Source organism: Anas platyrhynchos, chromosome 2 (assembly GCF_047663525.1).
Source record: "Anas platyrhynchos isolate ZD024472 breed Pekin duck chromosome 2, IASCAAS_PekinDuck_T2T, whole genome shotgun sequence".
Taxonomy (NCBI): Eukaryota; Metazoa; Chordata; class Aves; order Anseriformes; family Anatidae; genus Anas; species Anas platyrhynchos.
The window spans coordinates 116858781-116911979 of NC_092588.1; the positions used below are offsets into that span (position 1 = coordinate 116858781).

Sequence of the window (53199 nt, forward strand, 5' to 3'; positions counted from 1 at the left end):
AGTACAACAGAAAATAAATCCAGTTTGTCTAGACTTCATAAGCAGGCAGCCAGGCTTATTCTTTTTCAACAAGAGCCTAAATGTATCTCTGTTCTGGGCAGCCTCCCATCGGTGTAATTTCCCATTTCTTTTCACTATTTCAGGGTCAAAGTTGACAATGAGTAGCCAATAGCACTCTCCCTCTTCTCTTTAGGAATTGAACCTCCCTCTCTTTCTTTTCTGTAAACTTCATCAATGTCTTCACTCACTCATGGTCCATGTCTTTGAGATTTGGGGTTTGGAATAAAAATTGATTTTTTAAAAAAAATATTATTTTTTTTTTCAGGTGGCAGGCCTCGAGGGCCAGCCTACTGGCTAACTACTCTTGTCCAGTCTGATCTTGAGAATTTATGTCTTAATATCCTGCTGAAGCCATTAATGTCATGTATTTAATGTTATGGAAGAGATGAATTACACATACGTTCTCTAAGTTCATGGTCTTTAGTATATTACCAGCTTTCAAAGGAGATTACACTTGACATATTAATGAGAGTTACTACAGAAAGGTACCTCGTCCAACATACACCACCCACTTTCGCCATTAGTGTTAGTGGCCTAAGATAACACAGTCCATCTTCTTCTACTCATTAGTTAGATTCTCTGATTACATTTCCTCAGATCTTCCTTTGGAGAGCAGCAGCTTGATCTACCCATGTCCTTCTGCAGAGACCTATCAGTAGAGGACCTCAATGGCATTGAGAACACCACCTTTGCTTCCAGTTGGGTTACACCCTTCTGTGTACGCTGTTGCCTCTTTCTGAGAACTGACTGTTACTGCCCTCAACCCAATACTGAACATGGGTCGGAATCACAGTTCACTACCGGTATCTCTATTTATTTAATTAGGTAATCTCTGAATTACTATCTTTGGGCTACTAACATTCCCCTGGACTTTCACCCCTGAGTATATACCATACAATGTCTCTTTAGAACTTGTTTGTTGAGACTTTCCCTTTGTTATACAAATTACAAAACTTTTTTAGCAGTAGTATGAACTTGTTTCATCCTTCTGTTCAGTCTTAGCACTACCTTTTTAGTAGTTAAATCAATCAGGGAATTAATTTTGTGCTGATTTTGTATAGAAAGCCCTCAGTAATGGATTAACCAAATAAGTAAAGGCTTAGTATTTGTCTGTATAGCATTAGGTCTAACAAAATATTTGAAATGTGGGATGTATAAGTGATGTTAGCATATTGAAAAGTGTAACATTCACTCAGGTAGAAGCTGTTTTCAGAGTCTTCTCTTAAAAACTGGAATTTAAATATTTGAAAACAACTCCCACTGAATTTACTGACTTATTGTTATGGGTTGGCATGAGAGAGAGCACCTTGAATTAACTCAGAAATTAAAGGCTATCCCTAACATTTCATGTCTTAAAACACATACTACAAACTAAGAAGCCATGTAAGCCTTTGTAAAATAATAATTTTGATAATAAACCCTTTAAGGCAGAGGTTTTATGTTTAAGGTGTATACTTGTACATGAAAACTCTTTCAAAACAATACAGGATGTGAATATAGGATGTAGGGAGATAGCTATTTCCACACAAACTCTTTATGTGGTCGCTCCTAATCCCAACAGAGGATCTTACTGAAAATACCTCATACTGGTTTGGAAGCAGATTAGTGTAAATCATATCTAGGCCTCCTTAGTAGGGAATTAAACTGTGTATAAAAGGAGAGTGACCATGGAGCTGTTATTGTGGAGAAACTCTCACCAGGCTGTTTTTGCACATTGATGCGCCTCGTCACAGTGGAGTCCTGATATTGACTGGAGCCTTTCTTTGCTCCTCCACCAGATAAGCATTTATGACTGGCAGCACTGCAGACTGTTGAGTTGTTTGAACTGTTTATAGTAGTATTCCTTTCCTGAAACGTAACAGATATCTCTTTTGGGCAGCATTCCTCCTGGTAGCAAGCTGTCACTTCCTAAGTTTTGCACTGTGGTGAGATGAATGCTTAGAAAGCAGGATGCACTTGATTTTATTCATAAAGCATTGCACATGTGGTGGAACATCCTGGCTTCATCTAATTAAGCAATAATTCACCATGGGCAGCGGTGTCTTTCAGAGTGGTTATTGTCTGCTTCAGCTCGCTTGCTGAAAGGCCACACAACTGGAAGTGGAATAATCCCCTGGGAATTTATTTTCCAGAATGCTTTACTAACAAGAAGTAAGTAGCTTTGTCCTGTCTTAAGTTTTGGTTACTTATGCGTTTTTTATATTATACAATGAGAGCAAGGCCTGGCTTCATGGAGCACAGCAACATCTCTGGGCTAATGATTTGAGATAGGGTCAAGACAGCTGAGCAAAATCTTTTCCTACTCCAGGTGTGTTACCTGAATGAGATCTATTGTCCCCTCTTAAACTGTTAGCAAGGCTACTGGAGCTAGGCTTTGCTGGAGAATGTATGGAGCTATGATCAGGTCAATAGTAGTGCTTTATCTCTTTTCTGCTTTTTGTTTTGATTTTGTTCAATGCAACTTCAAAATCAAATGAAAGAATGGAAGGGTAGGCTGAGTGGAGAACAGAAGCATATGCGTTCAGCGGAAGAGGTAAAGAAAGGGCATATTGAAGAGACTGTGAGCAGAAAGGAAAGAAAATGTAAGTAATAAAAAGAGCCAAGAAAGAAAAAGGAGGGGCAGGAGGTGGGTAGTATCATTAAAGAAACATAGAAAAGGTGAGGGTAAAAGAAACATGGAGGTAAGAGATGCTGAAAAAGGATTCCTGGTAGGAAAAGCAATATGTGAGAAGGTCTGAGAGTGGTGGGATTTGTGATGGCTGAGTAGAGAGCGAGTCTGGGTAAGAGATGCTCAGAAGCAATGTTGATGACTTGCAAATTTGAGGATCAGGAAAGGTAGTGGAAGAAGAGGCTCAGAAACTCCAGGGAATTCCCTGAAGGCCCAGGCAGGGAGCAGGCAGGTGGGCTGCTCCAGGGAGCTGTTCTGTAGTCCTTACTTTACAGTAAAAGGTGGTAGGGCAGATCAGAGCAGGAAGAGAAGAACAACTCTTAAGAAGGAAGAAGCTGACTGGGAAAGACCTTTGCACAAAGTAGCTTCTGTGTCATCCTGAACTTGATTCAAAATTTAGTTCTCTTTAACTTATCTCACCAGCTGTGTTACGGGTTCACAGCCATGCCAGTAACGGGTTTTAGGGCAGTAGTTTCTTTGTTTCTGTTCTTACCTTGAAGCAGTGCATGAACAATTTGAGTGAAGCCCTTTCTTTGCATTGCTAAGCCTGTGCCCCTGGACCCGCAGGCTCTGTAGTCTTTCAAGCATGACATAAAGAGAAGCAGCAAGGAAATCTTCTTCCCTTTGTTTTTTGGGTCTATATTCTGTTAAATCTGTGAAAAGGCATAGCTTTTGAGTTGCTTAATGTAGAAATTTCCTATCTCTGTCTCTTTTTTGCTTAACTTGATCTTATAAGACTGTGTGAATTCCCAGGTTGTGTTATGTTGTCTGAAATAACAATCAAGGGAGAGGGAAATACTTTGTGAATTATGTACCTGTAACAGCACTTCAAAGAGGTTCTCCCCTTAATCTTATTTTTTTTATTTCTTCCTGTGGAGAAGCTAAATATATCTAAAACAGAATATTTAGAAAATGTCATTAATCATGGCTTTCTTTTTTTCCCTCCATCTATAAACAAAGGAGGTAAGCTGGAGAGTGGCAAGGCAAAAAATATAGATAATAGACTATCTCCATCATTCACTTACAGCTAACTACAGCAATATTCTGCTGTAGACCATGAATATATATATATATACCTGTTTGCTATATATGATACTCAGGTAGTGTTATGATTAAGACATAAGATTTTATTTTTATATCTATCATGGAGTTTGGCTTTTATGATCAATATATTTTGTTTACAGAGTGTGTGAGGTTTTTGTTTTGTTGCTGTAATATCTGGCTAGCAGAAAATGTATCTGTTTCTAAATCAATAACAAAAAAAATTTGCATGTGTGGAAGATAGTAAATTTTATTGTCAGAAATATTTCTCAAAATAGAAAGGAAGTCCTTTCAGTGCTAAATTTAGCTTGTTCTTCCTTGCTTGGCTGTTCTAGAAGCATAACAGACTTGGGGAAAGCTAACTACACAACTGCTTCTCTGCCAGGTCATCATGGCTTTATTACTGTTGCAACTGGATTTAATCAAAAGGGGTTAGACAAAATGTGAGCCAGTATATTCAGTGTATTCTGTCCCAAGCTGCTGTTTTCTATCTGGGTCAAACAGCTCCTGTGGAAAGTGACTGACCCCAGTTGTGCTCAGTCCTGCTTACCAGTGTCAGTGTAGTTGCAAGGTGGGGAGAGCCAGGACAGTGAGAAGTGTGGTGGCACGAGTTCCTGAATTGTAATCAGCTCTCTCTTTCCAAAACCACATATGCAGTTGAAAATTGCAGGTAACATTTGTGCTGGGTTGGAAACAGTAGGGCTGTTTTCCACCTGTTCCCCAAAGCAAGATTGTAATATGTAACTGACAAGTGTCAGAAACCCTCAATGAACAACTGCAGCAGGCTTAACGCCTTCCCTGCTGGAGTGGGTTTATGTGGCAAGGTTTTGGTAGCAGGGGGCTGCAGGGTTGGCCTCTGTGAGAGGAATCCAGAAGTTGCACCATGTTAGCTGAGGGCCAACTTCAGCCAGCTCCACAGAGACCTGCTACTGGCCAGAGCTAAGCCATTAAGTGATGTTGTTTGTGCCTCTGTAAGAGCGGAATTAAGAAAGGAAAAAAACTGCTGCACAGCAGCAGCTGGGAGAGAGGAGTGAGAAGCAGCCCTACAGCCCCCAAGGTGAGTGCAGCAGGAGGTGCTCCAGGCAGGCAGCAGCAGTTCCCCCATGGCCTGTGGAGAGGCCCCTGGTGGAGCAGGCTGTCCCCCTGCAGCCCATGGGTCCCACATGGAGCAGATCTCCATGCTGCAGCCCCCCCATGGGTGGAGGAGCCCCCGGTGGAGCAGGTGGATGTGGCCTGGAGGAGGCTGCGGCCCATGGAGAGCCCCCGCAGGAGCAGGCCCCGGGCCGGAGCTGCAGCCCATGGAGAGGAGCCCACGCAGGAGCAGGGGTCTGGGGGGAGCTGCCACCCACCCATGGGGGACCCGTGCTGGAGCAGTTTGCTCCTGGGGGATGGACCCTGTGGGACGGAGCCGTGTGGGAACAGTTGTTGCAGAGCTGCTGCCTGTGGGAAGCCCCTGCAGGATCAGTTTGGGAAAGACGGCATCCCGTGGGAGGGACCCCATGGGGAGCAGGGGAAGAGTGAAGGAGCAGCAGAGGAGAAGTGCTATACACTGACGGCAGCCCCCATTCCCCTGCACCACTTGAGGAGAGGAGGTGGATGGGGGGAAGGTGTTTTTAGTTTGTTTTCTTTATTTCCCAGTGCTCTAGCTTGTTCATAATAGGCAATAAATTTATCTAATCTTCCTACTCTGAGTCTGTTATGCCCGTCATCATAATTGTTGAGTGATCTCCCTGTCCTTATCTCAACCCTTGAGCTCTTTTCATTGTATTTTTCCCCCTTTCTGTTTGAGAAGGGGGAGTGAGAGAGCAGTTGTGGAGCTCAGCTGCCCAGCTGAGTAAAACCACCACACCCAGCCTGCTCCTTCCCTGGAGTGATTTACTACTCTGTCATTTATTCAGATTTTGCCTAATGTAATAGTGATTTCTGTCTTGAGAAGCCTTGCAAAATAATCAATATATTTGACCTTCCTTTAGGTGATAGATGGAAGATCTTTGAAAATTATGAGCAGGACTTATCCCAGGCTCATCTCTAGATCATGGATCAGTGCTCTAGAGCCACCTGAAAATTTGTGCCTTGGAGCACTTGCCCTGTCTTTGTCTTTTCCACTCTAGGAGGAACGTCTTAAAAAGAAAATCTGGGTAGATCAATGCTAACGTAATGACAGAGAAGAAGTTTCTGTATTTTCTTCTATTTGTGATCCATCTTCAGTATTTTCCATATGCCTGTTCAGCTGATATCTGAGCTGGATATGGGTCAGATTGTTTTTGTGTCCAGTAACTCATAAACTGCCTACAACCTGTATCAGCTAAAAGCCTTGAGCACCAGAATATCTGTCAAGCCTGCTCTGAATTAGTATACCGTAGTGGATGCATGGCCTACTCTGTAGACCACTGAAGGTTTATTATTAATCTCTTTTGTTTCACAATGTAACTTCATTGGGTAAGATGACATAGTGATTTAATGAAGTTTAGCCATGGAGATGCTAACCTGTATCTGGAACGTGCACTTTAGATTATATCTGGATCTGCAAGCTCAGATTCTGACAACTAAGACGAAAGTAGGTTTGTGTACACTGGAAAAGTCAAGAATTGGAAGTAATTAATGTAATTAAGGTGGATTAGTTAAATAGGATTAATTCCTGATCTTCCAAAGTGAATTAAACTAAGCCAAGTTAAGACCATTTTCATTCCAAGTAAAAGTATCCACTTGCCAGTTTAATGCAGTTTAACTAATCTTCTTAAAAAGTGAATTTGGATCGCTTTTCCTGAATATCCTCCTGTACCTAGTTCCTTCGCATTAAAACAAATAGCTTCCACATTGCTTCCTTTAGGGCATGGTTGAACCTGATGCTCAGGATTGGAGCCTATGATTAAATGTATTTGGGAAATAAGTTCTGTATGGTACTAAGGGAAAAACAGTCTGTGAGTGCTAGGAGTAAAATTAATGGAACTTTATTTAGTTTTAAGTGCTAAAATGAGACAGTTCAGACTGTGCATCTTCCGTGTTTTCAATGTTTACACCTTTAATACCTACAAACAGGGTGACAAAGGCATCTAATCTTAGCAGCAAACTGGGTGGAAGGCTAGTGTAAGGGCAGGCAGGCTGAACTGAATGCATCATTATTGTTCTAGGACCCGTGTTCTCTTAAGTTATGATCTGCTTCATAATGTGATTTTCTGCCATTTAGGGTTAGCAGGTGAGCTGTACCATAAGCCCTGCTGAGTGCTGAATGACTGGGAAATTTTTGAAGCTCCTCTCTGTGTCTGGTTTTTCAGTTGGTGGAGGATGGCTCTCTCCATGCACCCAGCTCCATGGCTTATTTTTGAGAGTGGCAGAACCTTTGTCTCCTACAGTTTCTCTCTAAGCAGCATGGTTTTTCCTCTTTTTGTTGGTCTGATCTTGATGGAGACAAAGTACTAGGACTTCGCTTAGCTAAGACAGTGCTGAACAGTGCTGCTCCCACTGCATCGCCTTTTTTCTCAGGTCAGTCACCTAAAGCTAGTTGCCTTACTTTAAAAAGGAGTCACATGTATTGGACATCAAGGTTAAAATTATATATACTCTACTGAAGAGCTAACAGTGTATTTCAAGCATGCATATTGTGGGAAATCATTTAAATAACCCAGTTTACTAACTAGAGCCCAGGACTGAAGAATATCGTAGGCAGTATTTAAAAAAACAAACAACAAAACATCATAAATAGGTAAGTTCTTTTCTTTCTACATGCATTTGCCCCTATTGGAATGTCTGATTACAAGACTACAAATTGGAGCTCAAATTTAGTAATTGGTAGCATCAGGATTGAAACCTCCATTTCTCTTTTTTTTTTTTTTTTTTTTTTTTTTTCTTAGTGGGACAGCACGTAGTCTTAGTAGTTTGGCTGTGTGCTGTCATTGGCAATATCAGTGCCTATGAAGTCCTTGTGATCATTCTGATCTTGATGTGGTTTGTCATGTGAAGAAGTCATGATTCCTGTCAGCTGAACAACTTCTCTACTGTTTTTTTTTTTTTTTTTTTTTTTTTTTAAGATCTGTTAAACTGTGATTCACAAAAGCATTCTAAAGCTGTACTAGCTCTAACTGAGATTTCTACTACTAGAAATGAATTACTTTTGATTGTAAGGGAGGTTTGAAAAGGTAAAAAAAGATGCCTTCCTCATGAAAATTTTTGGGGAGAATGTGTTATGTCAGGGATATCTCAGCCAGTCAGGCTCAGAAGCAGTATGGGCATAGTTTTCCAGTGAGATGCCAGACATAACATGTAAATCAGGCACGGCTTCTTGATCTAAGCTAGTCATTGCACAGCTCTGTGTTGTGCCATTTAGCTTTATTGCCTAGAGAGTGTTGTGTGTTTCTTTGCAGCATGGTGTAGATAGGCCTGAAGGATATACCCGAGCTACCTACTGGATGTCTAGGTATGTCTCAGTAGAGGTTTTTGAAGATGAGAATGGCCTTATCTTCAGTAACACCATGACCTCTTTACATCACTCAGGCAATGCAAAACGGGCTTAGAACTGAGGGAATTACAGGTGATACCTACATACCTAAATTCTCTTCTGTATTACTGGTGGTACAGAAGGATTTTAATGAAGAATAATTTTTGGTTCCTTGACAGTGAAGTATTTCTATGCAGTGCACGTTAAACAAATAGGTTATCATGATAATTCCCATTTAACAGACAGTCCAAACAACTATTTTCTGTTATATCTGTTTACAATGTGACTTCATTTGAAAGGATGGAGTATCAAAACATAAAAAGCTTACTTCCTTGACAACAGGTCAAGCTTTACCCGAGAAAACTGCAATGTAATTTAAATGTTGACGTGTGGTCATTTCCGTGGTTGATTTGATTTGATCTGTCAGTAAATCACAACACTTGGTAATATAATAAACTCCCACTCTTTGATTGTAACTGATACCAACAGAGGAGCACTGATCAGAAAAATTTTCTTTTGATTTCTCTGGGTAGTGGATCAGTGCAGCAGCGAAATGGAAGGAGCTGGAGAAAAAAAATCAACAGCATAAAGTTAACTTTTTATCTCTGCCCACAAAGATGTTCTTTAGAACTACAGACAACATGGTCCTCTTCCTCTTCCTTTTTTTTTTTTTTTTTTTTAAGTGAGCAAAACCTTTCTATATGCAGTACCTGCAACTTATAGAATAATACAAAATGTCTTAAATAAATTCGTACCACAAAATGGTGGTATGTGACTTCCAATGGATACTTCTGCTGTATCATCCTCCACAGCTATGCATATGCAGTCACCTAGTCATCCTCCCTCCTCCTACCCCCCCCTTTTTTTTTTTTTTTTCAAAAAAGGGTGTAAAGCTTTGATATTTTATTTTTTTTCTCAGTTCTATTCACACTCAATATTTATCAGCCTTCTGTGTTTTGGATCAGTTCAACTAGCTCTAACAGGATTAAAATTTTCAGACTCCTCTCAACTGCAAGAGTCCTGGTATAATTTGTAACTACAGGTATGCAGGCATGCCCTTGGGATGCAGATGCTCTATACTTCCTGGTATCTCCTTCTTGAGAGCAAAGGTTTGCACAGTATAAGAGCTCTGACTCAGAGTATTGCTGGTCCTTCAAATTACTGTTATAATATGGACAATCCATTCTTTTGTCTTCGGCAGTGTTGGTGCTCTGCTGTATGGTATAGGCTTCTCAAGCATTTGGAATATTCTGAGGCTGTCCAGGATCCCACCCTACCCCAAGGTCATACTCTTCCATAGTTGTTGTTGCCTTTTCACATCCTGAACTGCCTCAACCACCTGAAAACCTGAGCAGGGTCTGTGCACTTTTTCAACTTAAATTTCAAGAATGATATGAAGTAATTTTCTTCTAAGTTGTATTTCTAAATGGAAATATTTTTTTGAGTTACAGATTTGAGATCTTTCCTATTGCCTTCCACCCCCATCACTTATCCAGGAACAGTGTGATTAGAGCTAAAGTAACTGTTTTCCTATCAGTAGCAGGGCTGGTGAGGGAAAGGACAGGCACATTAATTATATAGTACACATCACTTCCAAAGCCAGCTCCTGCTAGCACTGGAAACTTTTCTGGCTACTCTGGAACCTCTGTTTTGGCTCATGTACCTTTTGCAAGTGGAAGCCAAGGTATTTTAGGAAGTTTCTTGTTCATTTAAAATAAAAAGTAGGGTAATTAGACGAAGCAACCAGTGCCAAATGCGATGTACCACATATGAAATGTTTAATTACAGAGGAAAGTTGTGTTCCTATTGACAGAGTAATCTGTACTCTAATTTACTTGTCTTACAATTCATTACTTCTAAGATATTGATTTTCCAGTAGAAGGCTTTAGTGGATAAATAAGTACATTTTATTTCAGGGACCTTGTTTTGAGGCTGATCTGTGAACCTCTGGCAAATGAACTTGGAAAGCTCAAACCTCTCTATTAGGTGGTGTCTGTGGAATAATCAAAGGAGACATACTTCAATAGTGCTGGTAACTTGCAAATAAAGGGCAGGGAAACAAATCAGTTAGAATGGTGCTGCTTTTCAGACTTAGATGATGTCCTAGCAGGATGCTGAAGTGAACAGTATTTGGATTTTGGTTATATGTACATGTACCTTGGTTTTTAGGTTTTAATATCACATTTACTTCAACTATACTCTGTAAGACTTAGTACCATGCAGCAAAGAAGTGAGGGGGTTTGGGAGGGTGGAGGGAAACTGGAGTCATTAAATCTTGTCCTGATGCTTCATAAAAAGGTGAATACCTTCAGAGTGCACTTCACTTCACAAAGTAGTAGTTCTATCATGGGTGAGATCAGCTGCTAGCTTTGGCTGGGGAAGCATGAGAGACAATTAGTCTTTGTAACATTTATCTAAAGCACTGGTTCCAGAAGTAGTTGCAATGTCATATTTGTCAGAAGCTTTCAGCATCTGCAGCCCTTGAACTGATTGGCAGAAGTTATTTGTGCTAAGCAGTTCAAAGCAAAAAGCCTACATTGTGTGTCATGCTCTCACTGTGGGTTTTTGGTATTATTTCCACCTAGTACAAATAACCCCCTGGGATTTCATCTTTGCATTTACCTTTCTTTTGGTGTGAAGTAAATGGTTTACTTGTTGACTGTTTATTTGCTGATTTATTAATGAAGATAATGGTGGTAGTGTTCTATTTCATAATAACATGGGTTCCTGTAATTTATCATATCCAAGATCATTTAGACCTGTATTTCTGAGACCAGCAGTAGCCAATACCATGTGTTCTAGAGAGGTATTTTTAAACTCTTTCATGGACAATTTTCCAGTAATATTTCTATACACAACAATATCCGAAAGCAAGCAGGTAGGTGTTACTTAAAATATTTTTACTTTAAGTATTTTCAGATAGAGACTTGTTCCTGCAGCTGTATCGTTCTTTAATCCTTCCAAACTCTCTTTCAGCAATATATTGTGGAACAGTTTCATGTATTATATCTTTGGTTTTAAAAATCCCTTCTGCTCAAATGTGTTTCACTCTTACCTAGGAGACCATCATTCTATTTTCTATGCATTATTTTATAGATCTGTCATATTCCCAAGGTTTTTTCTTTTCAAACAAGAATAATAATCTTTCTTTTTAACCTCTCCCAATATAGAAATATTTCTATGCATCTAATAATTTTTATTGCCATTCCCTGTCTCTTTCTATTTATGCTTTTTTTTTGTGTGTGTGTGTTGAATTGGATGACCAGAATTGATATATGGCTGTGCCTTTTTTTTTTTTTTATGTATATAATGACACTGTATTTTTCCAGATTGCTTGTTATCTCTCCCTTTAATGAAGGCTAAAAAGATATTCAATGCTTTTATACTGCCAGTGGGCATTGTACTTCTCAGAACAATGTCTAATTCTTTTTCCAAATCGTTATGGGGTACAGACCATCAGAGTATGCAAGGAGTTCACCTTGTTCCTTCCATTACTCTGCGTTTAAGATGCATTTGCTATTATGCTATTCAGCTCCCTAATTGCATCAGGTTCCTTAGTCACTGATAATTCTTGAAACCATGTGAGCTGGCAAGAAAACAAACAGGTCCTCCCTCCCCTCAAAAGAGATTTGACGCAGTGAAAGCAAACAATTTGGATCACTTGCGTTTTACCCTATCTCTCTTCTATTTTAGTCACACAGGAAGATGCCTGCCTTTGGAGTGCCATTTCTTTTCAAGGAATTTTGTCAGTAACAGGCATTAGCACAGGGAACAGAGGGCAAATTTGGAGCCCAAATTATTCTAGTCCTATCAATTATTCTTTGTGTATATCCACCTTTTTAACTCCACCTGATTGTTCTATGGCAGTTTCAAGCTGCATGTGTTTCCTACACTTTCTTTTTAATAGGAATTTTTTTTTTTTTTTTCCTGAAGATGTTGCCTTAGGGCTAAGTGGTATCTGGATTTTATCTAGTTTTTACCTCTGACTATATTAATTGGGATACTTTTTAGTCCAGCAGCTGGCAGTCTTCTTGGAAGGCTGCTGTATCATGCCTCGGTGCTGACTTGTCCCCACCAATACCTCGATATTTCCCTTGATGTGTGGCAATATGAACCATCTGGCATCTGAATTAAATAATCCTAGCGTAAGAGAAAATCTTTCCATTCAGCAGAGGAAAACTTGGCCACTTGAATAAGAAAGCATGATCAGAGGACTACCATATGCTTCTAGTACTTCATTTCCACAACAACCCAGAAGTTGTAGTGCAGCCCCAAGGCACAGCAGCCCAAATGTTATTCAGCTAATAATGGTCCCTAAACTGAAGCAATGGACTAGAGCTCCTAAGGAATTTATTTTTTCACATGGATACTTGCTTCCTCAGAGAGTATAGACTTGGTAAATCTATGAGTTTGGGAGCAGAGGAGCTTATATTTATAGAAAAGTCTGGAGCTCATTTCAGTGGTCTTGAGCAGAAAACATGGCTGCCTTTCAGCTAAGCACTTGCAAAGTACTTTGTCTTTCGCTTACAACTATTTTTATTTCATGTAGTCATGTAAAATCGACCTGTGTGCCTAGGTGCAATAGACCAGACAGACTGACAGAAATATTAATGAGAGTAACAGTACCCAAAAGCCTCTCATGCTGCCATGTGTCCTCGTTGTCAGTGTTGCTTGGCATTGTGACAATTCCATTTTTATCCATTCATTTCTTAAATTGCCTAATTGCTGTATTTCAGCTGTATGTGGAAAGCTAATGTATCGTTAAAAGATCACTTAAATATTTTTCTTGAAGAGATTTTTTTCCCCCTTATTTTTCTAAGTCTTTCAGGATTTAAAACTTCTCTCTGCACCAGTTTCAACTGTTTTTTGGATGGTAACATTAAAAAGCCACTAATTTTGCCTGTACTTTTAATAACAGGAAATATTTTGTATTATGTGTTTACACCTTGTCCAGATGATTAGTCTGAGCTTCCTCTTTTTCTTTCTTTTTCTTTTTTTTTTTTTTTTCCCCTTTTTTTCAGTATGCAATAATTAATGCTATTCTCACTTACACATTCAGGATTTTGGCACTTCATTAAGTTTTTCCTTCTTTCCAGTCTTTACTTCCTCACTTTCCCTTCAATCAAATTAATTCAATGAAGTATACTTTGATCATCTGTATCACTGGTGGAAGAAATATTATCAATTTCTGTGTGCAGTCACTTCAGTAGTTTCTTTATGAAGCGTTGCACTACCAGAAGCAATGCTTCATAAAGAAACCTGTGGTAAAAGGGTCCTTACAACGAGAAAGTAAAATCTCAACAAGACTCAGCTTGCAACCCAATGTATTTTCCTCCTTAACAAGATGGAGGGTGATCTTGACCTAGGACCAGAAATGCTATTTTTGATCCTCAATTCAATGAGGATAAAAAAGCAAGTAGCATTCTTCCCATATCAAAGCCGATGGAAAACTTACTGGTGTTTTTTTGTCTCATTCCTTGAATCCATAGACTATTTGTTGTATGTATGTGGGGTACCAATGAGTCCCTAACCTGCAATTTTTGAAAATTTTTGATCAACTTCTATCTGGAAATCATCTGACAACCATTTAAATTAGTATAAGTAAATTAGGAATTACACAGCATCTCTCTATTTGCGGTCTTGAAAGGAACAGGTCCCTGATTTGTTGTTATGTTATTTATCTTATTTCTAGTCCACACTTGATGTCTCTTAGAGCTTCTCTACATGGTGCATTATTGTTTAGGTTATGACTATTAAATGCAATAGGTATGCTATGCTGTCTCTGAGACACTTGCAGTATGCACTAACAGCACATCTAATATGAGTGCACATGAGATGAAGAAGTGTACCTCCTGCCATGTGCAGAGTATCTGCAAAGAAAATTAAAATTGAATGGCTACAGTGCTGAGAGTTTGTACACCTTGCACTGCATGCACTCAGGAAAGCCTTGCTTTTACTGTGAAGCCTTTTATATTTGCTGTGATTTCAGTCAGAAACTCAGTTGTTGCTGGCACCAGAGGAAGGCTAAACACCCAAGAAAATGGAGCCAAGGGTGTATCTGTATTGCACGCTGTATTTGTGTGTAAAATTTGAAAGGCTTGAAGGGTTACCATTGATTGATTTGGTACCCTAACTACTTCTGTAGGATGCAGTGTTATACAGTGCACTTACAGGGCAGCACAGACACTTGCTGAACAGCAAAACAATTTGAGGAGAGCAGACAGCAGAATTGGTAATAGTTGCCCAAATAGGAAACTGTATGGAGACCAGCTGTATGGTAGCAATAGCACAGATACCTCAAAGAAAGGCACAGTCAGATACATTTGTGTAATTTTGTATACCTAACATTCCTACAGCACAAAAAAAGGCAATGTAAAAATGGAAAGGGATGATTGTTGAGTGACTTGCACATATTGCATGTGCCTGAAAATTAAGCAAGAGTATTTCAGTATCTGGTTAACTGCATTTAAATGCATAATCCAGAACTTGCTGATTTCAAAAAGATGTGCCTAATGATTTGTCATACTTTTGATAAAGCTCTTGCAGTATTGTCACTCAGCAGACTGATGTGTTGGGTCCTAATTAGCTGAGCTCATCTGCTCTAAATTTCCCTGTGTGTACCAATAGACTGTGGTGCTGTTTCTGATGCCTTGCTAGTCTAGGTCTAAAGCTGTCCCTACCATCTCCAGATGTGTGCCTTTGGCAGCCTTTCTCACAATATCAACCACATGTGTACCTTGGGCTACAGTTTAACTCTGTGGGGAACCTGAATTGTGATGGATGCACGCATATGCACGTGTCTTTCAGAAGTGCCAGTACTCTTAGCTGCGTGGACAAAAAAGGGGGTGGCAAAACAATAAATCCTGGGTATGTTTCTATGCCTAAGTTTTATGACTACTCTGAACTATCCTTTGGGCTCTCAGGTCAGTCCCTGTGGGATGGTCTGGAATTGCTTTCTTGCAGCTCATGACTGGTCTCCAGAGCCACTGGGTCTCTTCAGCTTAGCTCATCTTTAACCTTACTTGTTTCTGGAGCTAAACCAGCATTGCTGCTATAAAGAATGTTCCTTATCTCCTTCCTAAAGCTTCCTGTTCATCTCCCCAAGGCTTCCAATATTACAGACCTCCTTGATTTACCACTTGATTTCTTTGTTAACCTTCTACCACTCAAAATTCCCATCTTACGGACAGATAAGTATCGCATTAAGCATCCTCCATTAACTTTCTCAGTAAAGAGATGCACAAAGACACAGAGGGCTTTCACAGGGCGGTGGTTGTCTTCCTATTCATTTTGAAACACTGCAAAAAGTTGATCATCTGAGGCATCCAAGAATAATTCTTTGGTGTGCAATCTTTCATGGGTGTTTCTGTACATTATATTATTTTCAGTCTTGTGCAGTGCTTAAAACAGGAATTAATTACACTTTTATGGACACTTAAAGTTCCATCTTACCTCTGTCAGAAGACACCCTTCATGGTGCAAGGTACTTGTGCCCATCTGCCAACTTCAACTGCTCTATGCCAGCATGTGCATACAAGCCTAAAAAAGGGAGAGAGGGAGATCAGATAGAACACAAGTCGCTAAGAAACCAAGTAACTGTAATTTCCACAATTATTTTCTTAGGAAAGTTCTCTGGGGGTCACAGAATGTATTTCCTTATTTTTTTTCTGAAGACTGAAAATGTGATGTGAGATGTCAATGAAGTGTCTGGTTATCAGTGAATTCACATTCTTCTGTCTGAAAACACCCTTATGTTCAACAAGCCATGAATTTAGTAGTCGTGAGGTCCTGTCACATAGTTCATTTCACATGCCATTTTATGGGGATATTTTTATGGCTGACGCATCCAAAATAAAAGCAATCTTAAAACTTCATTGATACTTTACAGAACTTTTACCTCATTGCTCTTAAAGTGTACACACAAATGGAACGAGGCTGTTACACAGGTTCAGCTTCTCAGACAACTCAACATCACCATCACACCTGCACAAACACACCCTACTCTTTCAGTGCTATTTTATAGCCTTTTTTCTTGTCTGGGGAGTGACCTGATACACATGTCCAAGTGAAAAAATAGACAAAGATCCTGCTCTCTGCTGCTCTTATTTCTGACTCTTCTTCACCACCATAGGGCAGCATGAAGCAGAGGGACCCTGTGGTGTTCAATCTTGCTTCTCCATATCCATATGCAGCTGGATGATCTAATTTTAGGCCTGTCAGCTTTTGCACTGATAAGTTAACAATATAGATCACGTATAAGCAGCATCACAGTGATTTTTAAATGAGATTTATTCATTTAAAGTGGATGATAAATGGTTCTCTTTTATCAGACTCTTGCAAATAAGATTAAAGCAAGATTATTCTCCTGGAATAAGAGAACAGCTGGCACAAAGCTAATGTCTGTAGGTCATACTGTGTTTGCCTGACCTTGTAGAGATGTATAATGACAACATGGAACATCCAGGTAGTCTTTCTGCTTCCTAAATCCTGTTTGTATTACAACCAGATGCTACCTGGAGTACTGAAATGCTGGGAGTTATATGAGCACTAAGAGAGGATTTGACAGGAACAGGCAGTGGCCTGGAGAGCACAGTCTGCTTTGGCCTTTCAGGGTTTGATATGCATGTGCTGTGTCTCTCACAGAAAAACAAGTGAGGTGGTTTGCCCTGTCCTCCTTTAGCATTTTAAGTGGACTACCCCATCATACAGAGAACCTTGGTTGTGCTTCCCTAAAGCTTAGTCCATCCTACTGGCCACTCAGCATTGGTGTCTTCTGGATTCCAGGTGTTGCCCTGATTTTGCCACCCCCTCCCTTCAGTTTTCATGAAATAGGATAAGGGCTGTGTTACAGTTTTCAATTTATAATGTGGCGTGAAGAACATGTGTTGCTTGTCCTTGGTATGTTATGCCATGGTGGAGGAGGCCAAATCCATGTAGATTTGTCAGCGTTACATACACAGAATGGCTCCTGAAGTGAACTACTGTCAGTTTGCTTCAGAGAGAGCAAGTTCTGAGGGACTGGGAGAGAACTAATTGCCCATATTGGTGCAATCAATAGATATTTTTCCTGGATGAACTATCTTAAACTGTAAAATAAAACTTTTCCTGTTCTTCATTGCATTCAGGCAGAGGTCCTGGCTTTGTCACCAGAATGCTCTTGGCAGGAGGTCAGCTGTTTTGATAAATGCAGCAGGACTGCAAATAGCTGCCCAAGTACAAGATGGGCCAGGGGAGAGCTAGCAATGATGCTAGGGTTTTTCTCTTTCACTGACTTTCACAACATCCCACCTGTCCTTTATTTCTGTGATTTTAGGAGGTGGAAGGGAAGTTTTACAAACTTGTACTGATTCCTCTCATCTACACTTCCCTCTACTGATTTTGATCAGAGGAGATATCCTTTAATATATACATTTGTGGCTTTCCATTTCTTATCAATATTACCTCCATATAAGAAAGTCCTATATTTGGCTATGGCTGTGGTGAGTGAGCTTTGAATGGCACAGTTCTTTTAGGGAAAAAATAGGACTTTGTTATGCAAGATACAAGGTCTGTTATCTCCCTTTTTCACTCTTTTGTGACACTTTTCTTCAGTGTCTCTCATGTGACAGAAATCCAGTCCCTGGTGTTTGACTTTTCTGCTGTTTCTCAGACCTCATTTTTCTAAGAATTCCCAGCAATGAATCTGTCTACAGAGTCTATAGTTGATGGCATTTTGCCATCTGTCACAACCCTCCATGCTCTAATAAATTAACTCTATTCGTCTGCAGATTTAAACTGGAAGACAGTGCAGAACAGTAAACTATTTTCCTGATTTCTTCCTTCTGATCTCCAATTGCTAGTCTATAATCTACTCCAAACCTAGCAATCTGAGCATTCTTTGCTAAAAATAACTATCTATCTTAAAGATTTGGGTCCAGTGTCAGGCTAAATAGTGAGCAGAAGAGCAAAAAATAAATAAATGTCCTGCTATAGTCTAAGGAGTTGCTCTGTAGATCTTCTTCAGTGCAACAAGTGCACTCCTATGCCCCCCTCAAGAGGAAGAATAGAAGCATATATGCCTTACTAGATCCTCTAGATCTGGTGAGGGTTAATCAGTTGTCTCTTAACATCACTGTGTAGTTATGTGTATCGCACAAGACAGATAGAAAGCCTAAGGTATAAGAATGAAGATTCACTTCAAATAAATTTTCTTGCAGGACCCTGTTGTCCACTTGCAGCAAGTATTTTAATATACATAGCAGTATAATTTATTGGACTTTTCTTCTGGAGAAGAAAGGCAAAAGATAGTCCCCATGAAAAACACCTGACAACATTAGCTATTGTGAAATACTTATATAGATGTGTGCCTCTAAACAGGCTGTGAAAACTGAGAACAAAATATCCTGCTGTGCTTCTGTAGGCACTAGGCACAGAAAAGGTTCAATAGAAATAGTCTGTGTTAATCTTCTGTGCTTGGACTCTGAACTCTGACGTTCAGCTCCTCAAAACATTCATGAAACAAAGCATGTACACTGAGTGACTCTACTGAGCAGACAAAAATCAAAGCCTGAACTACAGAGGAAAAAACTTTCTCTTTTAAACCACTCTTCAACTTTTCTAGAGAACATCACTACAGGACTGGCCTAGAAAAGAAAAAAGCAATTGGGGATTTCAGGGTGTTCAATGTCCTTGCAGTGTGTGTGAGCACTACCATTAAAGGGATGCTGAAAATAAACTCCTTTAAAAAACAAAACAAAAACAAAACCACAGTATATTATTAGCACTTAATAAGAATTTGTGGAGGCAGTATTTTATAGATTAGAAACTGAGATTAAAACAAGTTAAAGTTATAGATCTCATATGCTCAGCAGGCTCGGTAGAACTCAATTGACTTTCAGGTTGAATAAAGTTTATTTAATGCTGCTTCATCTTAAAAGTTAAAGGACCTTGTGGGCTAGATTGAAGAAAAAGTATGTTCTAATTTATGCTCAAAAATAATTCCCAAGAAGCTGGTTCAGACATGGAGGAACCGGATCCCATTCCATGTGTGTGGTAAGAGCGTGCCAGCAGATGTTGTAAGATGTCAAGTTTAATAGTATAACACAAATTTAGGAGACATTTAGCACAGTAAATTTCTCTGTGCACTGTGCTCTGTTTTCTTTTTCTTTGTATGTCTTTATAATTATATTGATATTTCTAAGGTGCTTTCTCAGGAAAGGGAAAAACGAGAATGAAAAGAATATCTTTTCCAGATGTGCCACAGGCAGGTAGACTATGGTAGGTTTCGCCAGTGTGTGTGGCCATGGAAGAATCATTTCTGAGGGAAAACAGATGTTGGATAATTGTGGGACTAATTGGGACAAAAATGGTGTCAATCACCTTTCTTAACGTTGAAAGTTGTGTTATGCAGCTTACTGGCATAAGTATGGCCAGAAATATTAGCTTTTTTTCTCTCTACTATGGAAGAAGAATATTAAGAAGCTGAGAAACTGGTAGAAATTTATAGATGGTTTGAATGCAAGCTGATTTTGAATTTATTTCACATCATCTCATTGTTCATTAGTGATGGAAATAAACCAAACTTCCAGTTCTGGTTTAAGTTCACATATTTCTGTTGACTAGAGTTTCACCCAAACCAGCCTTGGTTAATGTAGTAGATTTGACCAACCTTGGGCAAGGTGTGGGTATGGCTCTATAGAAATCTTGAATCTTTGGGTCACAAATGGATCAATAGTGCATGGTAATAGTTTTATGTTAATCAAATGTTGCAGCTGCTATATGTTATAATGCTCATCCTCTGTCTTACTGGGTGGATAAAGCCAATAAGCAAGCACCTTTGACTTCTTCAATTTCTTTGAAAAGGGAGGGATTTCTTTCCCAACTCTTTAGGTTCCTGTCTCCTTTTAGGCATACTAGTCATTTGAAGACTTTTATAGGGTTCTAGCTGAGGCCTACAGTGCATTAAAGGAGCACTACTTCTAAAATGAGATGCCTACCCTTTCCTTTTGGTCTTTTAGTTTTAATATCTTTCCTCCCAACACTGATTTTAGACATTCTCTTTCTACTTCTGCATATAGACTAAACGAACAGGAAGACTGAGGGTTGGGTTGCGTTCTCTTTCACAGGTGAAAGAGATGCAGGATGTTACAGAGGGCAGAAAACCAGGGTGTGGGAGGGGAAGTGAGCCCAAAAGGCTTTTAAAAGATATTTTTAAAAAGAGCAGTCCTTGCTTCAATGAGTTTTAAGTCTAGCAATATGAATTAGTATGTTGAAAATGAGCTACCAGCAGTAGTAGAGAGGAATTCCGGCTGAGTAAATAAATCTTTGCATCTTTGTGTAACTGTACAGAAATAGATAATAAAAAACAGTTTTGGAGGGTGGAACTGAAGGGACAACAGAGTAAATGGTGCAGGTGAATGAACGCATTGTTAATTTCCAGGTGGTATTTAGTTTTCTTGTCTTCATGTATGAGTGCTATTATAAGTAGTGAAGAGAGAGAACAGACAAAATAGGGCTGTTTGGTATGATGGTAGTGCTGTAACATTCTAGGTATGGGAAGGAGCATGGAAAAAGCACAGAGCTTGAGGGTTGATGGAGAACAAAAAAAGTGGAAAAAAATTCCTGAAGCTACATGTAAATGAGTTAAATTGAAAGAAACTTGAAAGGGCGGTATAGTGCAGAACATGGCACAGGCAGGCAAAGCAACCTGAAAAAGGCTGGGAATGAAGTCATGGGATTTGAGCCAGTTGTAGGATGGCCCTGTGTTTGATGAGCTGGAGAGGTTTGAGCACACCTATAGAGAAAAGCAGAGAATTTGCTTCAACAACAGTAGGAACAGAAAAAAACAAAACACTTGGTACGTGGCTAAAGGAGAGGTTAGGAAATGTTATTATGTGGGAGATGTGGTATAACCTATGGTTGTCATGATCACATGAACCTAATTTAGTTTCTCCTATCAAGCATGTAACAGTAAATCTACTGTTTTAAACCCAGGTCTGTTTGTATATATCTATGACCTGTCTCAGAGAAAGTGTGAAAATTGGTGTTTTCTAGGTTTAATACTGTTACTCCTTTGGGGTCAGGCAATTCTTCTCTTCTGTTCAGTATCAGGTCTCCATTATGTAGTGCCACCTTGTTTACCCAGAAGATATCACACAACTTTGTCCAAAAAAAAAAAAGGATAAATTTTGAATGTGTATGTCAGCTATTTCCAGTGAGAGGGCCGTTCAGATGAAACAAACAGTGCTGGTTTACACAAAGGTACAGCTTCCCATAACGGATGCTTTCATTGCTAGGCACACTTGGTGCATCATCTTCTAGAGAAGTAATTAATAAAGCATCTTGGCACTTTAATATCTCTCAAAGCTAATTTCATGGCACAACTAATTTGACAGCTGTCTGAATTACAACAATGTATGCTAATACTATGTTTTCTTAATACTGGAATTAAAGTTTGTCTTCCAAACCAAAATTACTGTTTCAATCTGTACTTTACAACACTAACTTTGGCATCAGTAATCTGATAAATTACTCAAAACAATTTACAATGAGTCAGAGCAGATATGATTTTCTTCACTTTGGATGAATATCAAAAGTGTTTAGAACCAAATCCAACTGCTTCATCTTGCCAGATATTACTTGGTAACACAATGTCATTTTGTAGTGACAGACCATAATTCTGTTCATATTCCAAACGCTGCCCTTTATAGGATATAGAAATGGCGCTTGAACACTGAAGTTCACTTCACAACTTACAATCTAAAATAGTATCATAAACTCACATCACCTAGAAAATCCTAGTGAAGGGTTATTTAAGGAGTAGTTTCAGAAAATATGGTGTGATCTTATGCTTTTTAGATCCAATATGAAGCTTATATAAATTCAGATGAAAGAGTCAATCACTGAAGTTGCAAAGCAGCAGAAGCAATGGGATAAAACTCAGGTTCCAGATTTTGGTATTAGGTAGTGATAATTCACATGGAAAAGATTTTCTCCAAGTACAGTATATACTGGGTTCCTGAAGTGAATTAGGAGAACTAAAGGTCATTAAAAATATAAACATAAAAGTCAGTTTTCAGTATTATATCTTACACTTGACAAACATGAATTCCCTGACAACTGATTTTGAGCATTTTAATTCCAGTCTTCCGTGTTGGCCAAAATACTGTGACTTTTCAAAGTGGAAATGCTCATGAAACTCTTGCAGCTCATTGACATTATTACACCATGTAATATAGTAAACAGTTTTAAAATAATTTTCGTCTGTTACTTTTCTTATTTCACCTCCATGTTTTCTTTTAGTTTTGACTGATGTTTCAGATAAATTCAAGAGCCCTGCATGTTTGTGCTGATGACAAGAGAATGTCTATACAGGCAATTTTCGGAGTACTCTAAATATAGATGACAGGATTTTATACTACTTTACCATCTCTCTTTTCAGAGATTTGAAAGAGATTTGCCTTCTATACAGGAAATAAATGTAAAGGCAGCTGAGTCATACTTAGTCATATTAACATATTTTAAGAATACTTTTTTTTTTTTTTTTTTTTTTTTTTTTCCCTCCTTCAGTCTGATCTAAGGTACTTTATCTGATTTATTTCATTTTCTACATACGGGCATACAGCAGATAGTGACAGTCAGTCTCTTGATTGCTGCTCACTGTTTTGTTGTGTTGGTTGGTAAGGGTTTATTTGGTAATAACTACCATTCAAAATATAATTTTCTTTATGTTCCAAAAAAAGTACTGGTTGACTATACTTTAGAAAAGGGCAAATATGATAAGATGATAAGGCAAAGACTATATTTTAACCAGAGGACAAATCCTTAGGGCTTGTTTTCCATTTTTTAACACATAGTAATGAGATATGGGATTCCTTTTTTTTTTTTTTTTTTTAATAACTGTGAAACCTTTGCATATTGTTTCTTTACACAATAATTGCTGTTCTAAGACAGTTTTTCTCTGCTGTTGCTACATCTTGTCTTAGCTATAGTAGCTTTTATTACAGGTAATTTACAGGATAACTTAATTAAGCAGGTGGTATTTGTTAACACAAGTTGGCTGTTAATCAGAGCTAATTCTGTGCTTAAATGGACTGGAATGTCTTGCCAAGGCTTGTTCCAGTCATATACAACATGAACATATAAATATCTTTTTACTGATACTACCTCAGGGCATCTTTTTTTACACACAGTTTTACCCTGCCTCTAGTGGTGACAGCGTAGCTGTCCTGCAGATCTGGGAGTTTACTTTCAAAGAAGAGGGGAGTAGCTACAGGAAATATGTACCCTTACTCTTATTACAGTAACAAAAGATCAGGGTTTTTTATTTTCCAGTATGTGCTTTATATACACGAGAGTAGAAAGAGTCTGTGTCTTGATTGTCTAAATAAGCATAAGTGGGAAAAATTAACTGTTATTGTCCTCACTGACAAGAACTGAATAAAAGTAGATGACTGACTAGCTTTAGGTCATGTAGGAAGCTGGTGGCAGTGCTACTGGTTGAACATAAGCATCCTCAGTTCCAGTGCAGTGCTTTATCTATCCGAAAATAAGTCCTTATTTGTTAGACAACTGAGTGAGAACATCCAGCAATACAGCTTGACATTCCTTTCCCTAGAATATATTCTCTTAGTGCTAATCTTCATCTTAACTTTTTTTTTTTTTTTCCAAGACCCATAAAGATTTGAACTTATATTAAATTCTTGGAAGAAAGACCAAGAAGTACTTAAAGGTGGTATATACAATAACTAAAATACTCTTGGGAGTCAGTTCAGTTTTATTGCGTTTAGTCTGCTCAGCCAAGTAATATATATCCAGTTCCAGGTACTTGCTTCTTGTCTCAGTTTGTATAGTGTTGGGAGGAAATTGGCACCATAGATATTCTTTACAAGAAAGAATGATGTACGTCCCTACATAAAACAATTTTGAACAGCTCACAGAGGCTTAGAAGATGCTAGTTAATTTTCCCTTTGATTTTCTGCAGTGTTGAGGAGTAGTTCCCAGGGTATTTGTTGGCTGACATTGCAACCTAGAACATCATGGTCTGGTGTTATTTCTTGCAGACCAGTTGACAGCCTAAGTTTGGATGTGTTATAAATGTGTGAACACCATCTGTATCTGTATGTTAGCGCAACTCTCTTGTCTTTTCCCTCCAGCATAAAGCCCAAAGCCCCTTGATTATTTCTGCTGAGGTTTGCCAAGGGCTTGATAACTAAAGGAAGATGTTAAAGAAGAGGGAACAACTTTGTCTTGTTCCTGCTTCAGTGTGAAGAGACCTGTCAACACACAATTCAGCAGACACTTGGCTGTGAGGAAGGGATCCAGAAAGAGAAGCTACAGTCTGCCTCAGTGTATCACCTCACTTACACATCTTTTGCTTCTAAAATATCCCACTCAACTTGATAACGCTTTCACAACATTCAAAGAGGAAGATGTAGTTTTCTGCCACCAGACTCGATAGAAGAGAAAGAAGAACTTTCATTGGGTTGTCATGGGGAATTTCACAGCCAAACCGTCTAAGCATGGAGCATAACTCTCTCTGCTGTTAGCCAGGAGCTGCTAGGAAGCAGGGGCTGTACCAGTTGTATAACATTTGTTTTTGTTATGCAAATATCAGAAAGAGCAAGTTTAACAACTTTACATGTGTTTTACCATGTGTGTAATGCCGGGCTTCAATCCAAGAGAAATTTGTTGGTGGATCTTGTAAGCAGGATCAGCTTGAGCAACTCTTTTTTCTTTAAAAGGAGAAAAGCACTTGTACTTCCTAGTCCCGTGCTTGGCCTCACCATGGGACAGGTAAAGGGTGAGTGATTTTTTAAAGTTGTTACAGCCTTCTGCCTGATCTCATCTGTGTTCTTCTAATGTGCTGATCAGTGTTAGCACGTCACTTAATTTATGACACAATTAGTAACAAGTGCCATGTGCATGTTAGCTGAAGGACTGTGATTCTGCTTTATGAATAAAACTGGAAGTAACACAGGTCAATCCTTGTTCGGTATTGGGTTGTAGAGATTTACAAGACCTCTTGGATATATATATGAAAATTAGATTGCCCTTAAGACAGCAAGGATATTTTAAAATATTATCTGAATCCACTTATGGATACTGAGATCCAAGTCCTGATGCATTATTTCCATGTTTTTACATGATGAAAGCAAGCAGTGTATATAATTATGAGGAAACATTGCTAGGCCACTGTGTAAATCCACAATAGGTTTGATCTTGAATATTGTTTCTGGTTTCTTCTCAAAGAAAATATAACAGAAATAAGTAACAAATATAATCATGGGTATAAACAATTTCCATAAGAAGAAGTTGTGTGCTACCACTGCTTAGCCTGGATAAAAGTTAATTAAGGGACAACATGTCCATAAGGCCTGACATGAGCAAGGTGGGTTGAGAAACTGTTTATTGTTCTTTCCACTGTGAAACATGAGAAACCTCAAAGGAAACTAGGTGTTTCAAAGCAAAAATAGGCGCTCCTGTGCATAATGTGTAGCTCAGTCAAGAAGCTTATCGTCACAAGGTGCTGAATTTTTTTCTGGGTTCACAAAACAGTTGACAAATTCATGGAAGAAAATCTCCAGGCTGCTCAACTGAAAGCTCTCACCTCTGCCTCAGTAAACTGCAAGAGGCTGCAGTTTGGGGGTGAACATTTTCTTGTTCTGCCACTCTGCTCTAGGCAGAGTGCTACTGGATGGTGGTGGAGGTGATGGTACAGATGAGATCCACCATGATGTGGCTGTTTTTTCTGTTCTTGTGTTTCAGAATCCAAGTTACTGCTGCAGCTGAGAATTTTACCTTTTTTACCTTTTTTCTTTTCTTTTTCTTTCTTTTTTCTCTCTTTTTTTTTTCTTTGAGTTGAAAAGCCCTATTGTGATACAAGTTTCACTTTCTAAAGAAAATACCCTCGTGAATATTGTCTTTTTTTTTTTTTTTTTTCTTTAACAGCTTATTATAATTTAGATAGCTGTTTTATGATTTTAAAAGAGATAATGGCAAAACTTTGAAAGGCTAATGCTGCCCTGTATGGGTACCTTTTCAAACATGCCCTTTCTAATGGTTTATTGTCATATACAAAAGAAATATCACCAGTCAGGGTTGTCTGTGTCCCCAGACCGGCTCTGACAAGGCACCTAGATGAGTTAGGCATCCACTTCTTGATGAGGTTCAGGAGAATTTGGCATCTTCCTTGTGTGACCTTCTGGAAATTCTCACCTGAATGCATGTGTATGGTGCTACTTCTGCAAATTAGAATTGTATTATTTGGGGCACCTGTAGGAAACCTTGGCCAGATATCTTAACAAGGCAAAGATTAACATTCACCTGGCACACACATCCTGGAATAATGAATATCTCTGCCTCACAGAGATAAAGATCTGAATAGCAAACACTTTCTCCTTTTGTTTGGATTTGCTATTCACCTTTGCTTTGATTTTATGTTCTGAAAAGATAGTCCAGAAACACTTTACTCTCAATTGACTAGCTAAATATAGAGGAAAGACTAATCTTAAATCACTTGTCCAAAAACGGAACTCTCCCTCTGAATATGTTTCTGGATTAAATAGCTTTTTTTCTTTTTTTCTACCAGTCCCACTAAGTCTCTTGTAGTAAATTCTTAGAGGTACAGCAGCGTGATATGACGAGGCCATCGCTAGTTTTCTACATGGCCAAAAAATGTCAAAGATTTAATGCTGGCAATATCTTCAGAGACCAATTCAGATACAAAATAAAAAGAATCCTGTTCCACAATTGATTTTACTGAAGTAACCATTTCCTAGGCATCATTATTGTATACAGTGGAAAATAGGTAGAGCCATTTCCTTAGTATAAAACAATTTGTGAGACCTGTCATAAAAGGCTAAGAGAATACCTTCTTTGCTTCACATCCCTTTTAACTGCCTCCATAAAAGTTAAGGAATTGCAATAAAACTTGGGAAAGCACTTTCACTATGTGAGATCTATTTGACAGTAGTTAGGAAATTATCTTGTGCTTGGTAAGTATCAATTGGAGTGTTTACACATCAGAAATTCTTTAAAATTATATTCGTTTCCATTTTTTTTTAGCTTGAAAGAACTCTCTCTCTCTTTCTCTCTTCCTCATCCTTATAACAGAAAGATCTTTAAACAGTTCGCTGCCTCCTTGGCATTTCTTCATTCCGCTTTTCATTTCATGTGAAGTCTCCTGGGCTCTGACCAGTTCAAAAAGCTACTTTGTAGTTTTCTGTGGTAGATGACTGACAGTTTTGGAAACTATGCTCTTTGTCTGACAGACAAGTGCATTCACACTGCTAAGCATTTGGACTGAACTTTTAATTTAACCCTCCTGACTTCTTTTTCTCCTTCTCCCAGCATTGGCTCTATTGTATTTCCTACCGTGGCAATGTCGCTTCTGTTTCTGAAGTGCCTGCATTTTGTCTGGGATCCTGCATGCAGCTTTGGTGCACAGCATGGGATCTAATGAAGATGTGCTTTGTATATGTGCTATTGCATAAAATAACCGGAGACGTTCATTTCAAAAACCAGGTAAAATGTGAGCCATTCCTGCAGAAATGGAGCTCGTTACTCTGGTAGCTGGTATGGCGACTGGTATGGTGTCAGCCTATTTACTAATGAAAAAAATTTGCTAGTAATACTGTCAGTGTTAAGCAAAACAGCCAAAAGATAACTACAGCTGGAGCTCTTAACATTAGTCTGCATCAAAATTGTCAAATTGAAGAGTTGCTTTGGGAAATTTTCAATATGCTCTAAATACCTTTGTCGTATCTCACATAGAGCACTGTAAATAGGTCTCATTAGTTCACATGCTTAAAATTGTACCCATGCTCAGGTGCTGCCAGTCCAAAAGCAGCTATAACTGTTTGGCTGCAGGGTTTGTGGAGTAGATGGAGGCTGTGGGGTGTTTCCATTAGGCTGGAAACCCCACGAGTGATGGGGAACAGCTGCTTGGGCACCCCAATTTGCTCTGTTGTTCAGACATCTGAACCAGCCCAGGGCTAGAATCTGAACTGCTGCAGCTATCTCCATGGGAAAAGAAGGGCAAAGTATCTATGTCCTCCTGGTATAGTCATGCTGGGACTTAATGCCAGAAGGCACCCTAGAAACACCCTGGCTTGTGAAGAGGTTCCTTAACTCAGATCTAGCCCCAGTGATTGTCATTTTTGAGTTGCCCAAGTCCAAATAAAGAATGCTGATGCTTAATAAGGTAAAGAGGACTGTTCTTGGTCCAATGTAAGACGTACTGACACCCTGTAACCTTTTGTAAGTAATGAATTCACTTGAATAATTGGGAAATGTGAAAAGGCGGGGATCTTCTAAATTAATAGAAGTAATGAAATATTTGTGTATATAAAACAGTACGAATTTAGTATCTTGCACAGACAGCATGCAATATTTTCATTCCAATATGAGAATTTATGGCATTTGAAAGAAATTCTCACCCATATGTCTATCTTCTACAACACTCACTTTTGAGATATGTAGGCATTAGAATCTTAAACACTATATTTTATCTGTGTAAGTTTTATCTGTGCATCTTGCAAGTGGGTGTATAAGTGTCTTCTGAAAGTCATCATTTACAGGTCATGTCTTGCTTTGAAACCAGAAGTACTCCAATACTGTATTAGATTTTTCAAGCTCAAATGTGTAATTCACAGAACGAGATACCAGGATGCCACAGAACCATTCAAAACTTATCTTTACTTTGCTTCTATATATGCTTGCCTAACACAACCAGTAGACTTCAAATTTCATGTACATGTATATTCATGTTATATCAGATACATTTCTAGTGTAGACTGCAAAATGCCTTCTGAGTGCCTGCCGTACATGTACCCCTTGTATGTTAAAAGATGCCATATTTTGTTTCTGCCCATTCAGTAATGAGCTAGAGACTTGACTATCCTCCATTACACCAGTCCTTTACAGTGAAAGCCACTATACTTGCACTTCCTTGTACTTGCATGGTATAGAAAATGATTGTGTGCTATGCTGTATTTAGACAGAAAGCCCAGGTTATCCATACAGGTCTTTTAAATACAAGTGATAACTCTTCTCAGATTGTGAAATCCCGTGGTCTGGTTGAGATGCATGGGTTGGGGAGGGGAGACAAGATATAAGACTTAAGAATTTGAGACTGTAATTTACAGCAGCCTCAGGAACACCCCTACGAAGAAAGGAGGGGCAACTCAAAGGAAATGCAGAAATCTGGAACTGTGCAATATGATATTTACATACATCCATGCAATATAATAGGTACAAACTATTAACTATATTATAAATGATCATTTTATCAATATTCTGCTATATTAGCGTGATATTTGTCTCCTTATACTCAGTCCTAATAAGGACTCCAAAAGCATAATAGTTTTTTTTGACTACAAGTGTAGTTATAGTAAGGTGTTTAACAAAATAATCAAGAAATGTATTTATTAATCATACAGAATAGGTGTAGGCTAGTTACTTTTTATATGCAGCTGATCTCATGAGCCTTCTAAATACAGAAAAAAAATTAAGATCATTAAAGGGCTCACAGACTGCTTTAAGATATTATCCTGTTTCTGTACACTGCCTATTGTAGAGTTCACACACCTCAGAAAGCATTATTACTAAATTACTTATTGATTCCAAATAAAGCATGTCAACACCTCTGCATCTGATTTTATTTATGGGGTGGTTCTGAAAGAAAAGTGCGATTTATGTATCTATTTATTCAAGTCAGTGGAGAAAATATAAAATTCCATATTCCTTTCTGTAATGGTTTCAAATTCACAGATCAGTGTTTCAATTTTTTTCTTTCTGCATGTACAGTTTTTTAGCTTCATCTGACCAAATATTAATGCAGAGAATGTCCCTGTTTACCCTGCCTTTCTGATCTCCCAAGTGACATGAAGTATTCATTTGTTTTCTAAGCAGTGTACTGCAAAGACTGCAGAAGCTACTGTGGATTTGAGAAGGTTCATAGGAGTGATAATGACAGCATTTTGTAGAGTGAGACTATAATTTATTGGATGGAAAGAGCAGACATTAGAGGCAGTGTGAATTGAAGAGGATGCTGGGAAGTGCATGTATTTTTAGGAGAAGGGTATGCTCACCCACTTTCCTAGCGCTACATGGCCGGCATGTTTTCCATTAGTTAAACCATTCTGTTTCTGGCTTGCCACTTATCGTTTGATCTGCAAAGTGCTTGTGTTTATTTTTTTTAGTTCAGGCTGGATTCTGTAGACTTCAAAAAACAAACAAACAAAAAACCTGAAGGGATTGTTAGCAGAAGGAATGGTGAAGGACAAAGGCTGGAAGGAGACAGTAACTCAAACAGGCAAAACTGAAGGAAGAGAAGTTTTATGCAGAAGTTTTATGCCATTTCTTCACCTGCTGCCCATGCTCACACCTTATTATTATGAAATCTTGTCATTTCTCTCCGGTGTAGTCTTTCTGAGAATGAATCTACCTCTTCTGTTCCTTTAGTCCTCTTCAATAGTCATTGATGCATTTATTTTTACCCAGTAATGGAAGACATGTCTCTCCCAGTTCTCTCTGCTCAGCATGTGGCTACAATTAGGCTTCATATGTCTGTGTATCTGTAGCTTGTCTGACTGTTATGATAACTGCACAGACCCCTTTCTTTGTCCTTCCTAATCAACTGGCTTATACAACCTCACTGTTTTCTCCAAATCCTATAGCTGCCTCAGGTTTCTAGGCATTACATTAGGTGGAGCTTGCAGCCTCCCTTTCTGCATCGAAAGCTGTAGGATGAAGTTTTTACTGTGTCTTGACAGGTGGGTACCTCCTTTTACAAATGGCATGATGCTTTCTGAGCCCCATTGAGCTTGCTCCTCACCATATTTGTGGGAGTATCTGTAAGTGGAAATAGAATCTAGAGCCACATTTGTTTCTCTCAATTGACTTCAACTAGTGTTCTTTGTGCAGCTGTAGTGCTTTTTTTTTTCTTTTTTCTTTTTCTTTCTTTTTTTTTTTTTTTCTGGCAAAATAGTCAAGCTTTTGATCGATATTATTACACCAGGAAGACCTGAGTGATGTTTAACTATAGTGTCAATATTCAGAACTAGAGAAAAAATGTAGAGCATTTTGGCTGTTTTTAATTACCTTCATATTCTTCTATTCTAGGAAAAAATAAATAAATGAAAACCAATGAACTTCCAAAGGAAGCTGTAAGGTGTTCATATTCTACAGTGATAAGGACTTAAAAATACCCAGATAACATAACATTATATACCTACAAACACTTGAAGAATATTTTCTAAAGTAATATTAATGACACGTTAGTTTGAATGCTAATGAACTGTTGAAGATAATTTTTTATGTCATATCAACTTATATATTACTACCATTATACTGATCCTAATTGATTCTCTTATAGGAGTTACAGTTGCTAATTCCGTATTCATAGTATGTGAACTTCTTCATTAGCAATTATTTTATGGCTCATTTTAACTGTGAAAGGACAGTTTCATTGCATTTCCTTCCTTTTTTTTTTTTTTTTTTTTTTTTTTCTTTCTTTTTTTCCCCTTGTCCTCAATAACAGCAATATGGAAATTTATCACATCAGACTTCTGGAGAGCTCTCATTCTTGTCTCCCTCTCAGACCTTGCTATGTTAGCCAGGTAAATGTGATTCAGGGGTCATATTGTTAATCCCCTGTTGCAAAGCTACTCTGCACGGTGCTGCTAAGCTACAGATGTCTAAGCAGGAACGTCTGAACTGTACCGAAATGATGTTGATGTCAGTATTATTAGTGCTAATTTCTACGTTTTCTGCAGGAAAAGATAATGTCAGCAGGACAGAAGGACCAACTGACATGCAGCCCATGTATATCTTCTTAGACCTGAGCTTCTCTTTTTGGACTCTTAAGGTAGAAATTGGGTTCTTCCATGTAGACTGGAAGATGCACAGCATCAGAAACACCTAAAAGTGAGCACACAAAAGTGCTCACCAAGAACTTTATGCATCAGAGGATTTCTTCTCCTTGAGTCATGCAGAATTCTGTGGCCAAAGCAGAGCCATGGGCTGTAGCTTGGAAATGTTCATTGTAGGTTGTTTTTTTCACTATTGGTGGTGGGGAAAACTGTCACTTTTTTGAAGTTTGCGTAAACAAGTTTGTTGTAAGAGAATTATATTTGCTAGACATAATCCAGAAAGTCAGCATTATTATTTTTTTTTTTTATTTTTTTATTTTTTTTCCAGGGTGGATGGAAGCACTCATTCACTGCCTTCCCTTGCTTGGTCTGAGTGGACTCATTGCGTTTGTCATGTGTGTAGTACTAGATGGAAAAAGAGTTTGCTGATGAATGATGGTGCTCCGTGCTGTCAAATTTGACTTTTTTTTTTTTTTTTTTTTTTTCCTTCTGCCTACCTTTGTCTTTTCATCTATCTTCCCTTAAAGAGAGAAAAATATCTGAAAGGCTTAGATGATTTTTTTTTTTTTTTTTTGGTAATGCTATTTAGAAACCAGGTTCACTAGCACATATGCGCTGAATATACCTCTGGCAAACAGAAACACATCATCCCTACTTCAGTTTATTTTCTCCAGCAAGGAGATTTTTGAAGATTTCGAGTTGAAAAGAGCAGAGCAGACAAAGCGAGGGATTGTTTTATCAATCCCTTTCATACTAGGCATGTGACATTTTTCTGAGCGGTAAGAAATTTGTTTTCAAAAGACACTGTCAAATTCTCAGATTCATTGACTCTTGGTAGCAATGTAAGCTCGAGACAGTAGTGACAGGCTTTCTTCCAGGACACTGCATATCGTACAAAATAAGCTTCCTTCAGCTGGAATGATGTTTGAGTTGTGGTAGCACCATGAAAATCAACAGCAATTTAGATCAGCCGAGCAAGAAGTATGCAGGTTTTCTGATCAGTCACATACAGCTCCTTTCAGCTTTGCTCATGATCCTTTCTGTAGGCAGCATCTGTGGGGTGAAACCTGCAGCTGAGAATCCCTGGCTTCTTCTTAGACTTATTCTTCCCAGAACTGCAGAGAGCAGAGTGCTGCAGCAATACTCAAGTGCTGATTTTTTTTTATTTCAAATTTTATTTTATTTTTTTTTTTTTCCAGAAGGGGCTTATTTGGCCTTTGATTTTTTTATACAAACAATTAATAGATGGGGCAGTTTCATGACTGTGTGTGTTTTATAGCACTTGGCAAATGAGTGCACAGGTAAAGCTGGCAACTGAAGTGGTATAAAACTGTGGCTACTCTTTTTATTCAGGATATATTTTCACTATATATATATATCCTTATATATATATTTATATGTATCTTTAATACAGTGAGTGGTGTATTAGCATCAGTAAGGTGACCTTCACAGGAAGAAATAGGACAAAGAAAAATAGAAGAAATAGAGAATAAATAGGGCAAATGTTGTTATCCCAGTGTTACACAGGGTTTGCATTTGGCTGCTCAAGAAGTATATTTACAGGGAGGAGCAGCCCGAGCCAGCACGGTACAGTCTGCAGAGGCAGAGAGCCTGTGGTAGGGACTGGTGCAGCTGGGACACGTAGGGCTCCATGGTTGTGTCTGTACTGCAGAATAGACCATGGTGAGGGGATGAAATCCTAGTGCTGCTGATTGTCCCCCATAGTAGATACTTGTTTTGCACGCTGGCACTGTTTTGGGTTGTCAGGTCCAAGTTTGATTTCCCCACTCTCCAAAAATATCATAAGATGCTTTACACCTTTAAGGCTTCTGCTACACCACAGAGCACGCAACCTATAGACTCAATTTCATGCTGATAAATGTTATTTCGAGTTGTGACATAGCCATCACATTATTCAAAATGCTCTGAACTGAGAATATTGTGCAGAGAAAAAATACATTTTAATAATAACAATACTTATGCATTCAGGCTACGGAGCAAATCCATTGAACTAAAGGGAAGCCCTGGGCCAAATGTTACGTAAAATGGCCAGGCAACACAAGTCAGAGCCTTAAGCTTTGCTTAGCAACATAAATACAGTCTGAATCCCCAACTTAGTACATCTGAGATGGTGTAAGACACTGCCTGGTACAGTGGAGTTTGTCATCTCTAGTCATTTTCTAGCAGTCAAACAAAGGTGGATAGGTCAAGAGGGGCACGCCATGCTCATGCTGCTTCTGAAATGACTCTTTAAGAGTCAAGCTGAAATATCTGATGCGGGAGCAAGAACTGAAACCTCTGGGCTCCCAGTCCTTGTGCTCCTCATCTTCAGAAAATGCTACACTGTAATACAGTAAAAGATTAAAAAAAAAAAAAAAGGCATCCAAAGAAGGTAAAATTTATGATTCGTGATGGCATACTATTTCTGCCTTCTCATCAATTCAGTGGGTAACTGCAATAGAACAGGACTAGTTCCGCTGTCTGGAGCCCCTGGGAACTATGACTTTATTTGCAGTAGAAGTTGGATTGAATTCTGAAGTAATACGAAATTTAAGTCAAATGCATTACTAAAATTATGTGTTATGAATGCATGAGGGATTAAAGAGTTCAAAAATAACAATTTACTCAAGTCAGCCTTGAGGATCAAAGCTTTGGCTTCACTGCTGTCTCAAGGTGGACTTAGTACCTCATGGAATAGTTTCATGGCTCAGCGCAATGTTGATAATTTGGCATTCAAAGCTGTCAACAGCATGGATTAATAAAGCATTTACAGTATCTTTAAAGCTGTTATTGGAAGCCAACTCTCATACCCTTCTGAGTGCAGCTGTAACTGTTTTGTTTCTGAATACAGAGTTTCTACGTTTTATTTTATTTATTTTTTATTAAGGAAAATATCCTTGAAAACATGGGAATAGGCAATTAAGGCCAGCAGGAAATGTATAAGGGAATTGTTGGTGGTCTAATCAGGGATTTAGTCTCCAGCAGGGGAGAAGTATTTTATAAATTAAATACAAGAGTAAATAGCATTATCATCACTTTGCAAATCAGGAACTGATTCAAAATCATTATTCATAGCCCAGGAGTTCTTGTCTTTCTTTTCTTAGCTAACTGCATCATGCCCCTTCCTCCAACAGAAGGGCAGGAAGATGTGTATAAACTGAACTTCTTAGCTGGGATTATCTCATAAGGCAACCTTAAAATTTGGCAGCAAGTCAAAGGTTTACAGCACATCACTAAATGAAGAATGAGGACAGTTCATGGTACCGCTATCAACTCTCTCTCCATCAACTTTCGAAAACCAGAGGTCAGGGTAATTATCTCCTTGTCACTTTAGGGGTCTTAGTCTGATCGCCTCATTTGCCACAACGTGCTATGGAAGCATATTCTAATGCTTGGGTAGTTTCAGGACAATGCAGTTCCCTCGCAAAGCTCCATGGGCCTTGCACAGCAAGCTTGCTCTCCATTTTGCAAAGAAAGGGTCTGATGCTCTATGTGTCTGGTTCCTCTCACTGAGTCTTCTCCAGAGTGAGAGGGAAATAGCACATGGGATTCCCCACCATGGACTTGCTGGGACTGAGCTCCAATCATTTTGAAAGCATGCTTAAGGAAATTAATACACTGTGTATTGAATAAGCTATACAGGTTTGGTGCCTTGAGCAGGAGATGTCCTAGACAGACCAGTGGAGTAATTGAGAGATGTATGGATAAAATGTAATTGCTAACTTCTAATATACATATGAACACTTAGACAAATTGAGAGAAAAGACAACATGACTACCTAACTATTATGAAAAATGGTATTCATGTTTTGTACAATTATGACTATATTAAAAAAGCCTATTTCAAGCAACCAATATGCAGATCTGAGTCAGGAGAGATTAATTGGTGGTATGAACACTTAAGCTATATAATTTACTCTGATTGAAGAGGCAATGCTAAAACGTGGAATTAGCAGATGCTGGCTGTAGTTTTGCTCTGAATCCGTTCTCTGAATGTGCTAGGTAAAACTCCCTTTATTCTAAACGCTGAAATACTTTAATCCCCGGGATTTGATTTGCATCTGTGTTTTTTGTTTCTTTGAATTATTCTTCAAGTGCTGTTGCTGTAGCAGTATCCAGTTCTGTGATGAAATGAAGCACATTCCAGATTCAGCTGTTAAAGTCTGTAAGGGGGCCCTTTGGCAAGATCAGACGGGGTCTTATTAAAAACACCCGATCCTTTCTGTTTAATGTTCAACACCACATTTTCTTTCTCCACAAACTCACTGGTCATAACAGGGCATGTCTCTGGGCATTCCACTAGGTGCTGTGAATTATTCACTGCCACGCTTCTCACCTCAGAACACAAAGTACGCATTGTGTATCACGCTGGCCCTAGCACTTCCTTAAATCCACATTTTCTGAGCCATCTCCCTAATTCCATTGGCAACGAACGAGTTAAAGAAATAGTCATTCACCCAAGCTCATATGTTCTGATCCAGAATTTGATTGCAGTATGGATGCCCCTGAAAATTGAAGTGTGAACTAAGGGAAGAGATAGATGAATTATTAAACTGCAGTATCTCAAATATGCACAATAAAAAACTGGCAGTGGTCAGAGTTCAATTGGGGGCCAACTTTTTCTGCACAGTATAGTTCTATTTCATTTGCTACAAGCACAGAAATTAAGCCTGGATGCCAGTATAGATGCTATGAAAATCTACCTTAATACTGTGAAGTCCAAAAGAATTAGCAGAGAGTGATCCTATTAAGGCTCTATCCAAAATGCCTAAACATGTGCAGTTAACATATGTTAAACTGAACACTGCTCTTACTATTATAAATGACTGCTTGCTGTCTTTGTCAGCAGAGTTGTGGCATTCATCCTGTCACAAAGAATAAGAATAAGATGACCATCTGCATTTCTGCAGAGTGATAGCTACCCAGAGTGGGTTCAATAAAAGAAAATTATGGCTTTGTGCATTGCTACAGCCAATAAATCACGAGCGGGTCTTGCATCAAGGCAAAAAATGAAAAATAACGTTTTGTGGAAAGACTCTCCATAGGGTACCAGCTGAGCAGCCCCTTGAATGATAATGCCCCTCCAAACAAAACAAGCATCATACAAAGATGGCAAATAATGACCTATTCACGAGGAATTGAGCATACCAGGTTGTTAGGGACACTGGTGGATATACATCGGGGGAAAACTAAAGGTTCCCTGATGTTCTTTCTGTGAAACAATGATGAAGCATAGACACAAGCTATCAGGCCATTTTCTAATCGGATTTCATTTTCTTCAAAATAATGCTCTTTAATGCTGGTTCAGTGTATCATTCCCGTCCCTTTTCTCTCACCTGGGGTATTCTGCAGCAGCATGTTCCTGTAGCCTGAAGGACTATTCTCTGTCTCCTGTGAATCAAAGGAGGGTGAAAGTTGGCCTCAGGGACCTCTTGGAGGTGATACAGGCCTTCCTTTCTGGGTTTGAATATGCTGTATTGGAGATATAGGTTCACTGAGCAGCCCTACCAGCCATATCACTGTAGGACCTCCAATTACCTTATTTGTCAAGTAATGAAAGTCTTTCTCAGAGGTGGAGAATCCAAAATCAACTGAAATCTAAGCAGGAGACAAGAATTTTTGGTCTCCTTAATCACTTCTTCCTAAATGCAGCTTTTTTTTTTTTTTTTTTTTAATTATTATTATTATTATTTCTTCGTTCTGATGACTTTGAATCAGTGACTGGAGATCTGGTACTTCCCTCTCGGTTATCCTGAGTAAGGGTGGATTGCATGCATGGCTTTGCAAAAGAACACAAATATGTGCCAAATGAAGATGGAGTAAATGCTGTGGAAATGGTTTCTGAGTGAAGTTTTGACTGTTATTTTATAAATATTAGATGGGGTTTAAAACGCAGCTAGATATCTTATACATCTGACTGTAATACTAAACTACATTAGTATAAATCAAAAAGAAAGATTTTTATAATTTAAAGGCTATTTGCTGCAGTTTTCTTACAGCAATACATAAATGATGGTTTAAGGCCAAATTTTGATCTGAATGTAGTAGGAATAGCTTTAGGGGTCTCTGATGAAATCAGGTGTAATAGGGATCATACTGTGGCTTCATATATTCAGAACTCTACTCCTATCTATCTCTTTTTCAATTTTACAGTCTCTGCTTAAATACCATGGTAATTGTGAGTCAAGAAATGCCTTCGGGTGGATTTTCCCAAAGGACTCAGCATGATGTCAATGGGAACAGTGCTTTAGAAAACCTCAGCTTGAACAAATATAGAAAAGGACAACAATCATTGGAATTCGGTTATCTAAAGCCACTAGTAAGTGCACTGTGGGGATGAAGGGGGAGGAGGAGGGAAAATACTTTTTTTCGAATCCGAGTTTGTTATTTATCGAGAATTAATAAACGTTTGGACTGTATTTATTCTCTAACAGACCACTAGATGTCAGCACATATCCAGGCTATTGCAGTTGGACCAGCAATCATCTGGTAGTAAAAAACAACCTTCCACCCTGTAACGGTGTAGGTTGGATACCATACTGTTGCTGGCTATAAGTATTTTTGTTTGACTTCTTAAGACTTTCCAGTTCTCAAACTGTAGCTGTGACTATTGTAGCCATCAAAGTAGGAGGACTTTATGTATGTTAATTTGTGCACTCATTCTTGTCTCCTGAACTGCGTTCGTTGTCATCTGTGCTCCGTGCATTGCTCCTCAGGAAGCACTTCTCACATGGAAGTCTACCAGGTACAGCTTTAAAGGGGATGGCTCGTGTATTCGTAGCCAGATTTCATGGCCAAATTCTTTTGGAAGTTGGGAAAAGAAACAGAAATCTCAGCAAAACTTCAAATGCAATCATAGCATAGTCCAATGTGAAAATGATCTGTGAGATCAGGCAAGAAAACTAGTATATTCTGAATGTGCTCAACTCACCTGTGGTGCATATAAGAAATAATGAAAAAAAATTACATTATTATACATTCAGCCTATTTAAAATGCATAGACACAGTTCACTGCTTGCATTGTTTTTAAGTTAGATCAAAAGCCTTCTTGATCAATTTTGCCACACTGTAGTAACGATTAGAATTAGAAGTTGGCCATATATGTTCATATGTTGTGTATTCATTACTTGTATATATCTAGATCCAAATTCAAAGCAAAGAAGTGTTCTGGCAGTTTTGACAGGCAATCCATTTTTTCTAATCATCCGTGGCTGCAGAACAATTGTATTTTGGAAAATCAGATGCCTGAACTGAAAATTGCCACTTATTATTATTATTATTTTTTTCCCAATACAATGGAATTCAGGGTCCTTAATTGTTCCAGCAATTAAAACAGACTTTAACAACTGCTATGAACAGGAGTTAGAGGACATCATGTCACTGCTGAATCAGGCTGCAGGGAACTGTAGCACAACCCCTGCAGTGTTGTCAGTCCATTAGTTATGAATAAAGGGCTCCACGCTCCCCTGCATCGGAGGCACTCAGTTGAAGCATGCGTGCTCATTGCAGTACAGCTTACTTCCCTCCAGAGACTATCTGAAATGCCTGCCGAAGGGAGTTAGATGCTTCAGTTGAGCACCTGAAGCTACCTGGGGTGAAATTGGGTCCATAATATGAAGTTGTTGTGAAATGACTCGTCCTTTGGTCCAGGAGTGATTTACTAGTGGTAAATTTGCACTTGGAGTATTTGGCTTTCCCTGTCCCAGCCTGCCAAGGGTTCGCGGTGTGTGTTTTCAGTATACTGATGGTGAGGGGCAGAACATTCAGCAGGTTGCCAGGCTGAAGTGCATGCAGTAATCCACCTCTCCCGTGATGGCTGCACTGGTAAGAGCATCAGCCTGTGTAAGGACGTGCAGTATTTCAAAGCTGATAAAAACCCGAGAGAGTACGGGGAGGGAGATATGCAGAGGAAGGGGAAACTTGGAAATGAGTGAGATCAAGTCTGTTACCCTATTTTGCTCACAGAAAATGTATCCTATTGAACTATAAACTTGATGAAGTCACCCTATTCATACCGTGCTTAAGGCAGGTTGCCTAGCAGCAGAGATCTTAGCAGGACTGAGCCACAAACAATTTCTTGCTGTCCAGGTCTCATTTGTTATTAACATTTAGGATTCATAGGAATTTCCATGCAAAAGGTAGAAGAAAACAAGGTACAGTCCCCCCGGACCTCATCAAAGCAATGAAAACCTAGGTAGATTGGCTTTATTGCTCCTGGTAAATGAAGACTGCTTGGATTGCACACACCACCTCATCTTTTTCTGAGGTGAAAGGAAGGAATTGATCTGTTTGTTTAAACAGATTGCTGTAAATTCTGCCTGTTTGAGCAGGGTAAATAATGGTGAAAGGTGGTAAGAAGTTGAGGGGGAGTAACTGTTTGGTTTAAAAGTAAATTTCACTGTGACTACTTGATGTCTTCATGCCATGTGAATACCTGAGAAGTCTATGAGGAGACTGGCAGAATAAATATGAATGTTGGAGTCTGTTAGGAATAGTTTGCCTGCCTGAGATAAAATCAATGATTTTTATAATTAACCTCACTTGGCACCCTGATCCAAATTAGCACAACTGTGTACAGCTCTGTCCCCTGGCCCAAAGCTGAGGCTTGTTGTCAGCAATGCTAATGAAGTAATGATGGTATCCATTTAGGTGGTCAATGAGTAGAAAGAAGTTCAGCAAAGGGAAAGTTAGCCCTGCAGTTTTCCAGTCCATTCGCTGTTCCCTGTCACTTACAGAATCAGTTCAGAATTAATTGGCAAGATTTTGTCTCAGCCTCGATTCTTCTTCTCAAAATTGATCTTTCTCCATGCTTTACTTCTAAGGAAAGTCTTTGGCTTTGCCGAGTTCACACCCAGACAGACAGATAATGTTATAATGCTCACAAATTTTAAAGCTGGTAAAAGGTAGGATGATCACTTTTTGTGCTAATGTGGCACCTGGAAACATTTTCAGTCTGTTTGGTTCTAGAAGATAAGCTATGGTATCTGCTGGTGGAACCTCGCATATCCTCCTTACAGTCTATGCTGTGAATTAAAATCAGCAGATAGTTTGGCCGAATATTTCTGTAAACTTCTGTGATGCAATACAAAATATGTTGGTTCTTAGTGTGTGTTTTAGCTCATAAAATGGCAACCACCTCAAAATCCATTCAAATCTACCTCTATGGCTGATTCCTAATTTCCTTATTGAGGGTCTGTGACTTTTTCTTGGTAGCACTGCCTGGTATTCACATGCTATGTTCAGCTTTGTCTCATTTTAGTGAATAATTGTTAGTTAAAAATAAAACCAAAAAAGCATCAAGCATCAGCCACTCTGCTTTGCTGCTTAGGGCAGAAAAATATCTTCCTTTCTTTCCGAGTGAAAAAGCTTGTAGCAACTGATTTCATATTCACATCTTTAATGAGATGGAAACCTCTAGTCTCCAATTTGTCCATTGGACATAAATAGAGGGTACAAGCTGCAACAGGATCTATTTTGTCCCCTTCCTGACATCAGTTGCTTTTCCTTTTATAGATCTCTGTTTACACACAGAAGGACTCAAAAAAAATTAAAAAAACGTGTAATGATTATCCATGCTGGTGGACACTGGGATTCATAAAAAATAAGCAAAAATGTGCTAGAAATAAAGTACATATTTCTAACAAAGAAGATAATTCATCACTGGAAAACATTTACGTAGAATAGTGGTGGGTCCTTGATGACAGCTAAGCTATCTTTTATTTTTTTTTTAATCATGATTTGATGTTTTCTTCTGAAGGATTTGTTCTGGTTCAGTTGCACAAAATTATTGGACTTGAAGCAGGAATTAATAAGGGAAGTGTTATGGCTTGTAATATTTTGAAGTTCATTAACCATTAGTGTGAAATCATTAGTCCATTGCTAGGAGGAAATAGTCTAATAAGAGTGTCAACGCACAGTCCTTGCCTTTCCATGCCAAAGCCTTACTAAGAAATATCAAGGGAATTATGGAATCAGAGCTATGTTAATTAATTATATATTATATTTCTGAAGTGAGAATTTCTTCATGTAGATCACATCTTTCTATGCATGGCTTTTTGTTGTTGTTGTTTTATGCATCTTGCGAGTAGTCTTATTTGCTCTAAATAGGACTAGAGTCATTCATCAAATACCCACCATGGCCACATCTTTTTGGACAAGCCTGTTTGGGGAAACCATGTGCTTTCTGCCTGGTGTATTCACAACACCCAAATCTTTCTGTGTCAGGACAGCCATGGGCTGGGAGTGCTTTCATGTACTAAAGCAACACAGGAACTCTGCAAGTTGAATGATGGTACTAGTGTATTCCTAGTTATTAATTCTGGAGTAGTACGTGTATCTTTAAATGATGAATCAGACAGAATGAAGCTGGCTGTTAGAGTGCACTTGAAGTTAATTGAAGCCATGACTCATGCATTTGCATTTTTCTTTCCCACAAAGAATGTTTAAGTAAGACCCTTTGCTCCTTTTAAGATCTCAAAATCTGTGTCTAGCTACGTATCATAGAAGCTGCTGATCACAAGGTGCTTTAATCTGGTAGTGTTTGTATTGTGATTTGAACTTCTTCAACTCAAAAACTAACCAGATTTTTGGACAGCCTGACTCCTTTGGTGTCACGATTGGTAACCAGCCTATGGATTGTTTGTTTAAAAGACCCATCTCAGTAGGAAACAAATGTCTCTGAGATCTCAAGAGCTGACTGCTGAAGGTAGAGAACAGAACTGGTTATTCAGTTGCTGCAAGTCCAGGTCACTTGGCAAAGGGTTGGTTGCTCTTTGCTAGGAAAGGCCACATGTGGGCTACTGGGATTGTTCTGGGTCACAGGCTGTACTACATGTGAAAACTGTCTCCTTGCCTAAAGTCTAGTTCCTCATCATGCACACACATTGCTGAAGAAAAAGGCAACAAAAACCAATATAATTTCCTTTACTTCTTCTGTTTTATTTTTCTTGCTGAAAAGCAAATAAGGATCAAGTCACAGTGAGCAAACTGGAAGACTAGTTAATGTAAATACATGCAGCAAGTGACAGTCCTGTGCTCAGGAAACTTTCAAATTAAATAGAGCAGGCACTTGAAGAATAGGAAGAGAAACTATGACAGAAGAGTGACAGAATTGGTTGTATGTTACCTGGCAGTCAGGGACCAAACAGAGATCCTGTCTCCACCAGGCAAAAATGGACTGGCTTGAATTCCTGAAGTGTGAAAGCCTTGCAACAACAGATTACCTTTGTAAAATGTATCCTTCTTTATACCCTGGAAAAATAAAATCCTGCAGTATTCTGGAGTAAGGATATAATTTTCAACCAAGTTCTGCAGCTTGCTCAAATGGCCTTTTAAGTTGTCCCTCCCTGCCCTGTCCCTGTCCCCCACGCTTTTATTAGCTACTAACAGGAGCTACATAAACTAGGAATTAATTTGGCCCATTAAACATTAAAAGATTAATACTTTTCTCATTTTTCTCACAATTTAGAAGTTCATTACATTGTTGCATTAGGGTCATTCCACTTAATTTTACTTTTCATGTCAATTTTCTCCCAGCATTAATTTTGACCATGTTGCAGCCTTCAGCTCAGGGCATATCTCACTGCAGTCCATTATCTGACCAGCCGAGCCTGCAGCAACAGGGAATCTTACTTAATTGGAAAGGTGCACCGATGCAGAAAAAGTACATGTAACTTCTTGCACTAGCTATACCTTCTAAAAATGCATAATTACAAAGATGACAAACTGCCATGTATTCTTTTATCTGAAAGATTTCCAGAAGTTGCCAGAGTCAGGAAAGAGAAAGGTTGAAGACTGTAATTCCTTCCATGTTGTGTTATGGCATAGACGTGTAAAGAATGACTGTAAGGGAAGCACCAGGTGAGAATTTTTAGAAGCTTTTCAAAGCAATCAGTGAAATCTGATTTAAGAGTACCACTTCATCCTGCACTTAACTGTGTTCTCCAGATAAACTGTATTCCAATATGCTTCACAAAGTTAAATAATACAGCTACTGAGATAAATAACAGCAGAAGTAGACAGTCACAGCAAGTTATAGGCTTGAGGAACAGCTGTTTTCAGCTGAGATTTAAAATGAAATGACAAAATCACAATGCATTACTCTGTACTACAGTGACCAGAGTTTTTCAGCAGACTCCACCACACCTGAAAGCTGCCAAATAAGTAAAGCAAAGTTAATCAGACAAGAAGAGTGGTTGGAAGAGTTCGATGACCTGAACCCTATTGGCACTACTTCATTTGAAACTGAAGCTGAATGACACTGTAAACTGGACTTAGCAGAAAAGACCAAGTGTAACGTGACATGAATTTCCCTCTTTCTGACCTAGCTTGACTGAATGCTCTGGAGCACTTAATCCTTCACACTCCCATCTGAAGGATCTAAGGCAAGAGTCCAGCAGTGGCCTGTCCAGTAACGCAATGTGAGCTCAGGCAGTTCATTCTTGGAGTATCATCGAAAATTTGACTATCCTTGGCAATTGGCAATTGTGAGCTCTGCCTGGTTTTATTTTCCTTAATCCTAATACCAGAGCAACTTTCCAAGCCCTCACCTGCAAGAGCAACATTATTCTACAGATAGAAAGAAAACAGCCTAAAAAATACAATAGAGTTGCATTAATTTACACCTCCTGAGAAGCTGGCTATAGCAGCTATGGCTGATCAGAGTGCGTTATTAGCTCAGATTCAAATCATAATCAAATGGAGACAATTTAAAATTTTTGAATACTATGGGGAGAGAAGGATGGAGATACTTGCCATAATATTTTATTTGAAAAGGTCTTGTAGGTATATTAGCCAGCTGCTTAAAGATTTCACCATTCATATACCTTTTTTAATGGTCAGTTTCTTTTAAAATGAAAAGACGTGCCTATACACTTTGGATTTGACTCAGAGAGGTGATATCACTACAGTGCCATTTCCCAAGCCTGAAGAAACACAAATAATGCTATAAAAGTGGCATACATTTTACCACAGTCTCTCTCTTTCTCTTTTTTTTTTTTTTTTAATATATTTTTTTTTATTGCTGGAATGTTGATTTATTTAGATCCTTAACTATCTTTTCCCTGTAGTACCCTTGGCATCCCGGTAACAAAGAGCCAGCTGCTTTTGCCAGTCTCAATTTAACACTTGAGCAGGAGTCCTGTCATGGCCAGCATTCTCAGGGCTCACAAGGAAGAAATGGGAGTCTGTTCAGCATACATTTTTGGGTTTGTCTGGCAGCTTTGGAAATTATTGGCAAAATTCACTCTGATGCTAGGAGCTTGCACATAGAGACATTGCTTATCTAAAAGGCAATTGCTAAGGTGTTTCCCATAGCTTTCTCCTTTAACCACAACAAAACCCACAAGATTCACTCCACAGAAATTTATGGGAGAAGAGCCCACTCCAGTTATGATCAGAGATCAGTTTAGAACCTATAAGATGCCAAACAAGACAACCTAATCTATCATGGTTTTCTTGAGACTGTGATATTGAGTCAACATGAATGACCCTGATGGGTGAAGAATATAACATTACATCTGATAACATAACATTACATTTGATGAGGATCAGATAAGAATATCAGTTTTTGTTAAACTGTGTGAGTTGCTGCTGCTGTTAATGTCAATCTAGAAGTCAGAATTGTAAAAAGGAGAACGGCTCTCTGTTGATATTTTGTAAATATTCACTCCTAGACAACACATTTAGTATTTAAGATATTCTGCTTTGTCATTGCTGCAGTTGAGCTTTACTTATTTAGGCCTACTGGTTATATGTTATTGCCTTAATCTCTCTGTGGTTGAAAAGATCCGGTGGACTGATCTAGGCTCATCATCCTTCTTGTGCCTCTTATGTCAGATTTGAACATGAACAAGAAATCAGTGTTCTAAAGGGATAATGACAAAAAAAGGGTAATGGCAATAATACTGTGTTGCAGAGAAATTTTTTTTCTTTTTTCTTTTTTAATATTAGAGCTGAAATGATGACTATTTTCAAGATAGTTGTTTAAAAATGCTTATAAAATAAATGCTCTACTTGGCAAAATGATGGAATGCAATTGGAACTGAAAGGATGCTTGCAAGGGAATAAAAATCACTGCAATGTTAAATGGAAATGTCTGGTGTATTTACAAGGAAAGGTATTAGCTCTATGCTTTCTAACACTGCTTCTCATTCCCAGTATCTCAAAGTCTAACTTAGGAAAGATATGAAGAAATCAAAGAGATTTGTAACCCATAAATTTTGAGGATCTAGCGGGTTTACCAGAGGAGAGAGAAAAATCTGATGTAGTGCAACTAACTGCTCTACAGAACTGGTGTAGGTGAAAGTAAGCTTTTAATAAACATCTGCCAGCAAGCACAATGTTGGAATACATGTGGTGGTAAACATTTGGGAATCCATAAGTCTTTCTGGGCTGCATTCCTGTAAATTAATGGAAACAATTTTGATGTATGTCTGGCTAGTGAGCATTTGGCCACCCACGAAGTCATCTGCTTGAAAGCAGCATCTTTGGTATTACTGAGTGCCTATATTTCTAAACAAGCTCTTACTAGAAGTCAGTCCAGCATGGAAGTATTTAGGGGAAGAGAAGTAAAGATCTGGGGTGATACTTGAACTACATTTTTAAGACAAGCAAAAAGCACACAGATTGTTTGACACTCCTGAACTGGAAAATTTTTTGAGGTGATGAATGAAACGTAGGTGAGAGCGGCTTTTACAAACTTGCAGGAGAGTGACTTTGAGGAGATACCTCCCCACCTTTTCATTTCATTTTTTTGTATCTATGTTGGTGACAACGGTGGGAGGATATATCTTCAGAGGGTTTTGACGTTGTGGGTAATGGAGCTGAACACGGTGCTCATTGAAGCCTAGCCAAAAACACAGTTTGTCAAAGACACCCTGTTTGCAAAACAATTAAGTGGACATTGAAAGCACCTTTGTGAACAATCTGTATTTTTAGCAACAGGAAAGAAGGACGGAAAACTCTGTTGCCAAGACGTAATATATGTAATATACATTTCTTCTGGAACTAATTATTATTTTCTGAAACTACTGCAGTTGTATGCTACTGTGACTGAAAAGAGCGAGTGTTGTATAATGTTAACATCAGGAGATAAAGGTTCTGGTTTCAGCCTCTGCAAGAAATTAAAAATGAGTCTAATTCCAGTAGGGTTTAGCCTCACCATCAACACTGGATTGGCTTTTTGACCGTTTTGCCCTCTTTTAAAATTGCCAGCCTGAAAAGATCAAAGAGCTTTGCAGGACTTCAGGAAGTAGACACCTACATTTATTTTTGCTGCAGTGAAAGCTGAGGTAGAAGAGCATGGTAGTCTGATTTTTCTAAGGAGTCCACTCACTTTAATATGTCTAGCAAGAGGGATGTCAGCATGTGAAAGAAACACAAGGTAAATGTCTTTTATGACACCAGTAAGTTCAATTTCTGGATTCAGAGCAGAATATCAAAGCTTGCTTTCACAGCGTATTTTATTTGTGCCTGTATATTTTCCTCAGCAAGAAGATTGCAACCCTGTGGTACATACATAAACATCTAAAACAAAGATCTACAGTGGGTCTTTAAAAAAATGCCTAGATCTGATTTCACAATTACAAGGTATGGATAGTTTCGTGGCCTTTTGAAAGCTGAATATAGAATGTGCAATCTGGAAAAATGGCTGCTGATGTGCCACAGACATTAATTGGTGAATGCGTCATCAGCTTGAGATTTCATTATGTTGCTAAAAACCAGACTCAGTGAAGGGAAGCGCCCTGGAAATCAACTTGTCAGCATGCAAGGTATCCCACATCATCAAGGAGAGTTGCTGGAGCAAAGAGAGCAGGCCAGTATGATCCCAGCTCCTGCTGCTGCTTGCTGGTGTCCGCTGACGCGTGCCAGGTGACTGAATATGAATGGGCTCCGGTGGGAGGGATGGCCTTTTACTTGCAAATATTTCTTCTGCTCTTATGTTGCCCCTCAGCAATAATGGTTGGCTTTTTATAGAACATTGTCTGATTTGTTGGCAACCTTTAGGTATTTTATCGATTTAACATTTCTTCAGAGACTTAATGAAATATATGACCCACGGACAATGTGATTTTTTGAAAGCTGATGCTGAAGTGAGGGGTATATTGCCTGGTTCAAGCTCTGCTGTCTCTTGAGTTCATTAGATGTTGTTTTAAATACAGTTTCTAGTCTGTTTATGAACTACATTTCTTTTTCCACACTTGGTAATGGTGCTGTTTTACACTGCATTCGGTGTGTATTTCAAACCCACTTGCTGAATTGAGTCATTTCACGGTGAAGCAAGCTGAATCCAAGAGAAATATACCTTGGCTAGGACACCGTAGTTCAGTATATCAAAACAAAGTGAGGAACAGGTTGGAGAACTCTCAGAATCCATTGTATTTATTACTTAAAAGTAATGAAGCAAAATGTAGTTGTTTGTGCTCCCTGAATGTTAATCTACCCAGCTGTTGCAAACGGTGAAAGGTGAGAACTGGCTGTAAAAGTTTTGTGTGCAGTTCATCTGGACTAGTTGGCTGGCTACTGAATCACAAACTAATGAGCAGGCAGGACTGGGATTTGGCGCATGATGGAAGCGGGTTCACTACACAAGGGTTTCAGAAATAGCAGCGCAGACCTGAGCAGCCAAGTCTGTGTCGAGGCACAGGTGGGCCACCTTTGAAAGCTTCTGAGCATGCAGCAGCCTTCATGAACCATTTTATGCTAGTGTCTAAATGTAGCTCTAACTCTAGGCTTCTATTTCCGAAAACTCTGGCCCAAGTCGTCAGGGATTTTTAAATTGTGCTGCAAGGGACAAAATGTGTAGAAGAATAAAGATAATTGTATTCACTGTCTTTTGGCAGATGGCTTATAATACCAACGTGTCAGTCTGAGCATCCTTCAGCTCCTGTTCCTGTACATCTGTAACTATCAAAAGAAGATGTGATTGAAGGATCTCCTACTTTCTCCCTCCCCTTACACTTCCTTTCTCTCTCCAAGTATCCCCACAGGTATTAGCAATGCAGCTGCTGCTGTTCAGCCAGTATTGCTGCAGTCTCTGTTCCACACATTCCCCTTTCCCACTGTAGAGATGATGCAAGAAGATATTTGATAAGCTTAAAGTTTCTCCTAGTGAAAGCTTGGGCCAAGAAGCCAGCAGAGAGTTCAGCATGGCAGCAACGTTCCATATCACGCGGGGCATAGCTCAATGGTGGCACTGAATGAGCAGCTCAGAAAACTGGAGTCAGAGCTTGCTGGATTTGGTGGTGGTGTTGTTGCTGGAAGAGAGCACTTGATTAGCAAGAGGTGGCAATAGCTTCACATAGAAACAGAAGGATTTCCAAAACCGATGGGGCAGTTTCACATTAGAGCCAGCACTAGAGCAACACAGGCTGAAAGCAGCAGGCCAGCTGGCCTTTCCGAATCCTGGCACAAGCTGCAAATCACAAGGTCCCCCTCTTACATAAGCAGTCCTACTGTAACACACACGGCTCGTCTCCGAAGAGCTCTAAATAGCCAGGGCTGGAACAGCTCCCGTGTCACCCCAGGTTGCTGCTGACACATGATAAAGTTACACTGGGATAAAAATGCTGTGGTGAATCAGATTGGAGTGTAAACACTAATGCCTTTTTGCACGTTTGCTTAAAGCCAGGTCGTAGCATGCTCTACACAAAAGCAAAGTGTAATAAAGTCTTCTTCATCTTGCTCTGTGCAGTGGCCAACTTCTGCAGCCAGTGAGGACTGCATGCATTGAACAGCTGGCCAGGAGGGCCAGAAGGACCAGACTTACCAACAGAAAGTCTGATGAAAGCCATGCTGTGGTCTGTACCCAACCCTTCAGTGCCAGCAGCAGAACTAAGACCTGTGATAGGCAGCAAATGTTACAGACCCTTCAAAGTAGCTCTGAATTTGTCTGAGGACTTCTCCTAGCACAGGCACTTTGTCCACACTTTCTAACAAATGTAATGTCTTAGAATTGATTCTGATGTTTTATTCTTTAAAGAAGGGAGCAGAGAGGACAATAAAGTTCAATCAAAAGCATTTGTTTTATCAAGTAAATGGGTAATTGTGACATTTGATGTTCATAAGAGACTATTTCTTGAACATTTGCCTAATGATCTCTCCACTTTACAAGTTCTGTTCAGTCTAGTTTAACAGTTCACCACATAATCACTTTCAGCTCTTTGGAAACATTTTATTATTATTGCTGTTATTAGACAGTGCATTCTCTTGGAAATGTCAAGGATGTTGTCAAATATTGTACTAATTTCAGCCTCCTTTGTAACAGCCCTGAACTTTATTAAGAAATGGCATACTGTAAGTAGGTTGTTCCAGCAACCAGCTCCATCCTAAAGGGCAATAGGATCACTTGGATAAGAGTCTGGAGAATCTCTGTATAGTTAGATACTCATCTTAAGGTCCCTTGTAGCCTTATTTTCTTGGATTCCTGGATCAGGCATTTATGCAACGGTATCTTTGCGTTCCAGAGGCATGTTTTTGCCAGTGAATCTGTGCCACCTAACTATAGCTGTCAGACACTTGGCATTCGTCAGGCTCCCTCTGAAGTTAATGAAGGAAGAAACAAGCATCTCTAGGATGCACCCACACACCTATGATTCCTGATCTTAGGATAAGTGGAATTTCCCTTTGAAAAGACTGCCTCTTCCAGCTAGTGAAGGAAACAGAGAAATGACTTAAAATAGACCTTTCATGTCTAACCAGCAGAAGTTGGGTAAAATTAAAGCTGCCAGAAGGAAGTGTAGTTCTGTACCTGACAACTTTATCCAGGTTCCAAAAGTGATAGTACGAATTCATGGACTTGGAAGTAAAAGTACGTTGTTAATGGTTCAAGAAGCTGCAAATTGCTGTTGGCAGTCACGGTACTTTGGGACGGTCTCTACATGTTAATTTTGTTCTTGTTTTCTTCCCAAAGCTCCTAATCCTGGCCCTTGTCAGAGAGAAGATTCTGGCAGGAAGCACCTCTGGCCACACCTGCTGTGACTGCTGTCCCGTTCCTGAATTCCACCTACATTGATCCTTCTTTAGTGTTCACTCAGGTGCAGTCACAAGGAGTAGACGTTATGTGTGTCTGGGGGATTAGTACAAGGACTGCGTATCATCTGAGTTTGCTTTCTGCTTCAAGCAGTCCACAGACAGCATGCCAGCCCTCTACATGAAGTTGGCATTGGGTCCACAGAGTGTGAGCTGGCTTCCTGAATGGATGAGAAGGCAGAAGGCAAGCCAAGTAAAAAAGCTAATTTTCAAAGCCTGTGACTGGAAAATGAAAGACATAGATGTATAAAGAAATAGCAGTATTATAGGTCTAGACAGACATTAATGAGCATGTGCCCTAACGATCATATCAAGGTTATAAGCCACTGCTTATGCACAAGACAAATCTAGCTCATCTAGCTCAAACACCGGCTGTTCAAACTCTGTCCTAATTACAAGATTTATGCCTTTGCCTTTATCCAAAGGGTTGATCTGAAGGAATGAAAGAGTAGTTCAAGCTCTAAGTCCCCTTGCTTCTTGTTCTCATTACCATAAAGGTACGGGTGCCTGTTAGATTTGGTCAGATGTTTTTATAATTAAAGATTTAAACTTTAAAAGTGAAGGGAATCTCTTACACTTTGGAACCTTTGGTTGCTCCATCAAATATTGTTTGTGATCTTCATAATGAAATGAATACAGCAGGGTGCCAGAATACTTCTACTAATTTGCCCTCAGGATTTTCTGCACTTGATCTCTGTTTTTGTTTTAAAACATTGCTTTCCTGTGGTGCAATGTTTTGCGAAGTTCTGGCAGTGTCATCTTCAGATAGTAGTTCAGATACTAGTCCTGAGTCCTCTACAGGATAAGGAGTTCAAGATATACATGACATGTGGCTGAAACTCCTCTGAATCTGCCAGCACCTCTGCCACTTTTCCTAGGGTCAGTAAGGAGAAATGGTGGCTAATTTTGTGTGTTTATGGCAGGGCACACAGAGCTTTTCATTAATTCAGAAACTGGTTTTCCTCCTTTTAGAGTTTCCTGGTCTATCAGAGTGTTGAGGGCTCAAGGTTTCTGATTTATACCAAAATATCTTTAAAATACCCAGGAAAAAAAGTTGTCCCACTAAATTTGGTAGGAAAAATCTCAATTGTACCCCAAGTAGAGCTACAAATATCTCTCTTCTAGCACCCCTAATTGCATAGACGCTCTTATCCTTTCCTCTCTTCCTTCTCCTGCCTTCTTTTCAAATACACTCCCATTTTCTTGTGGATATTTCTTCCCCTCAGCAGTCCCTTGAACGCTTTACGTGCTCTGCCCTCCCTCGACAGGTGGGACCGCTTGGTGTTGTTTTGTGCTGGGGCAGCTTGCTCACTGCCTGACCTGTCCTGGCAGGTGGGGTGTCCTTCGGAGAGAGGTGAAGAAGCACTGCTGGCCTTGCACGCAGAGATCAGTCATTTCCTTGCCAGTAGAGCAGTGGCTTTAGAGCTCATTCATTGCCTGCCTACTGAGACTGACAGTTCAGATTATTGTGTACGTTCAGAGAGAGCTAGGAAGCACATAACTAGTTTCCCGTGCCTTGGAAGTTACTCCTTTTATGACACTTTCTCTGCTAGATAGACATAGACTTTTTATATGAAGAAAATAAATCAGTATGTGTTTGTTTTGAGAATACAACATTGTGGAATAGATTTAATTTCATTGCAGCATTACCAACATTGATAGCAAATATCTTTAAGGCAGAACAGAAGGGAAATGCATTTCTTCTTTTTTTTTTTTTTTTTTTTCTTGTCTTCAGATTGTATTTTCTCCTATTTGATCCTGCTTCTATAGATGGAGAGCCTTTGTGCGAGGCAACTTCAGCTCTCATCAGATTACTCAGTGCTTAGCAAGACTGGAGTTTAATGGGTGCTATATAGAATGGAGGGTTAACATCACTTTGTGCTCCTCCATGACAGCATTATTTTCACATTCAAATCCTTGAAAAATGTTCTTGCATGCTGGCCAGGCCAAAAACTGGATTGCACTTTAAGAAGATCTACGATTCTTTTAAAAATGCCCTACTGAAGGCATTGATGATGGCCATATGTCCAGCAAGGTTAGCGCACCTTTTCAAATTAATGCAAAGTATGAGTCTCTCTTGAATTACAGGCATTTTATGGAGCACAGGTGCACTCG

The 53199-nt window shown here is 39.1% G+C and overlaps 1 long non-coding RNA gene across 1 annotated transcript; it reads left to right on the plus strand.

The window, feature by feature from the left end:
• Positions 1-2431: 2431 nt before the first annotated feature.
• On the plus strand, positions 2432-52376 carry LOC110352412 (uncharacterized). Its single transcript, XR_002401331.4, has 3 exons — positions 2432-2642; positions 38209-38374; positions 50966-52376. It is a non-coding gene; the product is annotated as an uncharacterized lncRNA (long non-coding RNA).
• Positions 52377-53199: the final 823 nt, after the last annotated feature.